The sequence below is a fragment of the Lactuca virosa genome, chromosome 4, assembly GCF_052849685.1.
Source record: "Lactuca virosa cultivar CGN04683 chromosome 4, Lactuca_virosa_CGN04683_v6, whole genome shotgun sequence".
Classification (NCBI taxonomy): Eukaryota; Viridiplantae; Streptophyta; class Magnoliopsida; order Asterales; family Asteraceae; genus Lactuca; species Lactuca virosa.
Genome location: NC_136429.1, coordinates 510,053,795 through 510,125,883, shown reverse-complemented (window position 1 = coordinate 510,125,883; position 72,089 = coordinate 510,053,795). Strand labels below are relative to the sequence as shown.

The 72,089-nt window shown below is 38.3% G+C and overlaps 1 protein-coding gene and 2 non-coding genes across 3 annotated transcripts; 2 read left to right on the top strand and 1 right to left on the bottom strand.

The window, feature by feature from the left end:
* Positions 1 to 14,379: 14,379 nt before the first annotated feature.
* LOC145110084 (small nucleolar RNA R71) lies at positions 14,380 to 14,486 on the top strand. Its single transcript, XR_013709467.1, has one exon. It is a non-coding gene; the product is annotated as a small nucleolar RNA R71 (small nucleolar RNA).
* Positions 14,487 to 15,134: 648 nt separating this feature from the next.
* LOC145110143 (small nucleolar RNA R71) lies at positions 15,135 to 15,241 on the bottom strand. Its single transcript, XR_013709523.1, has one exon. It is a non-coding gene; the product is annotated as a small nucleolar RNA R71 (small nucleolar RNA).
* Positions 15,242 to 34,871: 19,630 nt separating this feature from the next.
* On the top strand, positions 34,872 to 38,114 carry LOC145109387 (BTB/POZ domain protein). Its single transcript, XM_079046523.1, has 2 exons — positions 34,872 to 35,663; positions 37,121 to 38,114. The coding sequence occupies exons 1-2, from the start codon at positions 35,007 to 35,009 to the stop codon at positions 38,030 to 38,032; spliced, it is 1,569 nt and encodes a 522-aa protein (XP_078902649.1). The 5' UTR covers positions 34,872 to 35,006; the 3' UTR covers positions 38,033 to 38,114.
* Positions 38,115 to 72,089: the final 33,975 nt, after the last annotated feature.

Genomic DNA, 72,089 nt, shown 5'->3' with positions numbered 1-72,089 from the left:
ACGAACATCCCGGTCTGAAGCCAATGAAACTGGCACCCCGTGACGAACTACCACCTTCCGAACGTAGATGTCAGTTAACTTCTTTGCATATATGCTCTCGACAATCGGTATGAAATGCACACTCTTAGTCAATCTATCAATAATGACCCATATAGAATCAACTCCATGTGTCGTCCTTGGCAGCTTTGTGATGAAATCCATTGTAATTTCTTCCCACTTCCACATGAGAATGGGTATGCATCTTGTCATGGGGTCTCTAATGTTCGACCTTGACTTTCCTTCAAGTCAGGCACCGCTCAACAAACCAAGTTATTTCCCTTTTCATACAGGGCCACCAATAACTCAACCTCAGATCCCTATACATCTTCGTGGCCCCCGGATGGATAGAAAAATTTGACTTATGCTCCTCCTCCAGAACTGTCTACCTCACCCCACCTATTTTTGGAACTCAGACTCTACCACACCGAGTCAACAACCCCCGACTGTCTCTGACAAAGAAGGGAATTTGTCCCCTGATAAACTCATCCTTCCAATTCTCCTTTTTTAATCATTCCACCTGAGCCTTTTCGATCAAATCCAACAAAGTCGAAGTGAAAACCATCCTCAAATAGATATCCCTAATAGAAGAACTCACGACCTTATGGCTCAAAGCATCGGCCACAATATTGGCCTTCCCAGGGTGGTATAGGATCTCGCAATCATAAATCTTTACCACATCCAACCATCACCGCTGCCGCATATTCAAACTCAGTTGATCCATCAAGTATCTCAAACTCTTGTGGTTAGTGTAAATAGTACACATAACCTCATACATATAGTGACTCCATATCTTGAGGGCAAAAACCACCTCCCCAACTCCAAATCATGCGTAGGATAATTCGCCTCATGAGGCTTCAGCTGCCTCGAAGCGTAAGCAATCACGTGACCCCTCTGCATAAGGACAACTCCCAAGCTCGAAATAGAGGCATCACAATAAACCACAAAATCATCCAAACCTTCAGGAAGCATGAGAATCGGGGCCTCGCACAATCTCTGCCTCAAAGTCTCAAAAGGTAACTGTTGATCAGGCCTCCACCGAAAAGTCACATTCTTCTTTGTCAAGCGGGTCAAAGGCACTTCAATCTTAGAGAAATCCTGGATAAATCTCTGATAATACCCTGCGAGACCTAGGAAACTCAGAATATCAAATGGGGTCCTCGAAACCTCCCATTACATCACTGCCTCGATCTTGGTCGGGTTGACCAATATACTTTTTCTGATTGACGATGTGCACCATGAACTGCACCTCGCACAACCAGAACTCACACTTGGAGAATTTGGCATAAAACCTCTCCCTCCTCAGGGTCTCCAACACCTCTCGCAAATGCTCTTCGTGCTGCTCCTTGGTCTCGGAGTAGACCAGAATATCATCAATTAATACTATCACATACCGATCCAACATCAGCCTGCATACTCGTTCATGAGATACATGAAAGATGTTGGTGCATTGGAGAGCCTGAACGGCATTAAATCAAACTCGTAACGACCATAACGAGTCCTAAAGGCTGTCTTTTGCACATTATCATCCTTGACCCTCATCTGATGGTACCCCGATCACAAATCAATCTTGGAAAACCAAGATGCACCCTGAAGCTGATGAAACAAATCGTCAATCCTCGAAAGTGGGTAACGGTTCTTCACCGTTAGCTTATTCAACTCCCAGTAATCAATACACATTATGTGTGAACTGTCCTTCTTCTTCACAAACATAATTGGTGCTCCCCACGGAGAACTGATCTAACGAATAAAACCCTTGTCTAGCAGCTCCTGAATCTGCGTAGACATCTCCTGCATCTCTGGTGGTGCCAAGCGATACGGATCCTTGGCTATCAGATCCGCACCAGCAACCAGATCAATATGAAACTCGACCTGCCTCTCGGGAGGCACTCCTAGCACATACTTAGGAAATACATCGGTAAAATCCCGAACAATGGGTACCCCACTCAACCCCATCGAGCCCTCAACTCGAGTGTATGCAACATAAGCTAGGAACCCAGAACATCCATGCTTAAGATATCTCCTAGCTCTCGTAGATGAATAGAGAGTCAGTCCATATGAGGATCCCTCATCAGGAATAACTACTTCTCCCCCACTTGGGGTTCGAACCCTCACTAACTGTTGCTCACAGTCAATCATGGCCCCATTAGGTCCCAACAATTCTATCCCATTAGTAACCTTCGATCCCTGCAGGGGAATCAACACCAAATCAATAGAGTACCTCTTGCTAAATAGATTCGGAACACACCCACGATGAACCCTCAAAGCACTCACAGTACAGTCATCCACAATCTCAACCTTCAGCGGGAAATCCAAAATCTCGGGAGCATCACAAAACTTCTTGCTAAGAGCAAGAGATATAAAAGATCGGGTAGCACCCGAATCAAAAAGAACATGAGCAGTCATACCATTGACCAAAAAGGTCCCTATACAAGATCAAAATAATCATAAGCATAATTAAGGAAAGAAATAAAAGATATAGATAAGTCACATACCAGTAACCATATTTAGCGTTGCACGGGCCTCATCGGTGGTCAGCTGAAATGCCCTGCTCTTCACCACAAGTGCCTCCGCCTTGCCTTGCCGACCATCGATAATCCTCAAGGTGGCTGGCGCAGGCACTGCCACTGCCCCTCCGGACAATCTCGGATAATTGACCTTTTATGGCCGATCTAATTGCAATGGAAGCAAATCAGAGGACTCCTGGGGCAATCCCTACTCACGTGGCCCGAATGGTCACAACTAAAACAACCTGAACCCGCCGTTCGGCATGCCCCACTGTACGACTTGTCACACTTGCTGTAATAACCCCGACCCTGCTGGCCTCTGGTGCGTGCATCGGAAGTCTTGGGCCTCTTATCCTAGCCCACCGTTGTATGTACCTGCTCCGGCTTCCGCTACGTTCGGAGCTCCAACTCAATCTCCCGCTCACGGGCCTTCTCGATTATATCATTCAAGGTCTTGCACCCCAAAAAGCTCATGAACTCCCTGATAACCTCTCTCAACATGTTATGGTATCTCGTCTTCTTCATCTCCTCACCCGCAGCATACTGCAGGACCAACAAAGCCCTCTCCCTAAATTTGGCGGTAATCTCTGCCACAGTCTCAGTAGTCTGGCGAAGGTCCTGGAACTCCCTCGCTAGTTGTTGCTCCTCAATAGCTGGTGCAAACTCCATCTGGAACCTTTGAACAAAGTTCTCCCAGGTCATCACTACCACTTCCGTTGACCCTACAGATCGGGTAACCTCCTCCCATTAGTCTCGTGCTCGGTCCTTCAGCAGGCAAGATGCAAATCCCACCTTTGCCCCCTCAGGACAAAAACTCGTCCACTGAGCATTCTCTTTTTCAATGATCCAGTGTCGACTAGCGATGTGATCCTTAACCCCAAAGAACTCAAGTGCTCCACATGCCTTGAACTCCCGAAATGAGGGAGTTCGAGCTCCTATCTGACTCACAACAATCTTAGCGCGAAACGACCTGAGCCTCTCATCCATCAGCTTCATAATCCCCTCCTTGATGGCACCGAACATCACATGAGTAGCATCCAAGATAGCACGAGTAACCTCAACCGAAATGAACTCGTGCAGTCGCTCATCAATTGGTTATGTGCCTGACCCAGAACCTCAACTAGAACTAGATCCTGAACCTCCTCGAGTAATCATCACCATCCTCAAATTGAAACACAACATATAAACAATCAACATATGACTTGAGGGGATTTTCACTACAAAGGCCTCCTTAGAGTTCCCAGATCCGTTATCGTCTCAGGTACAGGTTATGTGCTTCCAGTAGTACGAGCCCAATACTACCTTTCACACCTACCTGCACCTTCCTTAAGAGAAAGCTTGATTCCTCTAAGTAACCAAACTAACCATATAACCACCATATGCTAAAAAACATATATATCCCAGACTCTCCTAGGAAACCTCAACTCTCACCGCTCACAATACCAAGAACCTCAATTAACACAGTTGGTTGCCTTATGCATGCAAGTTATACACAAAACAGAATCACATAGACTATCAAATGATGATTCTTCCCTAAGTCCACAACCAAACAAGGAACTGGAAGTGAGGCCAATTCGATAATTTAGGGCTATACAATCCTAATCGTATACAACTTTGAAAGCATACACTTAGCAGTTAACTAAGCCAATATCAATTCCAATTAGTATATAACATCAAATTCCCCTAGGATATAAGGCATCACACAAATAAGGTAATTCTATCATATGATTCCAGAAGGTATCATTATCCCTATTCTAGCATACAATTCTCATATCAAGCATACTACTTATAACACATAAGTATGGGTAATCTTGGGAACCACTTACTTGAGCTCGACTGATTGCATGCATCACACCCCTTTTTCTTAGTAAAATCTCTTTTTTTAAGTTCAATTTCATTTATCTTTAAAAAGATTAGCATTTCCTTAGTTTGAGCTTTGACACACCCGAAAGTGTGCCCGAATCCCTCAAACCAAGGCTTTGATACCAACTTGTAACGTCCCAAAAACAGTAAGAATTTTTTTTCATTTGGAAGTTCATCTATTCATTCATCAATTTTTCAGAATAAAACACCAAGCTATAATATTCAAAACATCATAGTACAATTATTCAGAACGCGAAAATCATGACGCGAGAATATTGTGCCACCATGCTGATCCCTTCCCTTTCAAACCAGAAGTACCTGAAAACATAAACATAAACTATAAGCACAAATATTAGTGAGTTCCACAGAGTACCACATACCATACATAAGAAAGTCAATGCTATAGGACAAATCATAGTCTTACAATCATTTCCTGCCATGGGCCAAACCATGGTATTTCCTTGCAATGCCTAGGGCCAAATTCTAGTCTTTCATACAAGTGTCAAGAGCCAGATCCTGGTCTTTCATACAAGTATCACAGAGACAACTAGCATTCTACATAACAAAGTAATGGGCAGGAATTGGTGCCTTCGACCCATGGATCTTGTGAGGAGACTCACCTCAAAACAGATGAGAAAACTGAATGGCACACCGATCTGAGATCAACTGTACCAGTCACCTTAATGAATTCAGTGACACAATCTCAGCATACATTTCAAATACCTAAAAAACCCCTAGGTCAAACCCTAGTCAAAATCAAGGTCAAAGTCAACTGAGTCAACCGAGTTGATCGAGTGAGTACGTTGGGCACACTCAATACATATGTGGGGCGTACTACCAGATTGACCAAAATTGGGGCGCTGATCATGTACGCACAGTGTACCCTTTGGTACACCCGACGTACGCGACTGCTCACAACTTCATCCCTTAAGTGCTTAATATTTAAGCACTTACGTCCAAAATACAGATCTAGACCCTAAAAGGTGTCCTTTACCATAAAGTTTCCAACTTTATGGCTTTGCATGGCTATTAAGACCTTATCATCAAAAACCCTAGCTTCTTTACCCATTAACAGGGTTGGTCCCGAGGAATTAAATATTCTCAAAGGCCCTGGTCGAGCTAGAAAAAAGGTCCATTTAATTATTATAAGTTTTTATTTTTAAATAAAACAATATATATAATATATAATAAAAAAAATTGGACCCTGTGCATCTGTCTACCCCCCCCCCCCCCCAATGCCCCCTAGACCATTAAGACAGTCTAGATCATGCATGGAGAGAAATTAATGTCTAATATCATATTATTATGACTTAACACACCCTAAAACATCTAAAAGGACAAAACATATGTCTTGGAGTATTCCATACTCACAAAGATCAAGATTGGGACAAAAAGGTGCCAACTTTAAGCTAAAACTAGATCTAAATGAAATACTCATCAAGGTTGGAGCTTTATACCTCCAAAAGATGCACCAAGGGAAGTAGATTCTAGATCCAAGGCCATGGGTGACACACTACAACCTCAAGGTTCTTCCTTCTTCTCTAAAAGCTCCAAAATAGCACGAAAAGGCTTTTCAAGCTTCACAAGGCACACACACTTTAGGGTTGCGAATGAGGAAGGGAGTTGAAGATAAGAGGGTGCATGAGGCCATAAAGAGGCTTAAATAGGGTCCAAACCCTAAAAATTAGCGTTTTCACCCTGGCTACGTACGCCTAGTGTACGCATGTCATGGTCGAAATTAAGAAATTGCCCTTAGGGGCCAATTTTACAAACAAATCACAATCCAAAGGTCAAAAGTGAATACCTGAAAAACTAAGATGTTACAATAATTAAAAAAATAATAACTTTTTGAAAAAAATTAATGGTTAGTCCTTGTTTTTTAAAAGTTTTCCTTCAAATGTTCTTTTTGAAAATTTCTTGCACAGATGGTCCTTAAATTTGGATTTTGTTACACCGTCGATCCTACATAATGCTTGAATTGCTTTGTTAGTTGTTTGATTCTACAATGCTTGGTGAGTTGCTTAATTATTTAGTGCTTAGTTAATTTGAAAATATGATTTACTAGATTTTGTAGTGTTCGTGAGTTTCTTGATTTTGTAGTGCTTAATGAATTCCTCTATAATTTGCTAGATTCTTAGTGCTTAGTTAATTTGATTATGTTTTTGAACATTCTTATTGGTTACTGAATTGCTTTGTCACTTGGTTTAGTTTAATTTGCTTAAGGAATTGCTTGGTTTAGACCTGCTTACTGATGGCTAATAGTGGTTTAGTTCAATTATGTTTTCAATAACTTTTTTTTGGTTTAATTGTATGTGCTTGTGATTAACATCTGACTGGATCCATGGTTTTGATTTCAATTCATTTTCCTAGTTAGAAATTGGTTTCAGTTTAATTCTTTTTCCCTTTTCCTTGGTTTAGATTGAACCAATTATTAGACTTTGGTTCCAGTTCAATTCCTTTCATTAGCTTAGATTGAATTCAATGGTTTACCTTCCTTTTTCTTGGTTTTAGTTCTTTTTTTCGGCATATATTTGAGTACCAAATGTGATGAACTATAACAGTTAGTGATGGTTGTGGTGGATGCTACAAGACAATAATAGGGATGGTGGTAATGACGATTCTATAATTTTATGAAATTATAGAGAGAATGTTTTACAGATGCTCCTTATCAAAGGAAGGGTATATAGTCTTTTTACAAAAAACTTAACCCCTACTTTTAACAGGGTTAGTCATGAGGACCAATAGTGTAACAAAATTCAAACTTAAGGACTATTTGTACACACAAAGTTTCAAAAGGAGCATTTTAGGGAAATTTTTAATAAGACAAGGAAAAACCGTGAAATTTAGTAATTTACTCTTTTTTCAAATATTCATAATGTAATATCCGGTTTCAGGATTCTTTAATTGAAATTTTGGATTTTAAATTTATCATGTGAAGGTTTCAGACTTTAAGAGATGAAGTTTGGACCTTAAATTAATAGGGTTCTTGGGCTAAGAGTGTAAGGCTTAAGACTTAAACGCTAGTTTTGTGATGGAAACAGTTTGAGCTTAAGCTGAATTGGGCCTTGTTGGATCAATATTTTACGGAGCGACACATAAGGTGTTACAGCGCGATTTTGTCATGGAGTGACACATAAGGTGTCACAACAAAAATCACATTGTGTGGGCTTTGGCCTCAGGCCTCAGGATTTAGGTCTACTAAGGGTATTCAACCTAGGGTTTTAGCATTTGTAGCCTCTACCACCTCCTCTAGCATCTCTAATGAAACCCTAGCCTCTCTTGATACATTGGAGCTCATCATCTCTCCTAATTCCACTTTTGGTGTAGTTTTGTGTTCTTGAGCAAATGAAACAAGAAAGAATTCTCTTTAGAGGTTACATATTGTAATTCCTTGTGATCTTGTCTTCACTTTTGGTACCACGGTTGCTGCTACTTGAACCTGCAAAACATGAAACATCTCTACAACATAAGACAATAATATATGGTGAGTTATATTTGTTCTATTTTCATGTTCATTTGCTCTTTCTATCATTCATACTCCAATCTTTCTCATCCTCTTATATCTCACACTCCACATCTTAGACTCTTTTTCTCATGGCATAGACTGTCATTTTTTTCTCATCTCATCGCATTTATCTCTATTCTTGTATTTCTTCTCATTCCACCGCACTCTCTTCTCTCATTATCGTACTTTATCCTCTACTGTTCTTCTACAATAACATACATTGTTACTCCTACTAATCGTCTATCTCTTCTATCTTTTCTAGCCTCTTCTCAAGCTCATCTCATGCTTTCCACATTCTCTATTTGTTTCTCTGTCTCTAACTCTTCTCTACTCTTCTCTTAATCTTTCTATCTCTTTCCATACTCTATCTCATCTCATGTTTACTTTACTCTTCTTTATGCTTTATTGATATTGCCATATTTATACACGTTTTTAGGCAATATTTACTTATATTTTTATTAATATTATGGTTATATGCATTGAATAATGGTACTTATAAGGTTAAAATATATATTGCAGCTAAATAGAAGACATTTTGAAGCAAAAGGACTAAAATTGACAAAACATGGAACTTTGGAGGCTTGGAGAATGAAAGAAGAGGAAATCCACGTAATCAGCTACACTCACGACGTGAGGCTTTTAGATTCACGACGTGAGTATGAATGTTCCAGAAGATAAGCACCGCGAAGAGGAGTCCTTGTACAACACATATATCTACTGTATTCACGTCGTGAGACATACTTGCTCACGACGTGAGAGTGAATTTCATGATAACTATATATTCTCTTGATCATTACAACTTCGGGGACTTTTTGGCTGATTTGGAGAGTTCCTGGAGACAAAAATCAGAAGGAGAAAAGGCCTGGGAATTGGTTGCATACCAAGGAAGAAGAAAGAGTTCATAATTAGCTTAATAGTTTGGTACATTTAAATATGTCTTTGAACTAGGCGAATGCCCGCGCGTTGCGTGGGATATAAAAAAATATTTTATATTAAAAATAACTAAATCATTGTTATTAACAATTAAATAACAATTTCATAAAAAATATAAAAAATGATTTTTAGTATTGTTATTATGTTGAACTATATTATAAGAGATAAAGTTGGAACTTGAAGTTGTTTTGCATATACAAAGTTATATGATTAAATAGAAAAAAATTAATTTTTAAAAATAAATAAATCGTTATCGTTATCTATTAAATAACAATTTCATATTAAATTAAAATGTTTATATTAAATATTATCATTATGTAGAAAATACGATAATAGAGACATCTTTTTATCTATCTTAAATTTTATCATTCTGTACAACATATGATAATAGAGACACCGTTTTATCTTAAATAGTAAAAAAATGTTTTGTATCATAAATATTACCATAATTATTTACAACATATGATAATAGTGACGTATTTTATAAGGTTAAAACTTTAAATTGTATTACATACAGGGTTGTAAAACTTGGCTAACACAACCAAATACTCGGCATGTTACTTAAACTCGGCATCCAATGGAAGCGAGTTTGCCTAACTCAGTTAGAAGACACTCGGATCCTTATTAAACTCGATCCAAATCTAAAAATACGGTCCAAAACCATTTTCGAAATTCTGTAATTTAATTGGTCACTTGTCGACAAAGACAATCTCACCAAAGAATACACTCAACGTCCTACAAAGTTAGATGCAAGGAAGATCTCATGGCTTAGTCCCTTTGAAATATTTCACAACATTTCCTATTTATAGAGGAGAATACATTCTCTTGTTTACTCTCACGATCAATGTGGGAAGAAGACATTTGAATTAAACTCATTTATTTATTTGCCAATAATTTCATTTTGTTAAATAAAATATTAAATAATAAAAATAAAACGTTATCCAGAAAATTTATTGTTCAATAGTTCCATTTTTCAGTAATCTCGTAAGTTGCTATAAAAAATTAAGTTTTTATTGAATAACTTTTTGTTAAATCCTAAAATCATAAATTCAGTTAGGTACTTAATATAGAAAGTTTGTTTATATGTATTTTCATGATTCAAAATGTCATTATAAAATGAATTCATTTATAAAATACAATCGAATATATATTTCGTGCTTTTGAATCAAAGTGATTTTTTCAAATAATTATAATTTTATGTTTAGGTAGATTTTTTTATATTTATATAACTTTATGTAACTTATAATATTATTATAAACAATTCGAATAATCATGAGAGTTTCAAATGTATATGGTGAAAGGAAAATGCTTCATTTATCGGTCAAAATTGATCAAACTCGAACCGATTTAGCTTAATATACCAAACTACATAACTTTTTTCTATTGAAACCCGGTTTGTATATATTTTGTGTTTTTGAATCAAATTTATTTTTCAAACAATTATAATTTTATGTTTAGGTAACTTATTTATAATATTATTAGAAACAATTTGAAAAATCATGGGAGTTTCAAATGTATGTGCTGAAAGGAAAATGTTTCATTTATCGATCCAATTTGATTAAACTCAGACCGATTCAACTCAATATATCAAACTACATAACGGTTTTTCAACTGAAACTCTGTTTGAACCTAAAAAAATCTTGTTCAAAACCATTTTCGGGATTCTAAAACTTAAATGGACAGTTGCCAATAAAGACAATCTCACCAAAGAATACCCTCAACATCCTAAAAAAGGTAGGCATAAGGAAGTTCTCATGGTTTGGTCCCTTTGAAACATTTCACAACCTTTCCTATTTATAGAAGAGGAAACGTTCTCTTGTTTACTCTCACCATCGATGTGGGATGAAGACATTGTAATAAAACACGTTTTCTTGTTTATAAAACATTATTCAACTTATTTAGTAAAACACCCTTTCTCTTGTTTACCCTTTCTTTATTGTTCAATAGTTCCATTTTTCTATAATCTCGTAAGTTGCTATCCAAAAAAGTAAGTTTTTATTGAATAACTTTTTGTTCAATTCTAAAATCATAAATTCAGCTAGGTACTTAATATAGAAAGTTTGTTTATATGTATTTTCAAGATTCAAAAGTTCATTATAAAAAGAATTCATTTATAAAATATAATTTGCGTATATATTTCATGCTTTTGATCAAATCGAATTTTCAAACAATTATAATTTTATGTTTAGGTAGATGTTTTTTTATATTTATATAACATTATGTAACTTTTTTAAAATATCATTGGAAACAATTTGAAAAATCATGGGAGTTTCAAATGTATGTAGTGAAAGGAAAATGCTTCTTTTATGGTCCAAATAGATCAAACTCGGACCGATTCAACTAAATATACCAAACTACATATTTTTTTTCTAGTGAAATCCGGTTTGTATATATTTCGTGCTTTTAAATCAAAGTGATTTTTCAAACAGTTATAACTTTATGTTTAGGTAGATGTTTTTTTATATTTATATAAAATTATGTAACTTATTTATAATATTATTAGAAATAATTTAAAAAATCATGGGAGTTTCAAATGTCTGTTGTGAAAGGAAAATGATTCATTTATCGGTCCAAATTGATCCAGCTCCGGTTCAACTCAATATACCCAACTACATTGTTTTTTTTGTAACTGAAACACGGTTTAAACGTGAAAAAATTCGGTTCAAAACCATTTTTGGAATTCTAAAAGTTAACTGGACACTTGCCAATATAGACAATCTCACCAAATAATACCTTCAAAATCCTACAAAGGTAGGCATGAGGAAGTTCTCATGGTTTGGTCCCTTTGAAACATTTCACAACCTTTTCTATTTATAGAAGAGGAAACATTCTCTTGTTTACTCTCACCATCGACGTGGGATGAAGACATTGTAATAAAACACCCTTTCTTGTTTATAGAACATTATTTAACTTATTTATAATATTATTGTAAAGAAATTGAAAAGTCATGGGAGTTTCAAATGAATGTGGTGAAAGGAAGTTAAAAAAGGGGGTTTCAAATGCATGAGATTCAAGAAAAAATGCTAGCTTTATACGTATGTATGATATGATTTGTTTATGTTTGTTTGCTAGTATGTCCAGCTAAATCTAGATGCTTCTGTTAGCTAGATGAAGTTGAAACTCATGATTTTATTTAATTAAACTAAACTTTGCTTGTTGGTTATGTCTTGTGTTTGATTGGTTTACCTAGCATGCTTGATTTGTTAATTTAGTTGCTTAAACTTCTTATTATGTGTAGTTAATGACCATTATTCTGCATGAATTTGAACACCTAGTAATTTAGTGAACTATTGATTTTTTTAACCAATCTTAGATAAGTAATTGAACTATTGATTTTTTTTAACCAACATAAGATTACTTAGATGATGAGATGATTAATTTTCCTACAAACTAAACGTTAAAAAACAAAAATGAAAAGAAAATCAAACCGGGGTCGGGTTGCCTCCTGAGAAGCGCTTCTTTTTGATAGAGTTGTGAGCCGGACTCCGTGCCTCCTTACGTTGAATCGTCTGAAGAGTTCATCACCAACTGAACTTTTTGCTCCTTCCATCGCCTCTAGTAAGCTTGAACTCGTCTTTTATACACCTTCTTCGAGTTTTCCTTTTTAGCTTTTATTTCATTCACATCGAGCTTTCTTTTTGTCCCTTTATTTCCTTGCAGTTTTTCTTCATTCTGCTCAAGCTCCATAGGAATCTTTTCTTCTTTCACCACTGGACTCATTTCCTTGGAAGTAACCTCATCTTCATCACTCGATAAATCGTCGCTTTCCTTACTTACTCAAGAAGTTGGTGTTGCAAAAATGGAACGGATGCTCTTGGTTTCGTACACTTGACTTGTTGAATTGTCTTAATTTCTTCTTCCATTAACTTCTCCAATTCTCTAAGTTCATCTTCTTCATCAATGTTGAAGACCTCATTTTGAACATCATTTCCCTTAAAACCTTCTTCAATTCCAAAAATTTCCTTTTCATCTCCAACTCTCAAAGTGAGCTTGGATTTGCGTATATCAACCAAAGCTCCAGCAGTATTTAGTAATGGGCGTCCAAGAATAATCGGAACATCGGGATCTTCTTTCATATATAAAACCACAAAGTCTATTGGAAAAACGAATTTCCCAATTTTCACTAGAATATCTTCCACAATGCCCCGGGGGTGTGTCACTGAACGGTTTGCCATGTGAATATTCATTTTTGTAGTCTTCAACTTCTGATAAAATGAATAAGGCATCAAATTTATGCTAGCCCAAGAATCGGCTAAATCATAAGTCTTCATATTATTCCCAAATTCACATGGAAGAGTGAGGCGTCCAGGATCTCTAATCTTCTTGGGTAACTCTCCCAGCACTACTTTTGAACTTTGCTCACTTAAAATTACCTTGGAAATTCTCTTTAATTGTTGACGATTGTCTATCAACTCTTGTAGGAACTGCGCGTACTCGGGAATTTTCGATAACGACTCAATAAAAGGAGTATTTATAAGAATACCCTTTACGTACTTTATAAACTCCAAATGCTCCCTTTCTAGTGGACTAAGATTAGCTCGGGACAGAAACGGTAAAGGCGGACGATAAGCCGGAATTGGCGCTGAATTCTTCTGTTCAGACTGATCCCACGTCGTGAGATTATAAGACTCACGTCGTGAATTCTGTGTTTCAGCCGAATTTTGATTTTCGATCTTTAACTTCTTCGGCTTTGGTTCGGGCTGCCTTGGTTCTACTTCTAATGCTTCTAGGAACTCAGAGATGGCCTCTTCTTCAGTCTCGGTCATCATAACATGGGATTGAGCATTCTTTTCGGGAAATTATGAGGATAATTTGTTGCTCACCAAAGTAGTTAGTTGACCAATTTGGACTTCGAGATTATGGATCGATGCTTGATGATTTCTTAATGAAGCTTGCTGGTCAATCATCATTGTCTGCTGTTCTTTCATCATTTTCATGTGTTCCTTCAGCACTGCATCAGTATCATCATGCCTTTTCTCGAAAGCTTCCATAAATCGGGTCAACATGTTTTCGAAATCAACTTTCTTCTCGGCTGGTGGTTGCTCTTTTTGGTAGAAGCTTCGGCCTGTTTGCTTATATTTTTCTTCTTTTTGCTTCTTGTATTCGTAATATGGCAGCCACTCCTTCTTTGGTTTTCTCCAATCTTCATCATATTTATCCCCACTCGAATAACAAACTTGAACCTTTTTATACCCATTATCATCTAAGTTGCAATCCTTATTCAAGTGTGGACCATTACACCTTTCACATCCAACTCTTATAGCATGTATTGTTTGGTCAATTTTTGTCATTCTCCTGTCCATTGTATCAAGCATGGCCATTACAACAGCCATGTCTGCAGAATTTCCACCCCCGCTTCCTTTAACTCACTCATTCCTTGGATTGTGGTACTCACGAGAATGCTTTGCAAATTCTTCAACTAACTTCTTAACTTCCCCCAGATTTTTCTTAGCAAGTGGTCCTTGAGAATCAAGGAGTTGCCTTGTCATGACATTAACACCATCATAAAATATTGACACTTCTTGTTGTATATTGAGGTCATTTTGAGGACAATTTCTCAACAATCCCTTATAGCGCTCCCATGCCTCATAAAGTGACTCACCCGGATTTTGCTCAAAATTTGCTATTGCCTTTTTGAGTTTAGCTATCTTGGAAGGTGGGCAAAAATGATCTAAAAACTATTCGCGCATTTGGGCCCAAGTAGTGATTGCACCGGGTGGTAGTGCCTTTAGCCAGTCTTTAGCAGCTCCTTTAAAAGTGACTGGTAGCATCCTCAGCAAGAGTGCCTCTCTTGGAACATTCAGGATATTGAAATAATCTGCTATGTCATTTACTTCATCCAAATGCTTGTAAGCATCCTTGTGATCCTTTCCAAAAAATGGTACATCCCTTAGTGCAGCAAGGATGTGTCCTTTCAGTTCGAATGGGGCAGTTGCAAGAATTACAGGTTGTATTAGGCCAGTCCAGCATCATCTCTAATACAACCTGCAATTCCTGCAACTGCCCCATTCGAACTAAAAGGACACATCCTTGTTGCACTAAGGGATGTACCATTTTTTGGAAAGGATCATGAGGATGCTTACAAGAATTTGGATGAAGTAAATGACATAACAGATTATTTCAATGTCTTGAATGTTCCAAGAGAGGCAGTCTTGCTGAGGATGCTACCAGTCACTTTTAAAAGAGCTGCTAAAGACTGGCTAAAGGCACTACCACCCGGTGCAATCACTACTTGGGCCTAAATGCGCGAACAGTTTTTAGATCATTTTTGCCCACCTTCCAAGATAGCTAAACTCAAAAAGGCAATAGCAAATTTTGAGCAAACTCCGGTTGAGTCACTTTATGAGGCATGGGAGCGCTATAAGGGATTGTTGAGAAATTGTCCTCAAAATGACCTCAATATACAACAAGAAGTGTCAATATTTTATGATGGTGTTAATATCACTACAAGGCAACTCCTTGATTCTCAAGGACCACTTACTAAGAAAAATCTGGGGGAAGTTAAGGAGTTAGTTGAATAATTTGCAAAGCATTCTCGTGAGTACCACAATCCAAGGAATGAGGGAGTTAAAGGAAGCGGGGGTGGAAATTCTGCAGACATGGATGTTGTGATGGCCATGCTTGATACAATGGACATAAGAATGACAGGAGTGAAGATCTGAAGGATTAGAACAAGAATTTTTAAATATGAGTAGGGTTAACTTGAAAATGTAATACCTATCTAGCTACACCTAATTTTATATTTATAACCTTACTAACTTAACTAACTAAATTGCACCTAGGCAGTGTACCTAGTCAAATTATAGAATAGTCGGGTAAGTCGGGTGTCGATCACAGGGAACGGTTTTAACTAATTAATCTACCTACTATTAAATTAACCTAATTTCCTAGCTAAGTGGTGGTTTTATCTAATTTTTCAAGTTTATATTAACTTAATTTCTTAACACAATTATTCAATGCATATTACTTAGTAATTTGATTAACTACTGGGGATTACTTAGTAATTTGATTAACTACTGGGGATTATGGTTATATGCAAATGCTTGTGAAACTAGGGTTAACTAGAAAATGGGTAAATTAATGTGTGAGCTTGTGGGATAAACCATCAACAAGAGGTTAATTGAATTAGTAATTTGGACAGGGGAAGCTAAGGAGGTAGTTGAAGAATTTTTTTTATGCTTTATGCACATTCTTCTCTTGCTCTTCTTTCTTCACTTCATACTTCTCATCTCGATCCCTCATGGACCTTGACACTTTCTTTCTTATTTTAAATCCTTAATGGATTTCTTACTCTTAATTCCTCACGAATTATTTATAAGTTCTTAGAAGAACTCCATTACCTTGTTCCACTCATGGAACCTTTTCTCTATCTTTTCTAATCATACACAATCTTTAATTCCTTCATGAATCATCTATCTACTTCCCAAAAGGGATCAACTATCTATGTTCCCTAAGGAACCATCATCTCATTCCTAAAGGAATCATAATCATGTCCCTGAAGGAACATCTATCTCATTCCTGAAGGAATCATAATATTGTCCGCGAAGGAACATATATCTTATTCCCAAAGGAATCATAATCATGTTCCCGAAGGAACTTCTATCTCATTCTCGAAGGAATCATTTTTCTACACAAATCTATCTCTATTATATGACTCATCACATAATGCTTGTCCCACAGACATTCTATCTCTTTATCCCTTCGAGAGATCATCTATTACACTTCTAGTACTTAACTCCTTAAGTACTTAGTCTTTATCTAGTGTCCATCTACTAAGACACATCTTTTCTATTACATCTTTCTTTCATGATACTGTAGTATCATTCTTTCTACATACTCTTGGCATCTCTTTAACTAGTGAGCCCATTCTTGTCATTTCGCAAAATGACATTTCTTTCTTTATTTTCTAACAATCTGGACCCAAACCTCCAAGGTTGTCAATCTACGAATATTTAACTTTACAAGCTCTTTATCTTCACATATCTTCATATGTGTACCATAATCATCTAGCATGGTTTATCACAAAAACAAATCTTAATCTCTGCTTCTCATCTATCCTCCATTGTTTGAGACTAGGAATGGATACACCAAACCTAATTCATTCAAACTGTGGCTCTAATACCAATCGTAATGACCGAGACTTTCTATCATCTAATCTAATCGTATTGTTAGATTTATTAGTAAAAATTTCTGAAATTCTATTAACTCGTAGAAATAAAAACATTTTATATCCCAAGCATAGTCACGGGTTTATAATAAAAATCTTCATAAAAATTAGAACAACAAGGAAATACGACCCATTTCAAGTCCTTGTGCAGTAGTTGTACTCGTGTCTTCACTTCTGGTACCACGACCGCTGCTACTTGGACCATTGATGTGACATCCCCAAATTCACGGTCATTTTAAAATTTTTATTTATGCTTATATGAAAATCAGAGTATCCATTTTAAAGAATAATATTGCAGAATTTGTTCCCAGAAAACATGATAAATATACTATCAAATCATTTCCGAAGAAATGTATTTTGTTTAAATAAAAACTTTGGGATGTCATCGTCAATACAAAAACATAAGCATAAACAGACCTTACATTCATTTACACTAGTGATTTACATCTTCTTTAATCTCTCAGTGTAATGTAGCATCATATCGACACCAGTGATATAAATAAACTGAGTGGGTCAGGTTGGGAAACCTGGTGAGTACATAGGGATTTCAATCCCACGATGTTATATATATATATATATATATATATATATATATATATATATATATATATTAGTCGTTTACCCGCGCAATGCGGCGTCGATGAATAATTTCATTGCACCGAATAGTTTCTGAATGTTCTATTTGGAGGGCAGCATATAGTTTGGTTTGGTGTATTGTTTCCTTTTGGGTGGATGTTTAAGCGTTGTAGACGGTTAACCAAAAAAATAAAATAAAATATATTGTAATAGATTGTTTATGTTTAAACGTTAAAGTTAATATCAAATTATTTGTTAGAAATTTCGATTTACGATTAATAATAGTTATATTATTTACATTTGTCATTTTAAACCAATAATTGTCATCATTAGTATTTGTTATAAATATTCATAAGTTAATGTAGATTTAAAATGTCATTTGCATTTCATCACCATTTCACATGGATAACTAAATATTTGACTATCTTTTATCTAATAATTAAAAAATACATTTTTGTATTAATCAATATTATTTTCCATATTCCATGTATATTTGATAATTCATCATCATTTGATTATTAATAGAAACAATGAGTACAATTAAAAAAATTGTGTGAGTTATTCTTGCTTCATACACGTTTTTACTTATAGTATCTAAGTAAATATCAAATATGATTTACTCTACAAAATGATAATTTTTTTAATTATAGAAGGTCTCACAAATTGTAACCACTTAAAGAAAACAACATCATGTTTTTTTCTCTCTACAAACAAATTATTGTGTTTGTTTGCATTACACAAAATGTAATTTAAGTACAGCAAAAGTTAAGACAAATAAAATGAAAGTCATTCACATTTTTTGTTGTAACATACAAGGAGCCATATTAAGTATTATTAACAAACTATACATTGAAATTCGTTTCTAACCACATACAGTTTACCTTTCGACTTATATAAAATAATTTTACAAATTATTATCAATTTTTATAAAGCATAAGGACCTCCCATCTCTTATTAATTTTCAATAAAGTATAACTTTAATCCTTCATTTTATATTTTGTTTTTAATTCCAGTTATATATTCATATTGTCAGTGTAAAATCAAAAAACATTACAACTATTGTATAGATCAGAGGAAGCTAAATTCACATATCATACATTTTTAAAATTTTTTTAGTAATTTTATAAGCAAATAGTAAATTAGATTGATCATCATAATATCAGTACAAATCAATGCGTTATTTGACAAAAATGAAATTAGAAAAGAGAAAAATAATTTCATCAGATACAATACATACATTTTACACATCAAGATTGTTATATTTGGCATATGCTAACCACCTCTTTCCTATAAAATACAAAAAAGTGGTTTAATTTATGGTTAGGGAAGAAGTTGCAAAACGCCAAAAGGTTATTACAATGGCATGAGAGCATACTTTTGTACAGGCTTCAACTTCGATGTTTAATAGACCATTAATGGTTATGGAGCTACCTTTTGCCTGAAAAATGAATAACTCTAAGGTTTAAATCGACTTTGAATGAACAAAAAAATTGAATATAAAGTCTAAAAAAACGTTTTTTTAGAACGGAAAAGCTAGTCTCCTAGTTAGTAGATTAGAGTCGTGCAGTGACATCCAAGTGGACAGAAAGTCTAAAAGGCTTCTCATATCTAATGAAGGTTACTATAAAGAAACCTAGTTATACAAAGATTAAGTTTGAAAAAATAGCTATACATTAGAATGCTATAATCACACATATAAAAGAAATATCCAAACTTTGTCCATACAACTACAAACTTTCAAGATAATACTGATTTTTTAAGACTATTATTCCAAGAATTCTATATTATGAGCAAATTGCCCCTTCCTTTCAAAACCATCCATAATCAAACAAAGACCATTTAAAATCTTAAATATTTAATTTTGGAAAACAATATTTGAACATTTGAGTTTTGTTGTTCATGGAAAAAAAACCAAGTTTTTTGCTTTGGCAATCGACACTTTTTTTATATATTTTCTTATTAAGACCCTTGTGCCCACAATTATGGTACAGGTTCTTACTTACAATATATTCCAAAATTACTCTTGTAAAAAAACCGGATCTCCTAAAAATCATCCCATTTTCTCTCTACAAGTTTAAGAATACACTTTTCAAGATTTTTAAACTCACACAACCTGTTATAATATAGAAAGATATACTTACACCCTCAACAAAAATGACATTTAAATGCCTAGTAAAGAATAAAACTCAAAAAACAAAAGTGGCAAACTAAAACTCCAAAAATATATACCTAAATGAAGCCAACTCTTCGGTGCTAACACCATTTCACACATTAGAACCACCATCTTCTTCTACAATTGGCTGAGAAACCCCAACATCAGTTACTGTGACTGATGGTTTGTTAATGTTTGGGTCTTCAACATGTTGTAAAGCTTCCCAAAGAGTCAGACCTGCAAGAGGACACCTCTAAAGAAACACTACATTAGCTTCATAATCACTAAATCTCAACCTTGTTTACCTATAAACTCATTTAACCTTTTAAATCAACAGTTGCAAAAATACATGAAATTTGAGGAGAAAGAGAGTGGGTGGTGGTTAGCAGTGGCGGTGAGCAATGCATATGATGGTCGGCTAACTATCTCATAAGCTTTTTTTCTTGGTTATTATATATCCTAAAAAATTTCATTCCCGTTAGACATGAGCATAGTCAAACTAAACCCAATCTTGAAACACTCAAATGGGTAATTCTTGTTGTTGCTTCCCAATTCAGTTAAAAATAACAGATGTCAGCATAATTAAACTAAATCCAATATGGGAAAACCTATTTGCAGTCACTTAAACATTCATCTGTTACAACCTACCTGCAAATCAAAAAAAAAGCACACACAAATTTATTTAGAAAGCATATAAGTTTTGGATATGTATTCACAAAAAAAATAATACAAATTAAATTAAGGGGAAATAAAACAGATGAATCAAATCATTAAAGAGAAATATCATATACATACAAAACTAAAAATTAGAGCATTAAAAGCATGATGCCATTCTTTAAAACTGATGGCTAGCTTCGAAATTAAGCATTAATAAATCACAAATTTAAAATTCGAAACACAAGTGTATCTAAAAATTTGAGCATTCAGGCATTCTTCAAAACTGATGAGTTTGCTTCGAAATTAAGCATTAATCAATCACAAATTTAAAACTCCAAACATAAGTATATATGTAGAATTGTACCTTAGTGTTATGAATAGAAGAACTTGAAGAAGAGTTAGCAACACCACCGGATAAGGGCAGAACTACTTGTGAGTGCTACAAAGATAGTTCTGAAGCGACATTAGTGAACAGATTGGGGGTTTTTGAGAGATAGAGAGATATGGGAAGGGGGAAAGAAAGCGAAGAGTGGCTTTTGGGCATTTCAAACCCCTGATATAAGTGTTCTTGCATCTATTTTTGCAGGAGAGGAAGCGAGATACTCGAAGATTTGTGATCACTAAAAAGTCAGATATGTGTGTAGGAGCAACGATGGCAAGGATAGGGTTTTCATGTTTTTTAGGTAAACTGTAGAGAGCTTTTGAGTTTTCAAATCTTTGCTGGAATGAGTCTTCCTGCTGTATTGCTTTGAATTGAATGATTCTACCGATTTGGAGATGGAAAGGATAGGGTTAGATTAGACCTACCGTGATTAAGCAAAAAAAAGCTCGAACTTGATCTACCAGGGTTGTGTTTCTGGAGCGGCTCACGCAAGTGGAGTGCGAAAGGGTTTAAAGAGTTTGTGGAGTAAAAAAATGTACCTGTTTGCGATTCCAGAAGAAGCATCAAAACATCAGTTTAATTTAAAACAAATAGATAATCAAGGTCATGCGCGTTACCTAGAAGTGGAGAACCGAATCCCCATCACTCTTCCATACTTTCGATATCATATCTTGAATCCAACAAAGACTAAAGCCACGATCTCGATTGTTTATCGATTGTGTCTATGATTACAAATAAGAAAGGGTAGCAGTACCTGTTAGTGGTGATGTACCAATAAGAGCGAAAAAATGGGGAATCTAAAACTTAATCTAGTAGAGTTTATTTTATCATGCGAGATACTGGGATTCAATAAGACCCAATCAAAGATCAAATAGTTTAGGATCAAAATCTTGTTAAAAATAAATTTAATAAAGAAAGATATGCAGTGCTTGATTGTACATTCGACATAAAGATTTGAATGATTTTAAATTTAATATTATTTTATTAATGGTTACTTGTACCGTTGGCTTAATGGTTTGAACGTCTTAAAAAATAATATTATTATATTGAATCTATTTTTAGAAATAGTTAGATTTCTTTTATAAGATAGTAAAGATATATACGTTTTAGAACTCACAGTATATACAATTTCACCTCATATAAGCAATTTCACCCCACCCCGTCAATCCTCACAACGACATGATCTATACTCTCGGATCTAAAATTAACCTCTTTTTACCTAATCCATACTCCCGGATCAGGTATGTCTAATCCATGCTCTCGGATCAATAACTATGTCCATTCCACACTCTCGGACTAGGGACAATTGACTATGTCTAATCCATGCTCCCAGATTAATGACAAATAACTATGTCCTCTCCACACTCTCGGACTAAGGACAAATGGCTATGTCTAATCCATGCTCTCGGATCAATGACAAATCTTAAAGTTCGACCCTCCGTGTATGTCTCACCCACACTTATAAGTAGATACTTCCCGATATCCATCTCAATTAATTTAGGTTTGTTCTGTATCCTAAATCATCATATATTATAAGATATGCTCTTAACACGTATTTCAGGAAATAACCAATATTTCACACACAAAGATATATTTAATACTTTAATCAATACTTGTATTAAAATCATGTTCATGAAAGGGATTATGCACTCACTTGTTAAAGTGAGTATTCCAAACTCGGGCAGCGCTTCGCTTCTAACAATTCTATTTTTCTTCGGTGAAACCTAGTATCACTAGCGCTAGATTTTAGTCTAATATATATTGCGAGTGATATTGTTTTATAAGTGTTAAACAATACTTCTCAACCACTATGTACGGACAGGGGCCAGATATGAAACACCGGAGGGCAGGACCGTTTTGGCATTATAACATTTCTGAAATCCAACAACCTTATGCGGCCCTTCAAACTAGATTCCCCGTACCGCGAGTAGTTAAAAGATATTACAATAACACTTTGTATATTATATTTTATAATACATATATTATTTATAGGTTCATAATAATGATATTGAATTTAAACATAAACTATACTTAAAGTAGGGTAAGCATACCTCACTTACTAGGAGGTTTGGCTAGGAACCGGGCTCTGCAGGGGCAGAACTGCCGAGCCGAAAGCTCTTCTTCTCGGAACCTTCTGGTGCTCCGAGACTCGCCTCTATCACTTAATAAGTACTAGGGAAGGGGAGGGATAGTTTTGGAGTGTTGAGAGAGAAAGAAGGGTGAAGGTGTGAAGAATTGATGAGAACCTCTCACCTATTTATAGGAGCTAGCCTCGAACTACGTTGGGCGTACTCCTCGGGGACGCTGCACATACTCATGACGTTGTGCGTACGAGGCTACGCTGTACATACGAGGGGGTATCTATTGGCTTCGCATGCGAGACCTTGGAGGACAAGCAAGGGCCATGATTTTGCCACGTCGCCCTCTTCGCATCAGCCTATTACCGACTTCTAAATTCTGTAACTTTCGTATACGAGCTCCATTTTTTATGTTCTTTATGTCCACGTGTAGGTATCGACGGGATCTACAACTTTCGTTTAGACCCCGTCGACTAATTTTGACTTTATTTTCAAAGTTATATAACATGCTTAGACATGTAAAGTCCGTTATAAATTCATAGACGTCCGTTTTCGTCTGTCTTTATATCGTTGAGTTCCTATTAACGAGATCTTCGATTCTCATTTAGGTTGTGTCGGCTAAAAATTGATCAATCTGAAATTCGAATTTCGGGCTGTGCATTGCTATGCTAAATCTTAGAAAAATCACAACTTCCTCATACGAGGTCAGATTTGGACGTTCTTTTTATGCATGTTCTCGGCTTAATGTATACTACGACTTTCGTTTAGATCGCTAAGGCTAAAAATGATTTTATTGCAAACTCATTTTTGTACGATTGTCGGTGTCGTGCCAGTTTTGCCGTAAAACTTTGACATGTCATAACTTCTTCGGTATAACTCAGATTTCATCGTTCTTTATATGTATGGGATCATTGTGACATATAATATAACTTGGTTAAGATTATTCATTCTAAATAATCTTCTATCAAAAAGTCGTTTTTGACGCTCAGTATCTCTAAATTGACTAGCCCGAATCTGTGGGAGTTACAATTATCTCCCCCTTAGGATGATTACATCATGGAATCATCAACAAAACAGGGCTTGTATATTGACTCCATACGTTATCTTTTCATCCTAGGTAATAACCGTAACTCCTATGTTCCTTCGATTGAGTATCTAACTCTTGGACTTCTTGACTGCAGGGGGTGCTCGATCTTGCACTCGCTCTCTATCTCATGTTGGACTTTCAATCATGACCTTGAAGTCACAATATCGATCCTTATTGGAGACTCCTGCTCCTTCGTAAACAGACTTTACTTCGATTATTGTAACAAACTGATGGGTCATGTTCTAATGATCTCTCATCGTATGATGCAATGCTTAGACTCAGGTCTTTTTTAGTCGAATTCCAAAATGGAATATACCTTCCTTCATGTTCTAATGTGATATAATCACATTCTAGTATGTAGTACTTCTAGCTACAAGCTCTTACAATGACTACGATACTTCTATTGATCGCTTCGATTTTCTTTCACTTCAATCGTCTGGCTTAAGTCATATGCTACATCGATCATGGTTCTCTGAACCACATAACATACTCGTCTTAGTCAGACTCGATTTGATATGACCATTAGGGTCGGAATAACACTCATCTTCTTAGTCATTACCGAAACTATGCTAACGACATACATGAATAAAATGGAATCAATTACTAGTGCCTTGGTAACCTTGTGACTTTCCCTGATCCAAGTGTGAGTCCTGTGCTTCCGGTAGTATAGGCCTTTACTACCTTTCACACCTACTCATACTCGTCCCAAGTATTGTCTCGCAGTTTTCCAAGTCACCATACAAGTATTTCACATAGCCATTTAACACATTGGATAACATAACTAAGGTTTATATTATTTCTTGAAATGATTACATAGGCATTCAAGTTCACCCTACACTATGCCTCTTATATTAGGCTACACCACATGATATTGTCTATATGGCTACTTCATATCTCGATCTTCGGATATATAGATCCTCACTCTTGATCATTGTCACCTGCCTCATTAAGGATCATCTGGAATGCTCTTGCTTTTGGCTTTGGTGGTATGTTTGGCTTTTTAGCTCCTTGCCTATTTGGGAAGTTTTGCTTGAAGTGTCTTTCTTCACCATACTTAAAGTAGGCTTCTCTCTTGGTCATGCATTCTCCGACGTAGTGACAAGTTTTCCCGTATTTGAAGCAGGTCACCTCTTTAGAGAATATCCCAATGTATTTCCTTCTACACTTGTCACACCACTTTTCTTCATTGTTATCCCCATACCTCTTGTTGTTGGGGTCAGACTTCGGGAACCTATTTTTATTGTCGGATCTTGAAGATTCTTTAAACTTTCTCTTCTCGCCAACTTCAACCCTATTGGCGGCTCTGCTCTTGATCATCTCCTCAACAAACTTAGCAGCCCAGATAGTCGCCTCAAGAGTAGGTGCCTGGCGTACTGGTACAACATACTCCCATGGTAGTCCCTTCGTATACTTATCGAATTTTGTTAGTTCTTCAGGGACGATGCGTAAAGCAATCTCCATCTTATCTGTGAAGGCATTGGTATACTCGTCAATGGAGATGTTGCCCTTCTTCAATGTCAGAAACTGGTTTTCTAGTTCCAACATGTTTTGGGCTGAGCAAAACTTGCATTTAAAGTGGACCAAGAACTCTACCCACATCAGTTGTAGTGGCTCATTGGGGCTTATGGTCTTCCCCAAGGTGTTCCACAAGCGAACAACACCACCTCTAAACCGACGCATTGCATAAGTGGTTTTGTAGCTTGCCCTTGCAACCACACGTTATGAAAGCTAGCTCCATTTCAGAGATCCAGTCCATGACTCCGATTGGATCTTCTTTCCCAATAAAAGTTGATGGTTTGCAAGTAGTTAAGTCTTTGTACTTGCATCCATTTCTTTCAATCCCTTCGTCTTGGTTATTTCTTCTAACCACTGGCGGTTCATCTTGGCCAACGGTTCTACTATAGTTTCCTTCTTCTGACTGACCCTCATTCAGTTTAGGCTGTACAATGGTTACAGTAGGTTCATCCCTATTAAGCAACATTTTCCTCATCTCCTCCCTTTTTTCGACCATCATAGCGCGAATCATTGCTTGGACTCCTGCCATCGTGATTGGCTTAAGTGCAGCTACTACCTCTGGTGTACGCTCAATCACAGGCCGTTGATTAGCATTTCCATTAGCGTTTCCGAATCTGCTTCGAGTTACCACCATGTCGATCTATACACCAAATCAGACGTTTAGTGTGCAGTGACGAAAATTTAGATAGGAAAGCTTTATTTATGATAGACGCATAAATCTCCTTATCACTCCGAAAAGTTATATGCTAGTTCTAATTCCATAATTAAATGTTTAGAAATCTGAACACGTAAAGTTTCCAGATCCGGTCGGCAACAGATCATAGATCCGATCAAACGATAACATCATAAAACATAACAAATCACTTAGCACATACAAGAAATTTAGGCATCTCCCTCAAATAAGCTAGTGATTGTGTGTAAAATATAACAGACACTCATATCACAATCATCGCTTAGCATTCTAAGTTTAAGTCTAAAAATAAATCCTTATTCCTAGTTCGCTTAAACTAATGCTCTGATACCAACTGTGACATCCCAAATTAACGGTCAATTTAAAAAAATTATCTATGCTTATTTGAAAATCAGAGTATCCATTTTAAAGAATAATATTATGGAATTTGTTCCCACAAAACATGATGAATAGATTATCAAAGAATTTCCAAAGAAATGTATTTTGTTTATATAAAAACTTTGGGATGTCATCGTCAATATAGAAACATAAGCATAAATAGACCTTACATTCATTTACACTGGTGATTTACATCTCCTTTAGTCTCTCAGTGTAATGTAGCTTCATATCAACACCTGTGATACAAATAAACTGAGTGGGTCAGGTTGGGAAACCTGGTGAGTACATAGGGATTTCAATCCCATGATGTTATATCATATATATATATATATATATATATATATATATATATATATATATATACATGTTTTAGAACTCACAATATATACAATTTCACCTCGTATAAGCAATTACACCCCACCCCGTCAATCCTCACAACGACACGATCTATACTCTCGAAACTAAAATTAACCTCTTTTTACCTAATCCATACTCTCGGATCAGGTATGTCTAATCCATGCTCTCAGATCAATAACTATGTCCATTTCATACTCTCGGACTAGGGACAATTGACTATGTCTAATCCATGCTCCTGGATTAATAACAAATAACTATGTCCTCTCCATACTCTCGGACTAATGACAAATAACTATGTCTAATCCATGCTCTCGAATTAATGACAAATCTTAAAGTTCGACCCTCCGTGTATGTCTTACCCACACTCATAAGTAGATACTTCCCGATATCTATCTCAATTAATTTAGGTTTGTTATGTATCCTAAATTATCATATATTATCAGATATGCTCTTAACACGTATTTCAGGCAATAACAAATATTTCACACACAAACATATATTTAATACTTTAATCATTACTTTTATTAAAATCATGTTCATGAAAGGGACTATGCACTCACTTGTTAAAGTGACGATTCCAAACTCGGGCAGCGCTTCGCTTCTAACAATTCTATTTTCCTTCTGTGAAACCTAGTATCATTACCACTAGATTTTAGTCTAATATTTATAGCGATCTATATTGTTTTATAAGTGATAAACAATACTTTTCAACTACTATGTACAGACAGGGGCCAAACATGAAACACCGGAGGGCAGGACCATTTTGGCATTATAGCACTTCTGAAATCCAACAACCCTATGCGACCCTTCAAACCAAATTCCCCGTACCGCGAGTAGTTAAAATATATTATAATAACACTTTGTATATTATATTTTATAATACATATATTGTTTATAGGTTCATAATAACGATATTGAATTTAAACATAAGCTATACTTAAAGTAGGGTAAACATAACTCACTTACTAGGAGGTTTGGCTAGGAATCGGGCTCTGTGGGGTCAGAACTTCCAAGCTGAAAGCTCTTCTTCTCGAAGCCTTTTGGCACTCTGGGACTCTCCTCTAGCACTTAGGAAGTACTAGGGAAGCGATGGATAATTTTGGAGTGTTAAGAGAGAAAGAATGGTGTAGGTGTAAAGAATTGAGGAGAACCTCGCACCTATTTATAGGAGCTGGCCTCGGACTATGTTGGGCGTACTCCTCGGGGTATGATGCACATACGAGGCTACGGTGTGCTTACGAGGGGGCATCTATTGGCTTCGCATGCAAGACCGTGGAGGATAAGCAAGGGCCAGGATTTTGCCACGTCACCCTCTTCGCATCAGCCTATTCCCGACGTCTAAATTCCGTAACTTTCGTATACAAGGTCCGTTTTTTATGTTCTTTATATCCATGCGTAGGTATCGACGGGATCTACAACTTTTGTTTAGACTCCGTTGTCTAATTTTGACTTTATTTTTAAAGTTATATTTTAACACGCTTAAACATGTAAAGTCCGTTAAAAATTCATAACTTTGTCATCCGACGTCCATTTTTGTCTGTCTTTATATCATTGAGTTCCTATTAACGAGATATTAAATTATCGTTTAGGTTGTGTCGGCTAAAAATCGGTCGATCTAAAATTCAAATTCCGGGCTGTGCATTGTTATGCTAAATCTTAGAAAAATCATAACTTCCTCATACGAAGTCAGATTTGGACGTTCTTTTTATGCACGATCTCTTTTTAATGTATACTACGAATTTCATTTAGATTGATAAGGCTAAAAAGTATTTTATCGCAAACTCATTTTTTTACGATTCCCGGTGTCATGCCTGTTTTGCCGCAAAACTTTGACATGTCATAACTTCTTCGTTTTAACTCGGATTTTAACATTCTTTATATGTGTGGAATCCTTGTGAAATATACTATAACTTGGTTAAGATTATTCATTCTAAATATCCTTCCATAAAAAAGACATTTTTAACGCTCATTGTCTCTAAATTGACTAGCTCGAATCTGCGGGCGGTACAAGTAAAACATGAAACATCTCTACAACATCAGACAACAATGTTTGATGAGCTATATTCTTTCTATTTTCATGTTCATCTGCTCTTTCTACCATTCATAGTCTAATCTTTCTCCTTATCTTCTATCTTATACTCTACATAGATTGTCAGTGTTTTCTCATCTTATCACATCGATCTCTATTCTTCTATTACTTCTCATGCCTCAACATTCTATTCTCTCATTCTCGTACAATATCCTCTACTATTATTCTACAATAGCATACACTGCTACTCTTACCAATCATATATCTTTTCTATCTTTCCTAGCATCTTCTCAGGCTCATCTCATACTTTCCATATTCTTTATCTCTGCCTCTGTCTCTAACTCTTCTATACCATTCTCTTAATCTTTCTATATTTCCATACTCCATCTCATCTCATGTTTCCTATACTCTTATCTATGCTCTATGTATATTCTTCTCTTGCCCTTCTTTCTTCACTTCATACTTCTCATCTCGACCCCTCATGGATTCCCTTAACACTTTCTTTCTTCTTTTAAATATCTTGTGGATTCCTTACTCTTAATACCTCATGGATTATTTCTAAGTTCTTATAACAACTCCATTACCATGTTCCATTTATGGAACCTTTTCTATATTTCTTCTAATCATACATAATTTTTAATTCCTGCAGGAATCATCTATCTACTTCCCAAAAGGTATCCATTATCTGTGTTCCCTAAGGAACCATCACCTCATTCCCAAAGGAATTATAATCTTGTCCTTGAAGGAACCTCTCTCTCATTCCCGAAGGAATCATAAACTTATCCCCGAAGGAACATATATCTTATTCCCGAAGGAATCATAATCTTGTCCACGAAGGAACATCTATCTCATTCCCAAAGGAATCATCTTTCTACACAACTCTATATCAATTAAGTGACTCGTCACATAATGCTTGTCCCACAACCATTCTATATCTTTATCTCATCGAGAGATCTTCTATTAAACTTCTAGTACTTACCTCATTAAGTACTTAGTCTTTATTTATGTCTAGTAGCATATAAGTATTCTACATAATACCATTATGTCTAGAAAAATATACATACACTTGTGATTATACTACATATAATCATTCTCTATCTCTATCTGAACTCTTTTAGGTATCCACATATACCTTTTCTCATCATCTACTCTTACATAGGATTATAAGACATATAATCCCATACGTTCTTTATCTACTCTTAAGGTAATTACTCATAACACCCTTGTTCTTTCTCTCTCTCTCTCTCTCTCTCTCTCTTTCTCTGTCTCTCTCTCTCTCTCTCTATATATATATATATATATATATATATATATATATATATATATATATATATATATATATACTTTGGTTATACACACATGCTCAAATACATGTATAACCACAAGTACATCATCTTACTTAGGATTATAATTCATATAATCCTCTTCTTTATTTCTTTTTGTCATGCTCCGATACATGACCCGCACATACACACATACATACACACACACACACATATATATATATATATATATATATATATATATATATATATAAAGAGAGAGTGAGAATTATAACTCACCTTATTAATTAGTGAGGACTAACTACCCTTTTTGCCTCTTTTATTCAGTTGATACATCATAGCTCATCCTCTTGCGCAAGGCCTCATGAGTTTCCAATGTTCAATCCAATCCATAAACACCCATAATCGCCCTTTAAACTGTAACACCTGTTTTCTAGATTGGTTTAGCTTAAGACTTAATGAGATCAAAGATGGTTTTGGGAAAAAGTCCATGCCACGATGTGGTGTATGGATTCACACGACGTGACATGACTTAATTGGAATCCATCAATATGATGAGTTCCACGATGTGGCAACTATTCTGGCCCAAGCCCATAATTTTAGGGACTTTCTCATATTTAAGCATCATACCTTACAAATTAGGGCATCCTCCTCAGCCTTTATCACTCCCAAACCTCAAGAACCCTAACCCTAATCCCTCTTGGTGAATCTTGTCTCATCTTGATAGTTTTGGCAGCTTGAAGAAGAAGAATAATAAGGTGTTCTAGTGTGTTGATCTACCAAGGAAACCTCATCATCATTCTATTGTGCATATTCTAGACCATTATAAGTGTCCAAGACTCAAGCTTTTTGGTTGCATGCTTCTAGATCTAAGTTCTTTGTCTCTTTTCTTCATGATGTGGAAGTTTGGAGGAGTGAATTCCATAAAGTTGGTAACTTTATGGATCCTTGAGGTCCTTTTGGTTTTATATGTTCTAGATCTATGATTCCTTGGAGTTTTTGATCTCATACTCAAAGTTTGAGTTCATTTCTTCTTGATTTTTGTCATGGTTTGGGAAGAGACATGCATTAGATATGCATGTCCAGAAAGCAATGACTTTTATGGTGATTGAGGAGTACGAAAACCTTCTAGAATTTATGGACTTGAGATCTTAAGGATTAAATGCTTAATGGTTGACTTTATGCCTTAAGTTGCCATTAAGGACCTATGGTTATAGATATTGGCTTATTAGGATGTATTAATGGATAAAGTTGGAAACTTTATCCATCAATACCTTGGGAAGAATCAGATCTGAGCTTTGGAGCTCACGGAATGGATGGAAAACAACTTAATCCATTAAGCTGTTGAGACTCGTTTCCCATGACGTGACATTTGACCATCACGACGTGGCGACTGGGAGAAAAGTCAACTGTTTTGTCTTATTCTACCACGACATGGCCAGTAGAAGGCCATGATGTGTGAGGTTGACTTGGACAGTTGACCTTAACCATTGACTTTTTGACATGGGTTGACTTTTGGCCAAATTGCTAATTAAAGAGTATAGACTAAGGGTGTACCTTGTTTAATTCGTTAGGTGTGTTGTAGCACTGTCTGCGTGACATTGAGCTGTTAGGTGACTTTGTGAGACAGGCGAGTCTTCTCACTATACTATGTAGGATGCTAGTTGTCTTTGTGACTCTTGCATGACTATGCTGGGTTGGGCTTGTTGTATGTTGAATTGGGACTGTTTGTATGCTGGGTTGGGCTCATTTGTATGCTAGGATGGGCCCGTTGATACGCTGGGATGGGCCCGTTTGTATGTTGGGTTGGGCCTATTGTATGGTATGTGGTATTTTGGGGAACTCACTAAGCTTTGTGCTTATGGTTTTGTGGTTTAAACAGTTCAGGTACTTCCAGTTCCAAAGGGAAGGGCCCAAATTGACTGCACTGTATCCCTCGATGACTTTTCGCACTGATGATTGTTGTTTTACTTTGATGTTCGTAGTACATTTTACTATGACTGATTTTGGTAAAACAAGTATTGATGTATGGATTTGATGTTTGAAAATGTAAATTTTTATCGATATTTTTGGAATGTTACATGAACCTTCTTCCTTCTCCAAATCGTCGGAGCTCATCTATATAGGGGTTTGGGGTTGTTTATGACGAGAATGAACTGGAACTGAGGTTTTGATTTGTTGCGTAACCGTGCCACGACAACCATTTAACCCGAAGAGAAAGGTAGTTGTTTACTTGCCACAGGGAAAAGTACATTGCCATTACTTTTTACGCAAATAACTAATTACACCGTGGAGATTCATCCATCATGCCGCGATGTCGGTTTGAGAGCAGTCCTTAGCTGATTCCATTCCAACATTGGGACAATTTTTCTTCAATCTTCAATCCTTCATAACTTCTTCGTTATTAACCTGTTTTCAATGTTCTTTATATCCACGCGAAGATGGAAACATACTTTATAGCTCCGCTATGTCATATCTCACTGACTTAATATGAGTATTACTGTACTAAGTCACAAAATTGACCCAAAAAGTATAAAAATGCATATTTTACCCTTTTAGCCAAAATACATCTTCTCATGCATTCATTCTCTTGAATTTACTCATCTAACCTCTTCTATGAGACTTAAACTTATCTTGGAAGTCACAACTTCATAATCTCATCCCTTTCTCATAATTGAACATTTTACTCTTTTGGTCAATATTTGACTAAAAGTCAACTTTTGTTAAATTTAAGTTTCTTACATAATAGCCCTCTTTGCTCCATGTATCAAGATAAGTGTGTTTTGGATACTTTTGGACTTAGGGTTTTATTTATTGATTGATTTAGCCTTGCTTATGGATAAAGTTGGAAACTTTATCCGTTGAGACCTTTGTGTGAATTAGATATGAAGTTTTGAGCTTCTGGACTTAAAGGATTAAGTCCTTAATGAGGATGGATGTTAAGCCAAATTTAGTGGCGCGACACGATTTTGGAGTGTTCCCGACTATTTTTGTCATTTAGTGTATCACGACGTGACCGGTCAAAGGTTACGATATGCATGCAGTTGACCGTTGATTTCGACCCTTTTTTTTGATCAGTTTGACTTTTGCAGCCAAACTTGGAGGTGTTGAGCTATAGACCGAGGTCTAGCTTGTGATTTGTTTGGGTGGTTCGTGCAGCTGATTCTTTGGGAGTTCGAGTAGTCAGATTTAGCTTTGGGATTCGGGTGAATTTTCTCACTATACTATATATATTGGAGTATGTATCCGTTGTAGGATATGATGCAATTATGCTATGTTATGCTGTTAGGCAGGTAGACCAGTTAGTTAATTGCCTGTGGTGTTGGATTGTTTGTGTATCTGTTTGATAATATATGTTAACATATTTTATGATGAGTTGAGGGCGATCCAGTTATGTGCTGTAGGCCAATACACTCGGGGCGGACCCACTTTATGTTGAAGGCTAAAGGGGCAGACCAATTATGTGCTGAAGGCTGGGACAGACCAACTTTGTGCTGAAGGCCAAGAGGGCGGACCAACTTCGTGCTGAACGCCATTGTTTGTATGCATTGTATGTATATTCCTGTGTGTATTATTTTGGGGAAGTGACTAAGCTTTGTACTTATAGTTGTGAATTAAATATTTTTTAGGCACTCATCGGATCGTAAGAAGGCGAAAACATGACTGTACACACACATCATAAATTTTATAATTCGATATTATGCGATTTTTTCTTTATAACTTTAATCATGAATTTTGGTTTATTGAATAAACTGTCTTACATTGATTACCATCCTATGAAATGTGTGTTTATATTAATTTTGAAAACAAATTTTTTAGCATTACACATAATCTAATCATAAACAGAACCAATATCTTAAAGCTTGACATAAATCTTTAATCTTTTGATAAATGACATATTTTCCAAGTGATATATTGTTATGCTATAAGTTTTTAGTAATTGAAACAATAACAATTATTTGTCTTTTTTTTTATTCATAAAATATCATGTTTTAGAAAAATACATAACGATCTATTTGTTTTTTTCCCTATAAAATAGCATTATAAGCCGTAAAAGTTACGACACAAATTTCAATACTTATCTTCCTATAAAATTTTATATGTAACAAATAATTGTATAAATAGGGATATGTGCTAACATGCACCAGAATTACGGAAATGACCCCTGGACTAAGGCAATAATTACATTTTAGTCCTTTTTTAACATTAACCAAACTCAGATTCTGTGGACAAACATGTAAATTACTCAAAAGTTTTATGATTTTAACCATTTGATGTTCTTGACATAGCATTCTTCAGATTCATTCAGTACTTAAAAAGCAAAACAAAGCAAAGCAAAGCAAAGCAAAAGCAAGAAAACAAAGCATAAACAGGAATTGACAGCCACATCACAATCACACACTGTGTGTTTCTGTGTGTCCCAATTTAAAATCAAAAGCTGAAATTGCCACAAAACAAACACACCCAGTGACTGAAAAGCATAAACCCATCATCAAACGCTTCCCCCTTTATCTTCTCTTTTCTTGTGTTCCCCTTACTTTTATCATCTCCACCATATATTATTTCGATTCTGTAATCATTCCTTCCATTTCCACCCTGTTAAATCTCACCTCAATCTCATCAATTCTCCTATAGTCCTATGTCATGTCATGTGATGTGTGTTCTTAGGGTTTCGTTTCAAGGAATCTTCATCAATCGACATTAATGGGTAAGTTTGTTGGGTTCTTTTGATTTTGGGTTTAGGTTATGTTTTGATTTCTGTTTTCGTACACTCTGGAAGAATCCCACGAATGTTTGAGAATTTCTTGAAATGGCGGAAATTAGACTAACGAAGGTAGAACAAGGGCAAACGAAGATTAGAAATGTGCCGATTGCTGTAACCCCAGAAGGATTCTGGTGTTGTCCTTCTCCTGTTATGTTTCAAAAAACCCTAAAAGCACAACACCCTTTAAACAAACCCAAATCATCATCTTCTCCACCTACCAAAACTCCCACCGATCAGAAGAAACATTCATCAGAACTCGATAAAAAACCATCGCGTTCATCTTCAAAGTCGGAAACTCAAACTGTCGTTCCCGATGATCAACGGAAAAACGGTTTTGAACCACCTGTTGTTCTTGCTGCATCTGTCGTCGGCGAGAGAACCGCCGTCCGGCCAAACACAGAAAATTTGCCGAGAAAAGTATCGATCGAGTTTGGTGAACCTGGAACAGGTGATTTGAAGGTGGTTTTAAAAGGTCGACAGGGGTTTACTGTGAAATTGAGTGTTCATAAGACTGTTCTTCAAGAAAATAGTTCGTTTTTTGCTGAGAAATTATTAGCACAGCATCCGAGCTTCCATTGTATCGAAGTTGATGATTGTGAAGATGTTGAAACATATGTCGAGACTGTTGGGTTGATGTATTGTAAAGAGTTGAAGCAGAGGTTGATCAAACAAAGTGTTTCTAGGGTTCTTCGAATCCTTAAGGTAATTTCTTAACTTTCTAATTACATTTTGGTTGTTTCCATTGATTTATTTATCCCTTTCTTATAAGTTATAACATGTATGAATATAGGATGATGATATTGGATCTTTAAAAACAACCACGAATCTATTTTTTACATTTAATCTTGACTGAAAATATAGTTTGAGATACCATTTTTGCTTACTTTGTGAATTGTGAAGAAGAAGTGTTGTTGTTGATGATGATGATGATGATATTATTAGACTTTATTTTTCTTTGACCAATGAGTTTCTGCAATAAATTTAAGTAGTTGGAAATATATGGATTGGTTGACTCAGGAGTTAAATTCGTTGTTGACCCAATTAAAAAAGCTCACAATTTTCCAATGGAATTTAAGGATAAATCTTCTTTGACCAATTTGTTTACTAAAAATCTGATCTTTATAAGTCTTTAAAGACAAACATAAGTTAGAAATGACAAAAAGGATTGTATTATGTATGGAATTCATTTTATATATTGTTTCAATGCCATTGATGCAATTACTCAAAAAATAATTGTAAAGATTCATTTAGGGTCATCTATAACCCAAAATCAAATCCCATTTTGCAACAAAAAATGGTGTTTTGTGAAATAGTAAAATTCCAAATATGATGTTAGGTGCTGTTGGTTAGATTCAGACTGTTTTATATTACATTTAGAAGCCTCTGACTCGGTCTCTGTTCTTACATTCAGTCATCTGACATTGACTAACATTGACTGACATTGACTCAGTCAAATCTGATTTAATCAACAAACTATCAAAGAGCCCTTATTTGTTAACATTAAATATGTTGTTTAAGTATCTATTGTACGATTTTGTCCTTTAATTTGAATTTATGCAATTTTTAGTTTTTTTATATGTATAATATGTTGTGTATCTAATATATGTTACTTGTGAAGCTATATAATAAATTGAATTTGTTTTATTATGTATATTAGGTTTAATTTTTTAATTTTTCAAATTTGTTTAAACTTAAAGTTCATTTTAATAATCTAAACACACAATAATTTAAATAAAACCAACGTAATTGACACATATACGATAATACCAATAATTTATTTTGGTTATAGTTGTCTAATAATATAAAACCTGAAAAGTTATTGTAATAAAATCACATGGGTCAAATTTGTAAAAACCTAATAAATGTAAGGGTTGTTTTTGAAAATCTATAGAAAGTTAGAAACACATGGGTCAAATTTGTAAAAATCTTATAAATGTAAGGGTTGTTTTTGAAAATCTATAGAAGTTGGAAATAAGTGAAGATGCCAGGAATATTTTTTCGTGGATTAAAATGGCGTATTGGGTTAGAGAGGAATTAATTACTATTTGCACCAAATATTACAGTCAAGATCTCGGTAAATCTTGGATAGTTTAAGGGTAAAATAGTCTTTTTACTCTCGTCACCTTCATCTTAACAATACAACCAAATATTAATTTCAGGTTGCGGAGGTACTCGGATTCAAAACATGCATTGAATCATGCCTAGAGTTTCTAGAAGCCGTCCCATGGGTAGGCGAGGAAGAAGAAGAACGTGTTGTATCCTCAATTTTACACCTCAAACACGAGTCAACCGGGGTCAACCCAATCCTTAAACGCGTATCATCGGACGTATCTAAACCTCAAAAAGACACGCTCTCACACGTCCTCCACCTCGTACTCAAAAGCACAGAAGAAAAAGGCCGCCGCGAAATGAAAACAGTCGTCTCAAAACTCCTCCGTGAAAACAACAAGTCAACCACCACGGTTGACCTTCACGACACTATTTACACATCGTGCAAAGCCTTGTTGACTTCTTTACTGCTCCTGTTCCGGCAACTGGCGTCGCCGGAGTTTGGAGCACAACCGCCGGAAATCAAAGATCCGGCGGTCAAACAAATGGTGTTGGAGTCCGACAACCTGTCGTGGCTCCTTGATATATTAGCTGACCGGAACTCAGCTGATGAGTTCGCAGTCATGTGGGCCGGCCAGCAGGAGCTGGCTGGCCTACACTCTAGGGTTCCCCTAGTGAACCGCTACCATGTTAGCTGTATTACTGCTAGATTATTTGTGGGTATTGGAAGAGGGGAGGTTTTACCGTGTAAAGACACGCGGCACTTGCTTTTAAAGACTTGGTTACAACCGTTGATCGATGATTATAGATGGTTGCAACATGGGTGTAAATCGTTTGATCGGAAGGTGGTGGAGGAGGGGATCGGGAGGACTATATTAACACTCCCGCTCGAGGATCAGCAGATTATTTTGCTCGGGTGGTTGAGTAGTTTCTTGAAATTAGGTGATAATTGCCCGAATCTTCAAAAGGCTTTTGAGGTTTGGTGGCGTAGAACGTTTGTTAGACCTTATGTTGAATCATGACCTTGTATTAACTCGTTTGTAAAATGATATTATGTAATCGTGTGGATTTGATTTGATTGATAAGAGTTTGTAGTTTCGATTGTGTTTTTTTTGAATATTTTAATTATTTATTTATCTATATATAAAATCTCAGTGTTATTTGATATTATCTGACTAGAGCATAAATCGTAACGAGTGTTATTTTAGTGGTCCAGTTTGCAACATGATGACAGTGGATATGTGAGCTGCAAATGCAATGCATGCGGAGACTTATCGATAAATTGAAATGTGGTCCTTATATAGATGTCGATGGTGACCCCATTAACTCAATTATTACTCTTTTAATTATTTAATTTGTTTCTTTTTAGATTCAAAATGGCATGAAAAACATAGAGAATCCGAAGTGTGGAGAAAGTGTAAATGAGTTTACAGGACCACATGTGGTGTGGGGAAGAAGATAGTTGGACCATCGGACACTTAAACGTTACTGGAAATTGTGAACAATAAAAGTTTTCGTACAGTTTGTTTAGTTTATGAGATCTTTGTCTTTAGAATAATATAAATATAAATGAAAAAAACATTGGAAGATATTTATAAAATGAACGAAATTTATTTCCTGATATATAACGTTTTTTTTTTGTTACTTTGTTTAAAAGGAAGGAAGATTCAGAGTTTATGGTCTTTTATATTGAAAGACATAACCTTGATATTGGGCTTTAGGCCCACGAAGAAAGAGATATTGTTAGAGCTGCGGGTTAAAAACCCGAAAACCGAACCGGATATCATTTATTGGAAAACAGGTTTGAGTTAAACCGATTTGATAGTTTGATAACTAGGAGTTGGAAATGTTTTTTTTTAAATGTCTGCGGCCATTCTAGATGTTTATGGCTGTTTTGAAGCCAAAAATTAACATTTGACACACACACACACACACACACATATATATATATATATATATATATATATATATATATATATATATATATATATATATATATATATATATATATAATTTACACATTGTGTATCTTATATACTAAACCTTTAAATATGTCGTTTTAACATAGTTAATTATCCGGTTTGGTTTTCACTTGGTAAATATACCATCCGATAACATTTCTTTCTTGCATTATCGTTTTACAATCTATGTTTTCTTTCTTCCATTACCGTTTATTACTTCACCCCAGTGAACATTACTATTTTTCAACGTCACGAAGGTCAAAGATAATCAATATTCTTGCTTCCATATCAAAATTATTGCGTCAATCATGAATCTACAGCTTCAAGTGTTAATTATAAATCCCTAATTGCAATATTTAGATTATAAAACGCCGTATTTTCAAATGAGGTTTAGTACCTACGTTTAGGTGAGACTATAATATATATTCACTTTTCTCATATATAAGCTGTAATATACCTAAGCTTTAGTACCTAAGCTTAGGTGGGGCTGTAATATATATATATATATATATATATATATATATATATATATATATATATTGAGAACGCGAGAACAAGTATATTCATTTGTGATTCCATGTATTCATTTGGGGAGAAATGATAAATTTTTACGCACAATCAACATGAATATGCTTGTACTCTTCAATTGAAATTAAAGGCGTAAAAATTTATCATTTCTCCACAAATGAATACATGGAATTACAAATGAATATACTTTATTCTCGCGTTCTCAACCTTTTTGGTGCTCTCTGTGTGTGTGTATATATATATATATATATATATATATATATATATATATATATAGGTTCAAATGTTTTTTACATCTATTGTGCTCTAGAATACACCAATAGGAATTTAGTATTAATTATATGTATATTAAATGCTATCCATACTTATAACTCATTTTTATAGAAACTAATTAAATTCGTCATTAATATCAATAATAATATTCTTTCAGAATAAATTCATATCTAGAAGAATGAGAGTGGATTCTAGCAGAATGAGAGTGTATTCTAGTAGAATACACTCTCGTTCTTCATATTCCATGCATTTTTATTGTATTTTAAGTGATTGAGTACTGAAACAAAATACGAACTCATATATAAAAATCTAGATGCAAATTTATTCTGAAAGAATGTTATTGCTGACATTAATGATGGATTTATTAGTTTCCATAAAAAGAGAATTATAATTATGGATATCATTTAATATACATATAATTATGGAAATCATTTAATATCTATATTTATTTAATTAAATAATTATTTAATTTACAAAATTCTATTGGTGCATTCTAGCACACAATAAATGTAAAAAACAAAATAACCTAACCCTATATATATATATATATATATATATATATATATATATATATATATATATTGTATTGGTTTCACCATACCATTCAAAACCGATATCTAATATCACAAAATGGATTATCGTAATCTCGCTATCATTTCTTTTACTTCTTTTGACAATATATTCATACTTTAGACTATATTTGTGAGGTAATTTATGCGTATGTTGTAAACAATAATACACTTCTGTTGTGCCGTTAAGTGTAGGTTATTGTTGTGCCCTTAAATGTAGGTTTATGTTGTCATACACACTTATGTGAATTTTAAAAAAATACATAGAGGACAAAAGAGGTGTCCATAGGCTTCTATCAAAGTTCAATTATAATAGAAGAAAACATATGCTTTTGTTGGAAAAAATTTATTTCTCATCATACTTCTTTCAAAAAATCCTTTTATAATTTGAGAAAAGTTTCTACACAATTCTTTATTAATAGATCCAATATGATTTCATCAACATGTTTTAACTATTATCAGATGATTTTTATGACAACGATGGAAAAGAATAGGGTCAAACATAACCGCTTTTGAAATTAAAAGCATCCAAAAATTTATGAGAGTCATACTGTAACATTCCGTTTGAAATTGAGTAATTAAATAATAAACTCTGAGCCTCAAGATGTAAATTTATATTTTATATTATTTTATAGTAGCCCTAAAATCCATAATAATTAGCGTGGTGTTGGTTTTGGGGAGCCAAATAATATAATTTGGATTTTCGGGGGTTAAAATGTAATTCCGGGATTTATATTGTAAAGATTTTCAGAAGTCAGGGGGTGTATGGTGAATTATGTACTTAAATTGAAAAGAATTGACATGGAGGGGCTGAAAGTGTATTATGGGCAAAGATCTCTTATGAGCGGGTATAAACCCACCACCTTCTCAAACCCTAACCCTAGAACATCACTATTTAGCCACCACCCTCACATCAACCACCTCCGACGCTGCCATCCCTTTTTGGTTACTATCACCACCGTGCGTCGCAGCTGCCATCTCCTCCGGCGAGAGCAAGTCGACGACATAGGAGTCGGGTGTGCATGTTCCCGTCTTTCCGCCACCTTTCTTCTCCTTCTTTCTTTATGTCGCCATCCTCAGCCACGCACAACAGTTACCGGTGCTGTCCGGACACCTCTCGCTCATGACCTTGTTCCACAACAACTAGCCGCCACCGCCGCTCGTACCACCCACCTTTTAGTTGTTCCGGTTGAGATTCACCACCGTGAGGAGGGACCTGCAGTGTGTGTGTGTGTGCTCACGTGAAGGTGTGTCGCGGTGGTCCTTGGATATGTGTGTGTGTTGTTGGTCGGAGAATAAGAAAAATAACCACCATGGCCGCTAGCTATGGTGGCTGCCGCTTGCGGCCATCTCCCGTCGCCACCAACTATCATGGAAGGTGGCTGTGTGTGTATGTGTTTTATTGTGTATTTAGGCGTGTTCTGGTGGTGTTATCTTGTATGAACATTATTTGGCCGGAAAAACCCGTCACCACCACCATGAGGTGGTGGCTGCCACTTCATGTCGCCACCAGCCTCCACCTTCACCACCACCATGAGGTGGTGGCTGCCGCCGTTGACCACCACTACCCGAGGTGGTAGTGGGTGGGGTGCCTGGCCTAATGAAACCCTAGTTGACCTAATGAAACCCTAATTGATCTAAAAGCCTAACCGTTTGACCAATTGGCATGTGCTTGGGTTAAAAACCCTAATTAGGGTTAAGAAAACCCTAATTTTTGGAGATGTTAGTTTTGGATTGCCGAGACCCGCGTTTGGAGCAGTGGATCGAAGTTATGACTTATGCCCGGTTACATTGTATGTTTGGCCTAGTGGGATGATGGGCTTAATGGGTTAAGTAAGAACACTTAACCCTAATCGTCATTTTATGCGAAACCCTAATTATGTTTGGGTTCTTGTTGGGCCATTTCTTGGACTAAATTGCTGTGGGCATTCGTGGGCCAATTCGAAACAAGTTTATGGACTAAGGAAATTATTGGATTTTAAGATAAGGCCTATTGGAAAGGCTTGGGTCAAATTTGGAAAATTGGGCCATAGGTAGGCCATAATTGGGCCTTGATGATTATGAGATATTGGACCATCAGAATGCTAAGTGTTTGGATAGAATAAATGGTTGGGCCTTAAGGTAAGACCATGTAGAGGTTTGGGCCCAATTTGGAAAATTGGGCCATATGTTGGGCCTTGGTTGATTATTTGGCTTTTGGGCCTTCAGAGTGTGAGTTTGGGCCTTGGTCTTGGACTAAGCTAGGTTAGGGGTAAAATGGTACTTTTACCCCAAGTGTGTATTTATTGCTATGTGTTGGAACCCAATTATTAATTGGGTGTTGTTTTGATGACTGACAGTTTGGGGATCTGTCAGCCAGCAGCCACAACTTTATCCGCGGGCCTTCAGCAGTGCTAGGTGAGTCTCCTCACTATTTGTATGGGTCGAAGGCACCAATGCCGACCCATTTGGTTTATGTATTGTAGGAAGACCCGGGGTGTAACAACCATAAAATTCACAAAAATTTAAAACTTTTTAAGAATTCAAAACCATTACTTATTACAAAATGTTTTCAAAATAGTTTCATAATAGAGTATCCCAGAAACCAAAATCAGAACATGTGAAGATGTGTACGGTCACGCCTTCGCCTTCCCGCGATCATCAGAAGTACCTGAAACAATAATCGATAAATGTAAGCTCGAAGGCTTAGTGAGTTACCCCCAATATACCGATACATAACAGACAATACACATACATAACAGACTGGATTACCCCTGAGCCCACAATATGAGTGTGGTATGCCCTACCTGGCCCTCAACTCACATCTTGCTTGCTTGTGAGCCCACAACATAAGTCTGGCTTTCCCCACGGGCCCACAACTTATGTCTGGCTTGCTCCTTTAGTCCTCGGACTGGACTAGCCCTCAGTACGAGTCTGGCATGCTCCCCTGGCCTTCAGCTCGTATCTGGAATGCTTTAGGAGTCCTCAGTATGAGTCTGGCATGCTCTCGTTTGGCTTGCTCCTTTAGTCCTCGGACTGGAAAGTAATGACTAGCCCTCAGTACGAGTCTGGCATGCTCCCCTGGCCTTCAGCTCATATCTGGAATGCTTTAGGAGTCCTTAGTATGAGTCTGACATGCTCTCCCTGGCACGGTCTGAGACAATAGAGACCGACACCCAAGCAACGATCTCGCGGATATACACTTCGGCCAACTTCTCGGCCGATGAACTCTCCTGAATGGCAAGAAAATGGGCACTCTTGGTCAATCGATCCACGATGACCCATCTAGCATCAAAACCCTTTACCGTTCGCGGCAGCTTGGTGATAAAATCCATCGTGATCTATTCCCATTTCCACATGGGAACCTCCAGAGGCTGCAACTTGCCATGTGGTCTCTGGTACTCGGCCTTGACCATCCTTTAGGTCAAGCACCTCTCGACATACCAAGCGATCTCTCGCTTCATGCATGGCCACCAGTAACTCAGACGCAAATCTCGGTACATCTTGGTGGCTCCCAGGTGAATAGAAAAACGAGACTTATGAGCCTCCTCCAGACCCGCTCCAGACGCAAATCTGTCTGACTCCACCAGACATCGGAACCCATACCCGCCAACAACGGGTCAACAATCCTCGACTATCGTGCACAAATCGGGTGATCTCGCCTCTAATCCGCTCAAGCTTCCAGTTCTCCTGCCGTACACCCTCTGGATGAGCCTCTCGGATCAATCCCACTAGTGGAGAATCCACTGCTATCCTCATACATGCCGCTGGGACAGAAGATCCAGTAGACTTGCGGCTCAGGGCGTCCGCAACCACATTCGCTTTACCCGGGTGGTAAAGGATCTCGCATTCGTAGTTCTTGACTACATCCAGCCACCTGTGCTTCCTTATGTTCAGGTTCGGCGGATCCATGATATGTCTCAAACTCTTGTGGTCCGTGTATATGGTACAACGAACCCTGTAGAGATAAAGTCTCCAAATCTTGAGAGCGAATACCACCGCTCCCAATTCCAGATCGTGCGTGGTATATCTCGTCTCATGTGGCTTCAACTACCACGACGCGTAGGCTATCGCTCGACCTCTCTGCATAAGGTCTGCTCCTAGTCCTGTGATAGATTCATCACATAAAACCACAAAATCTTCCACTCCCTCGGGGAGGGTCAAGACTGGAGCCTCGCAAAGTCGCTGTCTGAGGGTCTTAAATGCCGTCTGCTGCTCAGGGCCCCACCAGAAATCCACCCCTTACTCGTCAGACGAGTGAGGGGTACTGCAATCTTGGAGAAATCATGTATGAATATCCTGTAGTACCCTCTGCCAATCCTAAGAAACTCCTGGTTAACGAGGTGTCCAAGGAACTGAACCTATCGTAACCAAAACTCGCACTTCGTGAACCTCTCGCACCTCATGCTGCTCCATGGTCTTGGAATACACCAAGATGTCATCTATAAACACAATGATCGAGCGATCGAGCATCGGTCTGCACACCCGATTCATCAGGTCCATAAATACTGTCGACGCGTTGGTGAGCCCAAACGACATCACCACGAACTCGTAATGTCCATAACGAGTCCGGAACGCGGTCTTCTCCACTTCCTCCTCCCTCACTCTGACCTGATGATACCCGGACCTCAAGTCTATCTTGGAAAACCAAGATGGTCCCTGTAACCGATCGAAGAGATCATCTATCCTCGGGAGTGGATAACGGTTCTTCACCGTTAACTTGTTCAACTCCCGGTAGTCGATGCACATTCGGTGTGAACTATCCTTCTTCCTGACGAAGAGGATCGGTGCTCCCCATGGAGAGCTGCTCGGACGAATAAACTGCTTGCCTAACAGTTCCTATAGCTGAGATGATAGCTCCTGCATCTCTGGTGGTGCCAATCGGTACGACGACTTGGCGATAAGGGCCGCACCTGGCACAAGGTCGATCCTAAACTCGACCTGCCTCTTCGGAGGCATTCCAGGTAAATCCTCCGGAAACACATCAGCAAACTCTCTGACGACTGGGACCTCGGAAACCGAGACGTGATCCCTGACTCGCGTATCCGCCACATAAGCCAAATAACCCGCACACCCGTGCTGAATATACTGTCGATCCCTGGCAGCTGAGCAAAACCCATATCCCAACCTGGTGCCCTCACCATTAATAACCAGTTTTCCCCCACTTGGGGTTCGAACTACCACACGTTGACTCTCGCAGTCGATCATGGCACCGAAACGACTCAGCCAGTCCATACCCACTATAACGCAAACATCCCCCATGGGAATAAGAACCAAGTCAATCGGGAAGGATACTCCATACACTCTCGCTCTCCTAAGGGAAAACCGAACCACCTACTAAACGAGCGAGAGACAAATGACCGACTTACTCCAGAGTCAAATAATACAAGAGCAGGTAGAGAGTTCACTAGAAACGTACCTAACATAGGTACAAACACATAAGCGTAAAACATATATAATCAATAAGATAAAGGAGAGAAACATACCAGCCACCACATCCGGTGCTGTCCTAGCCTCCTCGGCTGTAAGCTGAAATGCATGTCCCCGAGCCCTCGGGGGCTCTGCCCTACCCTGACCCCCGTTAGTAATCCTCAGAGTAGTTGGTGCGGGAGTCTGTGCCGACTTGGTGGCGAGCAACAGACAGTTGGCCTTCACGTGGCCAACCTGATCACAATGGTAATAGATCCTCATACTCGGAACCTGGGCGGGCTGGCGACAATCCCTCGCATAATGCTCCTCCTTGCCACATTTGTGGCACCCATTACTAAATCGACAAACCCCAGAATGAGCCTTCCCACACTTCCTACAAGTACGGCCGCACTGGCCTCCAGATCGAGAATCAGCGGTCTTGGACCGCTTCGGTGCCTGCTTTGATTACGACGGGGCCTGCCTCTACTCTCTAAACTGTAACTCAAGCTCAACTTCACGCTGCCTAGCGGACTCCTATAACTCCAACAATGTATCACAACGCTGAGTAGCGACGAACTGTCTGATGTCAGTCTTGAGCATGCTCAGATAACGAGTCATCTAAGCCTGCTCGGAAGCAAACTCCGGGCAAAATATCGCCCTCTCAATGAACATACAGGTGATCTCCGTCACCGACTCCGTACCCTGTCTCAACTCCAAAAACTCCTGTGACAGCCTCTCCCGCTCAACCCGCGGAATATAGAGAGCACAGAACATCTCCCTGAACTGATCCCAAGTAACCACATCTCTCTGCTCGTTAGAATACGACCCCGTCATCAATCTCCACCAGTCCTTCGCTCCGGACCTTAGCAGGTTTAGAGCACACCTGACCTTCTGGTCAGTAGGACATGAGCATGTGAAGAAACATCCCTCCACATCAGATAGCCACCTCATGGCTATGATCGGGTCCTGAATCCCATCGAAAGTCAGGGGCTTCGTATTATCGAAGTCCCAGTACTGAAAAGCCCGACCGGCTCCACCACCTGCCCCAGTTATAGCTGCAGTAGCTGCCGCGACAGCCGACTCAGTAAGGGCTGCATAACGCTCAACAAATTACTCAACCATGGCGGTCTTGATAGTTGATAGACCCAAACAACTCCGGCAACTCAACCCTGAAAAATGTAACAACCTCATTATGCAGGATCTCCCGGATCCTGGTATCCAACTCATCTGGTCTCATATGACCAATGGTCTCGGGTACTGCTGATCCACCCTGACTGCCCTCTCCTGATCTTGACCAGGATCCGGTCACAAATCTCCTCGTAACCACCATACTGAAAAAATACCAGGAAGATATCAGACATTCCATATAATAACAGGGAACCAACTCCCAACAAAACCCTAGGGGTTGTGACTTCCTTGCTACGCGTATGAGTCCTGTTCTTTCAGTAGTACGGGCCTATACTACCTTCCACACCTACCCATATTTGTCTCAAGTATCATCACAACGCCCTAACCATATACATAAACATATACGAGCGCTCAATCCTCACTCCTAGAGGAAGGCTAAATATCTCACAACTGGCCGACTGGCCCTCATACAACCCATCCATGAAACTTCCACCAACCCTGCAACACTAGTGTATGCTAGCCATACATAACGCTGGACGCTATAGACATTCTAATATCTGATCCTACCCTAAGCCCTTCATCAGACAAGAACAGGAAAAAAGGCCAAACTAAGTATTCTCAGGCTATAAGATCTTAGTTATGTACGACCGTGATGCATACACTAAGCAACTACAGTAATGATGTCAATCTCATATGAGGAAATCCCTAGGCTATTAGGCATCATATAATCAGGCAATTCTATCATGAAATTCCTGAAGATCCCTAGCCTATCACTAGCATGCTGCTTTAACATATCACAATATCAAATAACTGTATGGTATTTTGGGGTCTACTTACTGGCTCCGACTAATCGTACACATCGCTGTTGGAGATAGTGTCTAAGTCCATAACCATATTTGGATGTACTTGACCCGACCCGGCATGGTCCATTTGGGTTGCACTTCACCCGAACAATTTACGGATAATCTTTTGAGGATAGTATAAGTTATGATTTATTAATATATTATAAGTTCTAATATATTAATGTAAAATCATATTATTTAATTAGTGTTGATCTATAATTAATTTAGAATTAATTAAGAGATCAAAAGTATGACTAATTAAATATGGGCTCTTGTATTTATATAGTGTGGGCTAATGCTTATTTGGAATGGGCTAGGCCTGCATGGAAAGTCCATGGGTACTCCATGGAGCTTTAACCCATGGATCTCATGGAAATGAAAAGACATGGGTATTAGGGTTTACATGGATGTAACCCTAATCCACCACACTATATAAAGGAGGCTTTGGTTCTTGAAATTGCACTAGTTGATGTGTGTAAACTAAGAGGGCCGATTTCAAGAAGGTTGTGACTATTCTCTTAAGTTTCCAAGTTTGTGGTGATTTATGACTTCCATTTGAGGCATGCACACTATTGGTGCTAGGCTCTCAAACTCCAAGCAATCAACTACAACTACAAGGTAAGTAATTCTACTAGCTTTATTTGATTCAAGTACCCCATGCCATGCTAGTTAGGATAAGAACCTTGGAAAATAATTATTTGCATGTATCTTAGTCAAACATAGATCCAAGGTTTCTAGGGTTGCATGTACACCATAGGAGTGTTAGAATGCTCAAAACCCTTCAGTGGTATCAGAGCCTAGGCTTGTTTACTTGATACTTGATGCAAATTACTTGAAAATTGAATTTTTTGTTCACTGCACGTATGAACTCGCCAAGTCCATGGGGGGACTCGACGATTCCATGAAGAAATGCATGCTACTCGTCGAGTCTGTTCATGCACTCGACGAAAAGAGGCTGCAGTGTCCAGATTTTCGAGTTTTGCTGCTGGAAATGGACTAGAAACATTACCCTAAACTGTTTTGGTGTTATAAAACTTGTTTTAGATGGTGTAATGTTTATGCTAATCCATTTACAATGGCTATTATAAAAAAATACAAGTTTTATATAAGTTATTTATGATTCTTGAAATTATTGATAATCATGTTCTTGAACTTATGAGATTAGATGATCATAGGAATTATTTGTAACCTCCTTGGTAGTTTAATTCTTGATCATTATGTGTTTTAATGGAGTCCATAACTTGTCCTCAAGTTATGGAAAACCAAAGGTCACACTTTAATTAAAAACAATTATAAGAACACATGAGTTATAAAAATGAAGAGTCTTCATTTTAATAATCAATTAACTCATAAGTTATGAGAAATGTAAAGTTTTGAAAGTTTATAAAACTTGCCCTCAAGTTTTGGAACAAGTAAAGTCATATTAAAACTTTAGTTCCAACCCTTAGAATTTTAATTGTTAAAATTCAACCCTTATACTTTATAATATTATAAGTTAATAATATATATATATATATATATATATATATATATATATATATATATATATATATATATATATATAAGAACAAAGTCTTCTTACCATTAGTAGGCCTCATTCACGAAGCCGGTCTATAAGGGGGGTATAAGGTTGTTGCCTATAAAATGGCAACTTAATGGGTGTCCATTCTCACCCACCGCTTCCTTGATCGGTGGAGGGTCGTTAGCCGAAAAGGTAGGACAAGGACTATAATTCTCATTTAAGTATGATGAATATACTAAAGTAACTAAACCCTAATTAAATTCCCAATCTTAGTTACTTTAGGAAAATATGAATAAGGTGCTAACCCATGAAATTACACTTTGCACTTTGATTAAGTCGTTAGTGGAGCGTGTGTGGTTAACCGGCACACGAACCTGGACTTATCAAGGTAGGCAAAGGGTTACTTAATGCTTATCATAGTATCGATGGAGCGTGTATGGTTAACCGACACATCGATTGAGGGGTAGTACATTAAGGGTACCAAGTAATTTGCATGGTTACTTCACACCTTGTTTTGTGATCCTCGACATCCCAGTCACAAAACTTGAAGGGAACACTCGAGATTGAAACATGCCATTGAAAAGTTCAATGAATCTCAAAGAATCTAGGAGTTTCTAAACCAATTAAAACCTAATTAAATATTTCGTTTTTCATGGTGGAAATTGGTGAATCGTCATTCACCTACCTTCAAATATCTTATAGCTTAGATTACGACATCCCTCTTCTAAGTTATAAAATATTGTGTTGGGTCCTAGCCTTAATATTACATTTGGGTGTATTATTAAGGACTATCTTTATATCTAATCTAATCTATTCTTTCTTCTTTTCAGATGTCGTCCAATAACAATGCTTCTGGCTCAAACCCTACTGGCTCCTTCTCTCTCATGAATCTTTGTGGGAGAGTCATCTTTGATGGATCCAACTTTATGGATTGGATCAGAAATATCAGGATGGTCACTCGTTATGAGGATAAAGAATATGTCCTTGATAAGGAGCTAAAGGAGATTGATGATTCAACTGCTACTCCAGAGGAGATTGCTGCATTTCAGGCACATGAAAGGGATGCTACTAAGGTAGCATGCATCATGATGGCCACTATGACAGCTGAGCTCCAAAAGTCCTATGAGGACCACTACCCTTTTGAGATGTACATGGATTTGATGGACCGCTACCATCAAAGTGCTCGTCAAGAAAGGTATGAAATTATCTCCTCCATGATAACTACCCGAATGAAGGATGGTGAGACCATCACGGCCCACATGTAGAAAATGCAAAGGTTTGTGGATCGTTTGAAGAAACTAAATGTTGACTTTCCTGAGGAGATGGCAATAGATATCATTTTGCACTCCTTACCTTCATGTTATGATCAATTTAGAATGACATACCACATGAACAAGGAAGAAGTTACACTTAGTAAACTTCAAGGGCTTTTAAAGACTGCAGAAAGTAGTCTTAAAGGCAAGTCGGGTGTTCCTACTCCTCCTACTCCAACTGCGGCCAATGTCTTGGCAATCGGGCATGGCAAAGGGAAGAAGAGAAAGAACCCTTCTAAGGGTACCAAGGGTAAGACCCTTGAAGGCTCCTCTTCAAGCAAAACCAAGAAAGGTTTTGTCACTCCTTCTGCTAACCCTAATGAGGCTGAATGCTTCTATTGCCATGAAAAGTCACACTGGAAGCGAAACTGCCCAAAGTACCAGCAAGATGTGAAGGATGGGAAAGTAAAACCCAACCATGCAGGTATATACACTATATTTTCTAATAACTCACCTCATTCTAAGTCTTAGGTCCTTGATATAGGTTGTAGAATTCACATATGTTCTGATTTGCAGGGACTAAAAGGAAGTGAGAATGTGGAGCATGGAAAGATAAACTTGATCATGGGGAACAAGAAAGTTTCACCTGTCACCAAGATAGGAGTTTATTCCTTATTGCTCAATAGTGGGTTTACATTAGATTTGAATAAATGTTATTATTCGCCAGAAATGGCAAGAAATGTTATTTCCTTTCATGCATTGTATAAACAAGGTTTTACCTTTTATTTTGATAATAATAATGGTGGTATTGATGCTTTCTTTAATAATGTTCTTTATTTTAAAGCATTACCTTGTGATGGCGTGTATGAAACTGTATCTGTTGTAGATAATCTAGGAAATAATGTATTGTGTATTAACTCTTCCACTAGCTTAGATAAAGCATCCTTATGGCATTGTCGTCTTGGACATGTAAGCAAGAAATGCATAGGCCAACTCCAAAAGGATGGAGTCTTGGAGTCATTTGACCTAAAGTCAGATGACAGTTGTGAATCTTGTTTGCTTGGTAAAATGACAAAGTCACCTTTTACTGGCACTTGTGCTAGGGGTGAAGGTTTGTTGGACCTCATACACACGGATGTGTGTGGACCCTTCAGAACCGCCACAAGAGATGCTAATCGGTTCTATGTGACTTTTACTGATGATTTTAGTAGATATGGATATGTCTACCTAATCAAGCATAGTTCTTGTATTACTGTTTATGTGAGAAGAATCACAAAGTAAGTGTAATGGGTAATTAACGAAGTACTGTAGTATTATACCCTAGTGACTACTTCTGTATTAACTACCTTAAACCAATTGTTAATTTTAGGTATAATGTGATATAATTGTAACCATGCTTGATCGACCTTAGTAAAACACGACGCTCGAAGACGTCGAGATGGTATGACATTCATCACCCGAAGACCTGCAGGTCCCACTGTAGCTAGCAGCAAGGTGTAGGACGGTCAGTCCAGTATAGATCTATACACGAATTCACGCTCTTCCTTCAGAAGACTCTGGTTACAATTCGAGCCATGACAGAGTTGCCATGCCCCGAAGTAGTGCCTCACATTTAAGTTATAGTGTGTATGTGTTCCTTGTACTAGTGTAGTGTATGTTCTCTCCTAATCCTCATCATAGTGGCTTCTTTAGTATAGAGTTTAGTGTGTATGAATAGTATGTATTAGTTATATAGTGTAGTGTATGTATTGTTTACAGTATGTATTGACTCATGTATGAACTGACTCCTTATATGTTTCATAGTATTAGAGATAGCGAGTAGTATACTCCTAAACTATACCTATTATAGTTTACTAGTAATGTTATATAAGTAACTTAGCATATACACCTTTGTTACCCAAAGGGTCGGAACTGAAGTAAAAGCTTTATATCTACACATATATACATGATATATAACTAAGGATCAAACGACAGTCGGACAAACAACAGGGTACTCTAAGTCCACAACCAAACAAGGAACATGAAATAAAGTGTGTTATCAGTCCTAAGTCCTTCAAACCTTACTTATATAACTATATACACATTAGACATGGTTTGGCAACATATAAGTTTAAAGAGTTGAAATTAAGGATTTGATAATCAAGAATAAGTTTTATAAACAGTTTAATATGTAAAAGAGTTTGATAACCATTTTGAAGTAGTTTTGTTGATAAAGCAGTTAAAAGTATAGAAAATCCATTTGTTTGCAAGTTATCACATGTGATTGATATTATAACTAGTTTGATTCAAATTGTATTCCCCCCCCCACAAAAGCATTTAAAACATTTGAAAGGTTGATTAAGGGGTATGAACTCACCTGCAGTGAGTAACTCGAATGAAAGGTCGATATAGGATCGCCGGGTGTCAATTGAAGTCCTGAGCACAAACGAATCCTATTTTCATGTAATAGCACATAAATGAATACACTTAGGGTATATAACCACTAATCGACACTTGGACACGCCTTAGGGACATGAAAACACCTAGAATCAAGTGTTACAAACACCCCTTGAAGTCCCTAAATGAGTGTAGGGACTTAGATTTGAGTGTAAGGCCACCAAACTCAACCTTTGTGAGTGTGCGGCCAGAGTGTGCGGCCAGGCCTGTGTGCGGCCAGACCTGTGTGCAGTCGTACACTCCCACCTAAAAGTGCCCAAATCGATTTTCCAAGGCTTGGGGATGATCCTATGAAGGTGTTTTTGTCGTTGCTATGCTTAAAGGAGTGTGTAAGTCCATTTTAGGACCAAAAAGATGTGTGTGCGGTCACACATGATGTGTGTGCGGCCGTACACACATGACTATCATCTTAACACGATGTTTTCATGGATCAAACTCGAGGAAAAGGCCTTCTAAGGTGTTGCCGATTGGAGAAGAAAACTTGAAGAACTCTAGAGAGAAAATGTTCCAGCTTTGAAGGAGTGGGAAAAGGGTGTAAGGTTGACTTAGGGGCCTTTATATAGGCTGGAGTGTGAGGCTAGGAGGGTGTGCGGTCGGCTATGTGCGGCTGGCTGGCCGCACACACCTTGCTTGGTGTGTTTGGCCCGATTTTGTGATGCTACACACATTCTAACCCTTCCTAAGACTCATATCTTGATTATACTAAGCCTAATGCACTTATATAGACCCGAAACTTCATTACAAAATAGCAAAAACGAGGCTAACTTTGATAAAAATGAAGAAAGTATAAGTTAGAAATTTCGGGTTGTCACATCATCCCCCCGTTAGAGGGGATTTCGTCCCGAAATTAGAGTTTAAACAATAAAGTAGCTACAAATAACTAAGCGAAAAGATGAGGATATTTTAATTTCATTTGATCCTCGCGCTCCCAAGTGAATTCCGGTCCTCGCTTGGCGTTCCAGCGAACCTTCACTATCGGGATGCGGCTCTGCTTCGTTCGCTTGACCTCGCGGTCCAAGATCTCTACAGGTTCTTCCACGAAGTTGAGGCTCTCGTTGATCTCGATCTCGTCGAGTGGAATTACAAGAGTCTCGTCGGACAGCCACTTTTTCAAGTTCGAGACGTGGAATGTAGAATGTATGTTACTGAGTTCGCGCGGTAGATTGAGTTTGTAAGCTACAGGGCCGATTCGTGCAAGAATCTCGAAAGGTCCTATGTATCTTGGATTTAGCTTTCCACGCTTTCCGAAGCGTATCAAGCCCTTCCAGGGTGAGACTTTCAAAAGGACCCGGTCTCCCACCTGAAATTCCAAAGGTTTCCTTCGTTTGTCTGCGTAGCTTTTCTGTCGGTCTCTGGAGGCTTTCAGTCGTTCCCGAATCTGAACGATCTTTTTTGTCGTTTCTCGAATGATCTCTGGACCCGTGAGAGTGCTGCCAGGAACTCGTCCTTTAGCTAATTGGGTATCACCCACCTCAGCCCAGCACAGAGGGGATCTGCACTTTCGGCCATAGAGGGCTTCAAATGGTGCAGCCTTTAAGCTCGTGTGATAACTGTTGTTGTAGGAAAATTCGATGAGGGGTAAGTGAGTATCCCACGCCTTTCCAAAGTCGATCACACAGGCTCGCAACATATCTTCTAAGGTTTGGATAGTTCTCTCACTTTGTCCGTCGGTCTGTGGATGGTAGGCTGTACTCATGTCCAGCCTCGTTCCTAAGGAGCTTTGTAGTGACTGCCAGAACCTCGAAGTGAATCTACTGTCTCTGTCGGAGATAATGGATATAGGAACACCATGCAGTCGTACTATCTCCCTAATGTATGTTCTTGTGAGCTTCTCTATCTTGTCGGTTTCTTTGATGGGCAGGAAGTGTGCGGACTTGGTCAATCTGTCGACGATGACCCATATGGTATCAAGTCCACCCGTTGTCTTGGGCAACTTGGTTATGAAATCCATAATGATCCGCTCCCACTTCCACTCAGGTATCTCCGGCTGCTGAAGTAGACCTGAAGGTTTCTGGTATTCGACCTTGACCTTGGCGCAAGTAAGGCATTTACTCACGAAGGTAGCAATCTCTGCTTTCATGCTAGGCCACCAATACAACTTTTTAAGATCCAGATACATCTTATCTGAACCTGGGTGGACAGAATATCTAGTGTTGTGCGCCTCGGTCATGACCAAGTCTATGAAACCACCGTGTTTCGGTGTCCAGATCCGGTCCATGAGAAATAAGGCTCCGCCACCCTTGACTTCTAGGTTCTTCTCCATCCCTCGCAGGGATTCACCCGCCACATTTTCAGGTTTCAAAGCTTCGATCTGAGCCTCCTTAATTTGTGTGGACAGATGTGAATAGATAGTCATAGTCAGTGATTTGATTCTTCGACCATAATATTCTTTCCGACTTAGGGCGTCTGCTACTACATTGGCTTTACCCGGATGATAACGAATTTCACATTCGTAGTCATTGAGTAGCTCGACCCACCGTCGTTGCCTCATATTGAGTTCCTTCTGATTGAAGATGTGTTGTAGGCTTTTGTGGTCTGTAAAGATCGTGCTTTTTGTACCATACAGGTAGTGTCTCCAGATCTTTAGAGCAAACACCACTGCTCCTAGCTCAAGATCGTGTGTGGTGTAGTTTACTTCATGTGTCTTTAGCTGCCTTGAGGCATAGGCGATGACCTTACCTCGTTGCATCAGAACACATCCGAGCCCTTGATTTGACGCATCGCAGTAGACTACGAAGTCTTCTATTCCTTCGGGGAGGGATAGTATTGGTGCGGTGCACAAGGCTCGCTTGAGCGTTTGGAATGCCTTCTCTTGTTTCTCTCCCCAATCGAAGGCCACGCCTTTCTGGGTCAATGTCGTAAGGGGTTTCGCAATTCGAGAGAAGTTCTGTATAAATCTGCGGTAGTAGCCAGCGAGGCCTAAAAATTGACGAATTTCGGTAGGCGTCTTCGGCGCTGACCAGTTCTCAATAGCCTTAATTTTGGACGGGTCCACGTGGATTCCTTCTTCGCTAACCACGTGTCCTAAGAATTCGACTCTTCGGATCCAAAATTCGCATTTAGACAACTTAGCATAGAGCTTCTCCGATCGTAGGGTTCCTAGGACTTGTCGCAGATGATTACTATGCTCCTCCTCACTCCGAGAGTAGATAAGTATATCATCGATGAAGATGATGACAAACTGATCCAAGTAAGGACGGCATACCCTATTCATCAAGTCCATGAATACTGCGAGGGCATTGGTCAATCCGAATGGCATCACTACGAACTCGTAGTGTCCGTAACGAGTTCGGAAGGCTGTCTTCGGAACATCCTCCTCTAACACTCGCAACTGGTGATACCCGGACCTCAGATCAATCTTTGAAAAGTACGACGCCCCTTGCAGTTGGTCAAACAAATCGTTTATGCGAGGCAGAGGGTAACGATTTTTAACCGTTAGCTTGTTGAGCTCCCTATAGTCGATGCACATACGAAACGATCCGTCTGTCTTTTTGACGAACAAGACCGGGGCTCCCCAGGGTGAGAAGCTTGGTCTTATAAAGCCCTTGCTGAGCAGTTCGTTAAGTTGACCGGATAGTTCCTGCATCTCCGCTGGTGCTAGACGGTAGGGCGCCTCGGCTACTGGGATAGCTCCTGGAACTAAGTCGATTCGGAACTCGACTTGTCGCTGCGGAGGTAACCCAGGTAGTTCTTCTGGAAAGATGTCGGGAAAGTCGCATACTACGGGGATGCTTTTCAGGTCTTTGGTTTCTTGGCTCGTATCAACGACGTGCGCAAGGAATGCACGATATTCCTTACGTAGGTACTTCTGAGCTTGAATACTTGAGATGATGCTAAGGCTAGTGCCGGGTTTGTCGCCGTAGATAATAAGAGTTTCGTTAGACGGAAGATTAAGGCGAACGACCTTTTCATAGCACATGATGTCGGCACGGTGCAGACTCAACCAATCCACGCCGATAATGACATCGAAACTTTTAATTGAGACTGGCATGAGGTCGATTGGAAATGAATGACTATCTAGAGTTAGAGTACATCCTATGTATATACTACTAGTGCTCTCAGTTTTTCCATTAGCCATTTCTACCGTGAATGGTTCTTTAAGTGTGCGGGGTTGTTGTTTAAGTAAGCGTGCAAATTTCTGGTTCACGAAACTTCTCTCCGCTCCACTATCAAATAGTATGCATGCATAAGTGTTTTCAAGGAGAAACGTACCAGTCACCACCGTAGGGTCAGCAACTGCTTCCTTGTGGCCTATCGCCAAAACTCTTCCTGCTCCACCAGCATTTCCTGCCTTGGGGCAGTCCCTTTTGTAGTGGCCCACTTCGCCACATCCATAACAAGACTGGGTCACACCAGACCCTGGAACCTGGTTGATTGGCCTTGCAGGGGTTCTACAGAAGCGGACAGTGTGTCCCTTTTTGTTGCAGTTGGAACACTGCAACTCTCGGCAGGGTCCATTGTGGTGGAAGCTGCATTTGTTGCACTCTGGCAAGTTCCCGACGTACTGCTTTATCGGAGCAGCAGCGACCGGTGCTATTGCGGCATGAACCGCCACAACCTGCTGCTTTTTGGCAGCTTTTTGCTTCTTCTTGTCATCCCAGAACTTCCGTTTGCTGTCAGCGGGTTTGGAAAGTTCGGAGATGACTTGGGTTGTTGTTGATGACGGGGTACGGACCCCATGGTCAATGAGAGGTTGTGCCAATCGCTTGGCACTATTGAAGGTAGTGGGGTTTGAGGCTAACACATTCCCCTGAACCGGAGGCAACAACCCCCATATATACCTCTCTATCTTCTTTCCCTCCGTGGGAACCATGTTGGGACAGAGGGCCGCCAGTTCGCTGAATCTGGCAGTATAAGAAACTATGTCGGTGCCCTTCATGGTTAGGCTCCACAGCTCTTGTTCCAACTTCTGGATTTTGCCCCGCGGGCAGTATTCCTCGATCATGAGGTCTTTCAAAGTTTCCCAGCCCATGTCGTTAGCCACTACAAGAGTTAGTGACCTGACATGGCTATTCCACCATGTCAGGGCTTTTTCTTCGAAGGTGCAAGCAGAAAACTTGACCTTACTCGCTGCAGGGCAGGAGCAAATCTCGAAGATCGACTCCGTCTTTTCGAACCATTGCGAGAGGGAAATGACTCCGCCAATCCCTTTGAAGGGCTTTGGCTTACAGTTAGTGAAGTCCTTGTAGGAGCACTCTCTTGAGCGCCCAATGAGTTCACCTTGTGTAGAATTAACAGGGGTTCCACCTCCGCTGGCACCGGTGGAGTGATATTAAGCCATGGCCGTTGCTACAGCCGCAGCTACAGCAGCATTCAGAGCCGCCGTATCGATTACAGGAGGAGGTGGTGGTACTGGAGTTTGGGTTGCAGGTCTACCCCTGGTCGGACGCGGACGAGGCGGCATCTTTTACTGAAAGTTGATAGGAATGATGATAATAGTGAGAATCAATTGTAAGCATAGTGAGAGTGATCCATAGGCTAAATCGCCATAGTCCAACAGTTGAATGAGTGTATGTTTTGAAATAGAAGTGCAGTAGAAGAGTAGAGAAACACAAGAGTATAGATTTTTCCAACAGATTAGATAACTGCAAATACCACTGGTATTATTGATGTAATAAGTTCTTGGAAAACGACCTAACTGTAGGTCTTGCATCATACCATAGGGGAAAAAGGTTGACAGTTTAGAAGTTTAGTTAGAGTACTTTTAAAAGCTAGGAATATTTTACAGACAAGTGCTCCATAGAGCACGGAAAAGAAAGACTATTCCTTAACCAAAAGAGAAAGGTGAGTCGACATCTTCTACCGGCGATGGTTACCCCTCGGGCGGACCCTCAGGTCTGCCAGTTGGCGTTCCATGTCAAGTAGGCGCCGCTCGTACACTCGCTGGCGTACGCGGTACTCTATGACTTCCGCCCTAGTCTCAGCTAGTGCCTGAAGTAGAGACTCGCGGTCACTTTGAGTCCTCTCGTTAGCATCTTTCAGACGACGGATGTTGATGTCACTCATTCTTGCGTGGGTGACTATCTCAGCAATTCGGTTAAGGGCGGTTCTCCCCTGAATCTCGTTTTGAGCAACCCTGCGGACTAGAATAGGCAGGACCCTGTCCGCAGTGCTTCCTTCGTTCACGTTGTAGAAACCTTGGTCTCCATTGTAGGGGATGGGTTGGTCTAGCTCCTGACTCCAAGCCTCCAAGCTCTCCACCCATAGAGGTGTTGGGCCTCGAAAGACTGGGCGTTGGTTAGGGTTTGGAGCTACTGGGGGTAGGTTGTTGACCTCTGGTTCGGAGTCCGAGCTATCCGAAAAGCCTTCTGTACGGTGATCATCCAGAGGGATTGGGTGATCGTCTTCGGGCTCATTACCGAGCCACCCACCATTTCCTTGGTTGGGATATTACGGATCGCCGGGGAGATGGAAGCCAGCCATGTTATCTATGCGAGAATGGGGGAAAAGAATAGTTAATAGACGTACTAATGATGATATTTATAAGATGATCTTTATCAGTTACTTCAATACTTGTTAAGTGCATACCAGTTATATGTACTCAAAACAGGATAGACCTTCGAATAAGTGACCCTAACTCTAAACCCACAACCAAACAAGGAACAAGGAGTAAAGCAAAGGTCACAGATTCTAAGTCTATGACATCCTAGATACATATAGCCTTAGCGTATCCACTTAGCGACTATTGACCTACTGATAAAGACCTTTTTAGTTTGCATATAAGTAAATTATAGTAACACAAAATACTCCTATAGTATTTTAAGTTTATGTTCTGTTCTCATGTTTTCATTGTAGTATTGTTGGTAAGTTTTTAGACTTGTCGCAACCTCACAACCATCCTTAGGCACATGCTAGTCACTTCTCGGATAATATAGTTGATCAGGCTATATCTTCCCAGGGTTGACCATATGTCTCTAAGTCTAATTGTGCTGTCCAACAATCGTACTACTTTTGTTTTGTCCTAGTGACACTGATTTTAGTATGAATGCATGTATGTATACTTGGTTAAATATTTTATTATTTAAAAGTATAACTCTTGGTCAGAGTATTTTAATCCCGTTGTGTTTATAGTTCGTATATCTTTTATGGGTTGATATACTCGATTCACTATAAACAATGCTCTGATACCAATCTGTCACACCCCAAAACCGGAACGACGGAAACGTTCTGGGGCGGAGGACATCATGTATAGTATCACAAGAAAGCATAATAGTAAACAAGCAACCACATCCATTGCATTAATAGAATAATTTTAATACAAGCGTGTTCTGTACAGTTTATAAGACACCAAAAATATGAATCAAAATAAGATGGGTCTTGAAAGGTGCTCCATCTTCTCAAAAGCTGGTCTCTGTACCTGTCTACTGATGACCTGAGAATACAAGTTATTTTGAAAGAGTTTATCAGCAATAAAGCTGGTGAGTTCATAAGTATTTTAGTGTCATCGCTTGCATGAAAATGTTTGTACGTGTTTGATGTGTAAGTTTGTAAACATGTTTGTAGTAATTGTTTGTAAAATGTTTATATCTCCTAGAAAACCCTATGTTTTCTACTAAAAGTAGCCTTCTACCAAGGCATCAAATGTTATATCTTTGTTCATTTTAAAAGTGAGTATTTCTCCCAAATGTGACTATCAAATATAGTTCTTGTATTACTGTTTATGTGAGAAGAATCACAAAGTAAGTGTAATGGGTAATTAACGAAGTACTGTAGTATTATACCCTAGTGACTACTGCTGTATTAACTACCTTAAACCAATTGTTAATTTTAGGTATAATGTGATATAATTGTAACCATGCTTGATCGACCTTAGTAAAACACGACGCTCGAAGACGTCAAGATGGTATGACATTCATCACCCGAAGACCTGCAGGTCCCACTATAGCTAGCAGCAATGTGTAGGACGGTCAGTCCAGTATAGATCTATACACGAATTCACGCTCTTCCTTCAGAAGACTCTGATTACAATTCGAGCCATGACAGAGTTGCCATGCCCCGAAGTAGTGCCTCACATTTAAGTTATAGTGTGTATGTGTTCCTTGTACTAGTGTAGTGTATGTTCTCTCCTAATCCTCATCATAGTGGGTTCTTTAGTATAGAGTTTAGTGTGTATGAATAGTATGTATTAGTTATATAGTGTAGTGTATGTATTGTTTACAGTATGTATTGACTCATGTATGAACTGAATCCTTGTATGTTTCATAGTATTAGAGATAGCGAGTAGTATACTCCTAAACTATACCTATTATAGTTTACTAGTAATGTTATATAAGTAACTTAGCATATACACCTTTGTTACCCAAAGGGTCGGAACTGAAGTAAAAGCTTTATATCTACACATATATACATGATATATAACTAAGGATCAAACGACAGTCGGACAAACAACAGGGTACTCTAAGTCCACAACCAAACAAGGAACAGGAAATAAAGTGTGTTATCAGTCCTAAGTCCTTCAAACCTTACTTATATAACTATATACGCATTAGACATGGTTTGGCAACATATAAGTTTAAAGAGTTGAAAGTAAGGATTTGATAATCAAGAATAAGTTTTATAAACAGTTTAATATGTAAAAGAGTTTGATAACCATTTTGAAGTAGTTTTGTTGATAAAGCAGTTAAAAGTATAGAAAATCCATTTGTTTGCAAGTTATAAATCACATGTGATTGATATTATAACTAGTTTGATTCAACTTGTATTCCCCCCCCCCCCACAAAAGAATTTAAAACATTTGAAAGGTTGATTAAGGGGTATGAACTCACCTGCAGTGAGTAACTCGAATGAAAGGTCGATATAGGATCGCCGGGTGTCAATTGAAGTCCTGAGCACAAACGAATCCTATTTTCATGTAATAGCACATAAATGAATACACTTAGGGTATATAACCACTAATAGACACTTGGACACGCCTTAGGGACATGAAAACACCTAGAATCAAGTGTTACAAACACCCCTTGAAGTCCCTAAATGAGTGTAGGGACTTAGATTTGAGTGTAAGGCCACCAAACTCAACCTTTGTGAGTGTGCGGCCAGGTGTGCGGCCAGAGTCTGCGGCCAGGCCTGTGTGCGGCCAGAGTGTGCGGCCAGAACTGTGTGCGGTCGTACACTCTCACCTAAAAGTGCCCAAATCGATTTTCCAAGGCTTGGGGATGATCCTAAGAGGGTGTTTTTGTCGTTGCTATGCTTAAAGGAGTGTGTAAGTCCATTTTAGGACCAAAAAGATGTGTGTGCGGTCACACATGATGTGTGTGCGGCCGTACACACATGAATATCATCTTAACACGATGCTTTCATGGATCAAACTCGAGGAAAAGGCCTTCTAAGGTGTTGTAGTAATGATCTAAGGATGTTTACTTACTTGTATTGCCGATTGGAGAAGAAAACTTGAAGAACTCTAGAGAGAAAATGTTCCAGCTTTGAAGGAGTGGGAAAAGGGTGTAAGGTTGACTTAGGGGCCTTTATATAGGCTGGAGTGTGAGGCTAGGAGGGTGTGCGGTCGGCTGTGTGCGGCTGGCTGGCCGCACACACCTTGCTTGGTGTGTTTGGCCCGATTTTGTGATGCTACACACATTCTAACCCTTCCTAAGACTCATATCTTGATTATACTAAGCCTAATGCACTTATATAGACCCAAAACTTCGTTACAAAATAGCAAAAACAAGGCTAACTTTGATAAAAATGAAGAAAGTATAAGTTAGAAATTTCTGGTTGTCACATTATCCCTTATTGCTCAATAGTGGGTTTACATTAGATTTGAATAAATGTTATTATTCGCCAGAAATGGCAAGAAATGTTATTTCCTTTCATGCATTGTATAAACAAGGTTTTACCTTTTATTTTGATAAGAATAATGGTGGTATTGATGCTTTCTTTAATAATGTTCTTTATTTTAAAGTATTACCTTGTGATGGTGTGTATGAAACTGTATCTGTTGTAGATAACCTAGGAAATAATGTATTATGTATTGATTCTTCCACTAGCTTAGATATAGCATCTTTATGGAATTGTCGTCTTGGACATGTAAGCAAGAAATGCATAGGCCAACTCCAAAAGGATGGAGTCTTGGAGTCATTTGACCTAAAGTCGGATGATAGTTGTGAATCTTGTTTGCTTGGTAAAATGATAAAGTCACCTTTTACTGGCACTTGTGCTAGGGGTGAAGGTTTGTTGGACCTCATACACACGGATGTGTGTGGACCCTTCAGAACCGCCACAAGAGATGCTAATCGCTTCTATGTGACTTTTAATGATGATTTTAGTAGATATTGATATGTCTACTTAATCAAGCATAAGTCAGAAACCTTTGAAAAATTTAAAGAGTTTAAGCAAGAAGTGGAGAATCAGTTGGGCAGGAACATTAAGATGCTTCGATCCGATCGAGGTGGTGAGTATCTTAGTACTGAGTTCCTTGACTATCTTAAGGAATGTGGGATTGTCTCACAACTGACACCTCCTAGGACACCGCAGTTGAATGATGTAGCTGAGAGGCGTAATCAGACCTTGTTGGACATGGTTCGTTCCATGATGAGTCGAGCTTCGCTACCAATATCATTTTGGGGGTATGCCTTAGAGACTGCCGCCCATATCCTTAACCCAGTCCCTACAAAGAAGGTTGCCAAAACACCTCACGAGATGTGGACTGGAAAAGTTCCCAATCTAGACCACATCAAGATTTGGGGTTGTGAGGCTTTTGTGAGACGCGGGACTCACAATAAGCTCGACCTCGAAGTGAGAGGTGTATTTTCATCGGCTACCCATATAAATCCTTTGGTTACATCTTCTACAAACCCAGTGATAATGTGGTCTTTGTAGCAAGAAGAGGAGTCTTTCGAGAGAGAGAATTCATAAGCCAAGGAGACAGTGGGAGGCAAATTAACCTTGAGGAAATTTAAGAGTCAAGTGGTGAAGGAACCTCAAACCCTAGCCCTCAACCTGAGGAGGAAACTCCTGTTGAGCCAATTGACAAGTCTGAACCTCTGAGGCGTTCCACAAGGGTTAGGAATGCACCTGAGCATTATTATGGCTTGCATATTACTGCAGAAGGTGAGACACTTATCAGTGATGAGACATTGGTAAGTCTGGATGAACCTAACAGCTATGCGGAAGTCATGGCAGGCCCCGAGTCTGCCAAATGGAAAGAGGCAATGGACAGCGAGATACAGTCCATGTACGACAATCAAGTTTGGAACTTGGTTGACAATGTACCAGGTCATAAGACAGTTGGGTGCAAATGGATTTTCAAGAAGAAAACCGACATGGATGGTAATGTACACACTTACAAGGCACGACTAGTTGCAAAGGGTTATTCTCAAACTCCGGGAGTTGATTATGATGAGACCTTTTCACCAGTGGCCAAGATTAAGTCTATTAGGGTTCTGTTAGCCATTGCTGCATTTCATGACTATGAAATATGGCAAATGGATGTCAAAACCGCTTTCCTTAATGGAAAGTTGGCTGAAGATGTTTACATGGTTCAGCCAGAGGGTTTTGTCAGTACAGAGTATCCTAATAGAGTGTGTAAGCTTGAGAAATCCATCTATGGATTGAAACAAGCACCTCACAAATGGAATCTTTGTTTCGATGAGAAAGTCAAAGAGTTTGGGTTTTCGAGATGCGAAGATGAATCTTGTGTATATGTCAAGGCTAGTAGGAGTATAGTCAGCTTTTTGGTATTGTATGTGGATGACATACTACTCATAGGAAATGACATCCCAACCTTGCAGGAGGTAAAGTCCTGGCTTGGGAAGTGTTTCACTATGAAGGACCTTGGAGAAGCTGCCTATATCCTAGGGATAAGAATTTTGAGAAACAGGAGTAAAAGACTAATTGGACTTAGTCAAAGCACCTATGTGGACAAAGTGTTGAAAAGGTTCAACATGCATAATTCCTAGAAAGGTGAGTTACCTATCCAGTTTAATGCCAGACTGAGTAAAACTCAGAGTCCGAGTACATAGGCTGAGATAGCTGAGATGAGTCGAGTACCATATGCTTCCGCTGTAGGCTCGATCATGTATGCTATGACTTGTACTCGTCCTGATGTTGCCTTTGCTTTGAGCATGGTCAACAGATATCAGGGGAATCCTGGCAAGGCTCACTGGACAGCGGTAAAGAATATTCTAAAGTACCTGCGAAGGACTAAGGACTGGGTCCTTACCCTTGGTGGGAGTGATGACTTGAAAGTAGCAGGGTATAGTGATGCTAGCTTTCAGACTGACAGGGATAATTTCCGCTCTCAGTCGGGCTGGGTCTTTACCCTAAATGGAGGGGCAATTACTTGGAAAAGTTCCAAGCAAGATACAGTGGCTGATTCCACTTGTGAATCAGAGTATATGGCAACAAGCGAGGCAGCAAAGGAGGGTATATGGCTAAAGAACTTCATCAGAGATCTTGGAGTTGTACCACTATAAAGGAGCTAATGGAGATTTTCTACGACAACAATAGTGCGGTTGCCTTAGCCAAGGAACCAAGAGATCATGGGAGATCCAGACACATTGATAGAAAATATCACTTCATCAGACATCGAATAGAAGAAGGAATCCTCGTGGCAAAGAGGGTATCATCGGATGAGAACCTAGCAGATCCCCTCACGAAGGGACTGACTCGGGTTAAGCATCTCCAGCATGCTCGGAGCATAGGGCTAAAGGATGATATTAGTTTTTAGTAGTTAGATAATTTTGAAATTTGTAAAGTGTAATTGACATTTGATGATAAATAAAAGCTGTTATTTATGAGTAAAGTGTTGCTATCTCTTGTCAATCGTTTACTATTATTTCTTTTTTTGCATGTTTTGACTTCCAGAATAATTATGTTATGGTATATATCATATTATTCAAACTCTCCACAGTCGATCATATGTTGGAAGTAGATATGAATCAAGACTGTCATGGGTTGGCTTGTAGAGGTCTAAGATGTTAGACAAAGCGGGGCTACAACACTCATGAGTGCTCATAAGTTCTGAGTATTGGATTCAACCCACGCTCACTGGTATCACTTCATGGAATTTATCTCGAGTGATCGTGAGACGGTAATATCATATAAGTCTTCAAACCTAGAGATATGATTTATTGCCTATGAGTTGGTTATGCATTGATTGCACGAAAACGCATTGGTAACTCGATGTTATAAACCGTGCCTTTGTGTGTAATTCAACAAGTAGTAGAGCAAACATATGAGTCGAAGTTTATCTGTTCCTTCTAGGATTAGAAGCGATATCTGGGCCCCTCGATGATTTTGTTTTGACCTATGTACCGGGCCCGGTCAGAACTAAATTGATGTGTTCAGTTAAGTTCTATGTCAAACAAATCAAAAATCGGGAAACAAATGCTGGACAATAAGCAAGACCATGTTCCATGTATTTGTCCGGTTGATATCTAGAACAGAGGATTATATGATCACTTATCTAAAATGGCGCTTCATAGTTCAACAGAGTTTTAAGAGCTACGATTGCTGATCGGTTCCTGAAGTCATACTTGCAACTATAGTTATTAGACTTATCTAAGTGGGAGACTGTTGGAGATAGTGTCTAAGTCCATAACTATATTTGGTATGTACTTGAACCGACCCGACATGGTCCATTTGAGTTGCACTTCACCCGAACTATTTACGGATAATCTTTTGAGAATAGTATAAGTTATGATTTATTAATATATTATAAGTTCTAATATATTAATATAAAATCATATTATTTAATTAGTGTTGATCTATAATTCATTTAGAGATCAAAAGTATGACTAATTAAATATGGGCTCTTGTATTTATATAGTGTGGGCTAATGCTTATTTGGAATGGGCTAGGCTTGCATGGAAAGTCCATGGATACTCCATGGAGTTTTAACCCATGGATCTCATGGAAATGAAAAGACATGGGTATTAGGGTTTACATAGATGTAACCCTAATCTATCACACTATATAAAGGAGGCTTTGGTTCTTGAAATTGCACTAGTTGATGTGTGTAAACTAAGAGGGCCGATTTCAAGAAGGTTGTGACTATTCTCTTAAGTTTCCAAGTTTGTGGTGATTTGTGACTTCCATTTGAGGCATCCACACTATTGGTGCTAGGCTCTCAAACTCCAAGAAATCAACTACAACTACAAGGTAAGTAGTTCTACTAGCTTTATTTGATTCAAGTACCCCATGCCATGCTAGTTAGGATAAGAACCTTGGAAAAATAATTATTTGCATGTATCTTAGTCAAACATAGATCCAAGGTTTCTAGGGTTGCATGTACACCATAGGAGTGTTAGAATGCTCAAAACCCTTCAATCGCATCCTCCTTTTCTATTGTGAAAACCATTTGAAAATCATTTTGAAAATATTTTCCTTAGTTTGAGATTGGATTCATGAGTGTTCCTCCAATTCATTAAAACCAAGGCTCTGATACCAACTTGTAACAACCATAAAATTCATAAAAATTTAAAACTTTTTAAGCATTCAAAACCATTAGTTATTACAAAATGTTTTCAAAATAGTTTCATATCAGAGTATCCCAGAAACCAAAATCAGAACATGTGAGGATGTGTACGGTCACGCCTTCGCCTTCCCACGATCATCAGAAGTACCTGAAACAATAATCGATAAATGTAAGCTCGAAGGCTTAGTGAGTTACCCCCAATATACCGATACATAATAGACAATACACATAATGACAGCATGTAATGGGTCCACAGCTCAACAGACTGGATTACCCCTGAGCCCACATGTTATAACTAGCAAATTTAAGGTTGAGATGGTGTTTCATGTACAACAAATTCCTCTATGTAACCTTGTTGCACCATACTAATAAAATTCAAACTACAATGTTATTCGAATTCACGTGCATACATTGTGATTCAAGTTGAAATATCCTCATGAAAGCCTAAAACTCGATCCAATATCTAAGCCGAATCAATTTTGGGCCTTGGCCCAAGAATTCTCGGCCCAACACCTTATTGGGCCGAAAACTCTTTCCTTGGGCCTTATTAGACCGAAAACTCTTTCCTTGGGCCTTAATGGGCCGAAAACTATTTCCTTGGGCCTTATTGGGTCAAAAACTTCCTTTGGGCCTTCCATTGTATCTTAAACTCTCGTATTGGGCCCAAATAAGCCCGAAAGACATACATATTTTAATGGGCCGAAAACCCCTCCTTTTTGGGTTTTCCTTTGGCCGAAAACTCCTCTTATTTGACCCAATTACACCCAAAAATCCACTACAATCTTCGAAACCGCAAACCTTTATTGGGATTAGGGTGTTCTCGGCCACCCTTAAAACCGAAAACCCTTGAGAAGCCTTAAGCAGCAAGCCTCATGATTTCGGATGGGATTAAACAAAAAAAAGAAAGAAAAAGAAAAAAGAAGACCAAAATACCTTGCCACCTCACTTTTACCCCTCAAATAACAAGGCACTTAACCACCATACTTCCAAGCATGTATCACCTCAAGCATCCAATCAACAAAGTCAACCCCCCCTCTTATACCCTCGGCCAAAACACACACACACACACACACCTCACAAGTTCATTTTTCACTCACTTCACTCTCAAGAAAAATCCTCCCATCTCTCTCTCTCTCTCTCTCATTTCGTGGGTATGTGCTAGCTTCAAGGATTCTTCTTCAAGTACTCATAAACTTGGTAAGTTCTTTGTAAAACTTTAGTGTTTTTACATGTTCAAGTTAAGATCTCCATGTTTACACACACTTTTGTGTGTAGTCTCTTAGAACATCCACCATTTTCGAGTGGTCTTCAAGTTACACAAGGCTAGACTCAACAACTTCTTTCTTCTTCTTCTTCCTAGCACACAAAATCAAGGTGAGATTTATACGCCACTATTTTCGTGTTTTTCATCTTTTTTTGGGGGGAATACCAACCAAGTTTTGTTTAAACTTTAGATATGTTTACATGCACGTATGTGTTTATGTAACAATGTGCTTGAAATGTTGATTATTCCATTCTAACATACCATAAACTCGAGATTTATAAGCTTCATGTTGCTAGATTAAGTTTATTCTTTGGATAATTTCATATACCATAGTTATGAGTTGAAGATAAAACAAGTTCTTAATTAAAAAGGTTCTTAATATATGTTAAAAACCATAAAGTAAACGTTAATAACATATTTGTGTTATAAAAGTTTTGTGGCCATGTTTGTTTCACCCAAAATGGCGAAAATATGGGTATTATACTCAAATATGTTTAACTCTTGGACAAAAGCACTTTTAGCTCTTATACTTTACACAAATATTTGAAGATAATAGAACTCAAAGTTGTTATATGTTTTTTCTTAATATATGTGTAACAAGGTTTTCAAACTAGATATGGTGTGTTAAACAAACTACAAAACTTGATTATTTTGCTAAAAATAATTTTTACTAGTGAAATAGTCGTAATAATGTTGTCACTATTTTAACGGTTTAAAACCTAGAGTATTATGCTATTTTCACAACATATATTACAAATAGACACATCCATTAATGATTATTTATCAAAAGTGTTATAAATAATTTGATCTAAATGGTATACAAACAGAATTTACCACAGAAGAATGTGCGTGCCATAATCTGCCATCATAAAGCCTTTAAAGCATGAGTAATAAACTATATGTCATAAAGCTGTAAAACGCGTGTCATAAAGCTTCAGTGATAAATTTACACTAGAAACGTCATTTGCGTTATTCACTAATGTGAGTCAAAATTCGCGTAAATCTGTTAAGGCTCTTGTGAGACTCTCCTTCACAGTACCTACCTAGCGTACACCGCAAGTCCTGTAGTTATAACCGGAGTCTCCTGGAGGGAGAGTGGGGTAATTGTGTATAGATCTATACGAGGTTGATGCCCCCACACCTGAGCTGTTCGCTACAGCTAGACGGGACCAGTTTAGGGTGACAAATATCTTACCGAAACCGACGCTCGAAGAACGTCATGACAGGCACACCGGTCACATCAAGCATGGTTGTAGCGACTCACATAGAGAATAACAATACAATTTTCGGTTTAGGGGAAGCTTACACTTCACCGGTTTTAGTAAAATATAAAAATACATATTATTTTCTAGTATACGGTCCATTATACTTTTGGTCTTAGGGTTTAAGACTACAGTTTTTCATGCATCAGAAAATATTGGATTTTATGGGAACACACTCTTTACAAATACAAACAAAAGAAAACAAAGGACATGCATGCATATATTCACGGTTTTAGAACGAGGCTTACAAACTATTTTTATAGAAAATATTGGATTTTCTGAAAGTACTACGAGAACTATTCTAAACAAGTATAAATCATTTTATACAAAAATGCTTATGAACTCACCAACTTTTTAGTTGACGCTTTTCAAAACAACTTGTATTCTCAAGGATCCAGTAACAGGTAATAAGCTCTGCTATGAGATCAAGCGGTGCAACCTTATGAAATTTTATTTTATTTTTTGTCACTTTTGTGTAACTGATGAACAAGTACAATATGTAAACAATGTAAGTGTGTATTTTCAATGTATGTCACTTGTAATGCTATGTTTCATTCATATTCAATTGTTATGATACTGTACAATGACGTCATCCGCCCCCGGATGTTTCCGCCGTCCTGGTTCGGGGGTGTGACACCATAGTATGAGTCTGGTATGCCCTCCCTGGCCCTCAGCCTACATCTGGATTGCTCGTGAGCCCACAACATAAGTATGGCTTGCCCCATGGGCCTACAGCTTATGTCTGGCTTGCTCCTTTAGTCCTCGGATTGGAAAGTAATGACTAGCCCTCAGTACGAGTCTGACATGCTCCCCTGGCCCTCAACTCGTATCTAGAATGCTTTAGGAGTCCTCAGTATGAGTCTGGCGCGCCCTCCGTGGCCCTCATCTCATATCTGGCATACTCCAGGGTTTGTTGGTTACAACACGGAGTAGTACAACCACAACCCATCCCTCACAACATGTCGACATATAACAGATAAGTGCACATACAGATAATCAAACAGTATCATAGGTAGTCCTACAGATCTACCAAACTAGCATATCAAAACTAGCATGCATATCTAACTCATACTCAGCATATCAACAAATACTACGATATCAATCAAAATGGCCGATGTTGGTGCCTTAGACCCGTTAGTATAGTGAGGAGAACTCACCTCACACTGTCGAACTGTACTGAAAGGTCAACTCCCAAAACACCGCTCCAAACTCAAACACCTATAACCACCATGGAACCAATTTCATCAAGACCCAATTTACTAAAATACCCTCAGAAATCAACTGGTCAACCCTTGGTCAAAGTCAAAGTCAACGGTCAAGGTCAACAGTCCATGTTGACCCAACTCGTCGAGTACAGCTCACAGACTCGTCGAGTTCTTCCAGAACTCAGAAAGTCGGGAAAAACCCCAACTAACTCGTCGAGTTATCCCATCAACTCGGCGAGTCCACTCAGAATCCAAAAGTGGGAAAACTCTCATCCAACTCGTCGATTTGGCTATGCAACTCGTCGAGTTTCTTCAGTCCTTTTCTCATTCAGATGCTTTCAAGTGAAACTAAGCTTCCAAACTGTAGATCTAGCTTCGTAGGGTGTAGTTATCACGCAAAATTGCTAACTTTACGTGCATGCAAGGCTTCAAGATGCTAACACACACAAAAATAGCCTTAGGAAGAGGTTTTGGACATGGAGGAGAGCCAAACCTTCATAAAGCTTGAGGCTTTATGTCTATAAGGCCTAGAGGAGTCTAGAGCTGAAGTTACATCTTCAAAGCATGCTCCAAAACCAGAAATACTTCAAGAATAAGCTAGAAATGGCCCTAATCTCTTGAATGGAGAGATCTAACAAGAAAAGGATCAAGGTAATGAATTTTTAACTTCAAATGAAAGCCAAGACAAAGTAGATGCTGGATCTACAAGCCCCTTCTCATTCCAAGCTTCTAAATCTTCAAGCCTCTTCAATAAAATGCACCAAAACACACACTTTTAGCCTCACACACACACACACACTCAAAATGGGGGTTAAATCGATTAGGGTATGCGTCTGGATGTGAAAAGGTGTTAAGGAGGCTGAAAGGAGGACTTAAGGTCCTTTAAATAGGGATCAAACCCTAAAAATTAGGGTTTTCCCATTCAGCTCCTACTCGTCGAGTTGGTGTCCTCCAACTCGTCGAGTAGGTCCCATAAATCACATGGCCATTATGGTCTCTACACGACGAGTTGGGGCCTCCAACTCGTTGAGTTGC

Coding starts and splice junctions, on each gene's coding strand:
- LOC145109387 (XM_079046523.1), top strand. CDS start 35,007: ATGGCGGAAATTAGACTAACGAAGGTAGAACAAGGGCAAACGAAGATT. Junction 35,664..37,120: donor GGGTTCTTCGAATCCTTAAG/GTAATTTCTTAA, acceptor TATTAATTTCAG/GTTGCGGAGGTACTCGGATT.